At 44.6% G+C, this 72,089-nt stretch overlaps 1 protein-coding gene across 2 annotated transcripts; it reads right to left on the bottom strand.

Moving 5' to 3' along the window:
• Window positions 1–18,763: 18,763 nt before the first annotated feature.
• LOC139267126 (transcription factor E2F6-like) lies at window positions 18,764–70,963 on the bottom strand. 2 transcript variants are annotated; one of them, XM_070884963.1, is made up of 7 exons: window positions 70,662–70,963; window positions 53,392–53,596; window positions 40,462–40,620; window positions 34,805–34,919; window positions 28,527–28,701; window positions 25,560–27,466; window positions 18,764–22,273 (listed from the first exon to the last, which is right to left on the bottom strand). In XM_070884963.1, the coding sequence occupies exons 1-6, from the start codon at window positions 70,702–70,704 to the stop codon at window positions 25,560–25,562; spliced, it is 2,604 nt and encodes an 867-aa protein (XP_070741064.1). In that variant the 5' UTR covers window positions 70,705–70,963; the 3' UTR covers window positions 18,764–22,273. The 2 variants fall into 2 exon arrangements, with proteins under 2 accessions (XP_070741064.1, XP_070741066.1); XM_070884965.1 differs by lacking the exon at window positions 25,560–27,466.
• Between the last annotated feature and the right edge of the window lie 1,126 nt (window positions 70,964–72,089).

Below are 72,089 nucleotides of genomic sequence, written 5' to 3'. Positions count from 1 at the left end.
AAAAAGATAAACTGTTGTGGAAATATTATGCATGTACTTATGACAATGTTTCTAAACTCTGGACCACTCCCGCGGAACAGACTTGCATGTCTGACGAGTTGGTTTCATGGGTTATAGAATGTCTGCATTTTGCTACTCATTGTGGAGCAAGGGCAACAAGTGATACGCTTTTGGCTACTTGGTGGCACCCTAAACTCCAGGCGCTCACCCAGAACATCAGTAGTCGTTGCCTGGTTGGCCAGCAACATAATCCAGGGAAGGGAGTCCCCTGTGATTGGGGTAAAACGCCCCTACCCGAAGGTCCCTTTGAGACATTTTAGTTGGACTACATTGAGTTGCAAAAAGTTCAGTGTTACAGATATGTGTTAGTAATAGTAGATGTGTTTAGCAGATGGATTGAAGCCTACCCTAACCTGGACAATAAGACTCAGACTGTTGTTAAGGTGTTAATGAGGGAAATTGTTCCTAGATATGAGATCTCAGCTAGACTGATGACCACCTATGTTCTTTCTCTGACTCAGGCTCTGCGACTAGTTCACAACCAGGTTCAAGATGCTCACCTTGACCTCCCAGTTTTACCTGAATTGTCCCTCGTGGCACCAGGGAAGTATGGATTCGGAAGGGATTAGAGCCACAATAGGAGGGGCCTTTTTAGGTGTCACTCACTACCCCCACTGCAGCCAAGGTTGAGGGGAAAAGTGTCTGGGTTCACCTGCACCACTGCAAGCTCATCACCATTTAAACAAATCTTGCTGGTTAGTCTAATTCCTGTTTCTGTTCCAGATCTCCTCCTCCCTATAGCTGAACAATGCAGTTGAAGGAGGATCAGTTTGAACTCTTACCTGTCAGACAGCCAAATACACTGACGGAAACCTGAAGGGAAACGTGAAAACAGAACTCTTTTTATCAGCTAAATAATTGGACTATTTATAAGATGAGACTGTGTCTGTATGCTACTGTCTGCATAATAGTGTTGATATATGACAGTTTTGGTGCACGGGAAGGAAGACAAAGGCGAGAGCTCCATGTAAACACCTTTTTGTATATGTCTTACGTTTATGCGGAAAAAGGGCACTTCACTAGATGCTGGGTGTGTTCACATATCCCTATACATTCCAAAGGGGGAATTCCTTTGCGCACCGTTCCCCTGACCCTAACTGAGACTGTTATGGATTCAAAGAAACGATATTGGAACAGGTAGCTAACCGCACTGCTGAGGCTCTGGAGGGCATCACAGCTGAAATGGTAGCGATAAGGACCGTAGCATTACAAAACCGAATGGCCCTCGATTACCTGTTAGCTGAGAAAGGGGGAACGTGTGCCCTGATAGGATCTGAATGTTGCACTTACATTCCTGATAGTTCAGAAAACATAACCCACCTTGCCGATCACATAAGGAGGGAGGTGAAAAAGTTATCCACACCAGCAAAAGAACTTAGCAGGTTTGATTGGTTTCTGGGTGGATCTTGGAGATCCTATCTAATACATGGGGCAATTGTTCTCCTCATAATAATTACCTGCTGTTTGATTGTTGGTTGCCTTAACCTCTGCTGTAAAGCAATGACAAGGTTAACAGACCCTCTTGTGGTCAAGGGTTCCCAGGTTATGATCCAACAAACTAGAGAACTACTCAACAATGCAATACTCATAGAATGATCCTAAATGTTATCATAGAATGATAAAAGGGGGGATGTGGATATCTGAACGGAATATATGGAATTAAGGACAGTAAAGTAAACGGGATATATGAAGATGTATAAGCCATGGAAGAATAGCTGGGAGAATGTCAGATTGCAAATAGTGCAACATCAGCATAGCTAACAATCTGTCTCAAGGTTTCAAGTCACTAATCCTGCCAATAATATATAATTGTAACATGAAATACATCTGCAGAATTGCAAGGTCTCAGTAAATAGTCACACCATTAGATTGAAACATTTGGAGGCAATACTTGAGCTTTCAAGAAGAACATCTCATATAGATTGACTAATGAGTGTCTGAGTTAGACTGTCAATCCATTTGTATTTTGTTATCTGATTTCAAAACTGTATAACTGTTAACACTTTACGATGTAACTTCACCTATCCGTAGGGAGTGTGTACGCTCTATCCAGAGAGTATATCTTCTGTCTGATAGGTCTTACTGGCCGGTAATAAAGACTGCTTTGTTCAAAGCACAAGAGGTATTCGACTCAGTAATTTTACTGAACCAGATTGAGGTAAAAGAATCCAGGAATTAACAGCATCAAGCATGTCAGGTCTGCCCCTTTCAAACCCGCATCTAACCGTCAAATGGAGGGGCTGTCCAAACCATTAAGCAGAGTCTAAACGCGTGACTCATGGCTCCCTACAGACACGCTTGTCCCGCATTCTGCTCAGTTACCGGATGAGACCCCACTCGCTCACCGGGGTCCCTCCTGCCAAGCTGTTAATGAAGAGAGGCCTCAAAGCCATGCTCTCCCTTGTACACCCGGATCTCAATGATCATGTCGAAACCAGAAGGCAATGGCAGCAATGGTACCACGATCGCGCGGCTATAGCACTTAACATTGCTGTTCATGACCCTGTGTTTGTCCTGAATTATGGTCATGGTCCAAAGTGGGTTGCTGGCACGGTTTTGGCCAAGGAGGGGAACAGGGTGTTTGTAGTCAAACTGTTAAATGGCCAAACATGCAAGAGGCACATCGACCAAACCAAACTGCGATTCACAGACAACCCAGAACAAATTGAAGATGACATCATCATCCACCAACCAACACACATCCAACCATCAGCTGACCCTTGTGTCATTCACGAAGACGAACCTACCATCCCCGACAGCCCTGTCAGACCGACTGCTTCCCAATGCAGCAATGGTCCTACTAACTCACCCAAGCTTGGGTTCGAACTGAGAAGATCAACCAGGGAGCGGAAGGCCTCGGACCGTCTCAACTTGTAATTACAACCTGTACCAAGGACTTTAGGGGGAATGATGTTATGTATGTTAACTGGGTTTTACCTCCACCAGAGGGCGCGACTGTCGAAGTCCTAATGGTCACTGGCAGACACGTGCAAGCTAGATATATAATGTTGGCAGCCATGTTGAATCCTCACTTTGAGAAATAATAAACTGGAGTAAGATCATGCCTGAACTAACTCACCGTACTTAGCCTCGTGGAGCTATTCGATACTTAACATTAACCTCAGGAGAAGAAACTCCGATATGTTTGGAGATACTGCATAAGGAAAGAAGATGCCATCTATTGCACTGGTTTTGTATTTGAATTGCAGCTCAATATTTTTCACCTCCCATCCTAGAAAAACATAATGGCTTGTATTTTGATCACAACCTACTGTTAGGATTTCTTCTTTCCATGGGCTTTCATTGGTTGATGAAAGGCAAGCAAAATAAAGTCAAGTTATTGATAGCAAAACTATCACAAAAACATATGGGGGTGGAAGAGAAATTATGACTACATGTGTACTCATACAAAAACATGACCCTAAACTGCTACTTTTAGTTCTGTTTCTCCAACCAGCAGTGCAATGTGAACGTATGCACTGCGAACATAAAACACCATTGCTCTCGTTTCTTTTAAAGGTCTCCAGTTGTGCAGATAACCTACCCACCATATACTGAGTAAACAATAAAAAAAAATACTGCAAAATCATTAAGTTCAATTTAAACTTTGCTAGTAGAGTGTACCATGAAAACAGATTAAGGGGATGTGGCGAGTACACTGACATAACTTAGCCCTTTTACTCTGGGACACACTGATCAGAAATTTGGGGCAGTCCCCCAAGTAAGCCAGTTCTCTATGGGTGGAAATCCACAGCATGACACAGTTAAACACAATAGCAATCGCACTCAGAGAAGGCAGTAAGAATGATTGGGTGAGAATTTAAAAAAAATATCCATAATAGCACATTGAACAGAACAGAACAGGACAGGAACAGAACAGGAGCTTTATTCAGTAGTTGGCTATGCTACATCTGATGAGAGAGTGATGTCAACAAACACTTGAGGCACGTAAGACATGAAACTTCAAGGGAGAAACTTTAACAATACCGAATAAAAAAGTGATGTAATGGTTACATGTAAATCTATTGATGGTTTAAAAAAAGCAAAAATCAGTCACATCAATGTTTAGTAACTGGATAGAAACCTAGGGGACTGTAATACAATTTTCAATAAAAAGCGACCATCATTTTTTATATTTAATTTCCATTCAATTTGCAATAAAAAGCAACTATAACTTTTTATTTAATTTCCATTCCTGTATTTATTAGATTATTATATGACTTTTAACATTTAAATACGGATGTCTATAATGGGGCTAGTATTTCAAAAATTCAATTAAAACATCACGGGGCCGAAATTGCCCACCGCCGGAAACAAGTTGCAAGTACAGTTTTTGATGTGTTCTGGTCGAAATTCAGCACTTCGGAGCTTTTTTTCGAGTGGGACGGAAGTGGCCTCATCAATGGGATGGAAGAGGGGGTGGGACGGAGTGGCCGTCACTAGCGAGGTGGAAGTGGGGTGGGGCGGAGTAGCTGAGGCTGTCAGTCATCGCGCTGGTGCGTCACAGCGTCTCTCCCCTTCAGTTAAAGGGGAGGGCCGCTGCTAACTCTGCAGCCACTTTAGTGGCAAATACTGGGCCGCCAGGGAGGGTTTTGTCTGGGCCAGCGGCCTGGCAGTCGACCGACAGAAAAGAAACATGGCGGCCACGGCAGTGCGCCCTCCCCTTTAACTGAAGGGCTGTGCCGTCATGCCACAGAGAGCGTACCGACAGAAAAAGCTGTCGGGGACACTGACCTGCGGCGGGGCCGCTCCCACGGGGCAATTTTCAAAAGGGGCAATTTCCTGAGGAGGTCCCGGCCAGTTGGTAAGGGGTCGGCACGTGCATGCCGCGGTGGGAAAACAGGTGGAGTGGTCCCGGACACCGCTCCAAAACTGAGGTAGGGCAAAGTCAAAAATGGTGGCCTCTGTGCGCCATGGCTGCCACTTTCGGGTGGACAGAGGCCTTAGCGGAATGAGCAATTTCGGCCCCTACATAAATATTGCATGGAAGGGTCTAAGTGGAAGCACAACTGATTATGTTTAGTCAGTGACCAATAAATTTGAGAAATCCACCCTTTACTCCCAGAGGCTCCCAACTTCCCTTGTGAAATAACTCACAATTAGGAAGTGTCTGCCATCATCTCTCCCCAAGCTTCCGATCTATTAGCCATCAATCCTGTCCCCAACTTGTCATGTATCTTACATTATTATATATAACTGTATCCTAACATGATATACATGACTGTAATAAGATATGACCTGTAACCACCAGCATACCTTACCACCAGGGGTGCACTTGCAAGAGACAGGTATATAAGGACAGGTCTCAGGCAAGTGCAGCATTCCAGAGCTGTGAAATAAAGATGCAGGTCCAGAGTGACCTTGACTTCACTACATGCCTCATGTGAATCTGTACTGAGGGGACAGGACTTTACAGTGGCGACGGGTTACGGGATTACAGAATCCACAGAATGGCGAACAACGGATCAGATGAAAAGTACAATGCGGGAGACAATTGGGAGGACTTTATAGAAAGACTCCAGCAAAGCTTTGTAACCAAAGACTGGTTAGGCGATGACAAGGCAGACAAGAGAAGAGCCCATCTCTTGACCAGCTGTGCCTCGAAAACATATGCTTTAATGAAGGATCTGTTGGCACCCGAGAAACCAGTAAGCAAGTCGTTTGAAGAATTGAGCTCAGTGGTAAGAGACCACCTGAAGCCAGCGAGCAGCCTACACATGGCCAGACACAGGTTCTACAACTACAGGAAAAGGAGGTGGGGTAGCATTGCTGGTTAAGGAGGAGATTAATGCAATAGTTAGGAAGGACATTAGCTTGGATGATGTGAAATCTATATGGGTAGAGCTGCAGAACACGAAAGGGCAAAAAACATTAGTGGGAGTTGTGTACAGACCTTCAAACAGTAGTAGTGATGTTGGGAAGGGCATCAAACAGGAAATTAGGGGTGCATGCAATAAAGGTGCAGCAGTTATAATGGGTGACTTCAATATGCACATAGATTGGGCTAACCAAACTGGAAGCAATTCGGTGGAGGAGGATTTCCTGGAGTGCATAACGGATGGTTTTCTAGACCAATATGTCGAGGAACCAACTAGGGGGAAGGCCATCTTAGACTGGGTGTTGTGTAATGAGAGAGGATGAATTAGCAATCTCGTTGTGCGAGGCCTCTTGGGGAAGAGTGACCATAATATGGTGGAATTCTGCATTAGGATGGAGAATGAAACAGTTAATTCAGAGACCATGGTCCAGAACTTAAAGAAGGCTAACTTTGAAGGTATGAGGCGTGAATTGGCTAGGATAGAGTGGCGAATGATACTTAAGGGGTTGACTGTGGATGGGCAATGGCAGACATTTAGAGACCGCATGGATGAACTACAACAATTGTACATTCCTGTCTGGCGTAAAAATAAAAACGGGAAGGTGGCTCAACCGTGGCTATCAAGGGAAATCAGGGATAGTATTAAAGCCAAGGAAGTGGCATACAAATTGGCCAGAAATAGCAGCGAACCCGGGGACTGGGAGAAATTTAGAACTCAGCAGAGGAGGACAAAGGGTTTGATTAGAGCAGGGAAAATGGAGTATGAGAAGAAGCTTGCAGGGAATATTAAGACGGATTGCAAAAGTTTCTGCAGATATTTAAAGAGAAAAAGGTTAGTAAAGACAAACGTAGGTCCCCTGCAGTCAGAATCAGGGGAAGTCATAACGGGGAACAAAGAAATGGCGGACCAATTGAATAAGTACTTTGGTTCGGTATTCACTAAGGAGGACACAAACAACCTTCCGGATATAAAAGGGGTCAGTGGTTCTAGTAAGGAGGAGGAACTGAGGGAAATCCTTATTAGTCGGGAAATTGTGTTGGGGAAATTGATGGGATTGAAGGCCGATAAATCCCCAGGGCCTGATGGACTGCATCCCAGAGTACTTAAGGAGGTGGCCTTGGAAATAGCGGATGCATTGACAGTCATTTTCCAACATTCCATTGAATCTGGATCAGTTCCTATCGAGTGGAGGGTAGCCAATGTAACCCCAATTTTTAAAAAAGGAGGGAGAGAGAAAACAGGGAATTATAGACCGGTCAGCCTGACATCGGTAGTGGGTAAAATGATGGAATCAATTATTAAGGATGTCATAGCAGCGCATTTGGAAAGAGGTGACATGATAGGTCCAAGTCAGCATGGATTTGTGAAAGGGAAATCATGCTTGACAAATCTTCTGGAATTTTTTGAGGATGTTTCCAGTAGCGTGGACAAGGGAGAACCAGTTGATGTGGTATATTTGGACTTTCAGAAGGCTTTCGACAAGGTTCCACACAAGAGATTAATGTGCAAAGTTAAAGCACATGGGATTGGGGGTAGTGTGCTGACATGGATTGAGAACTGGTTGTCAGACAGGAAGCAAAGAGTAGGAGTAAATGGGGACCTTTCAGAATGGCAGGCAGTGACTAGTGCGGTACCGCAAGGTTCTGTGCTGGGGCCCCAGCTGTTTATACTGTACATTAATGATTTACACGAGGGGATTAAATGTAGTATCTCCAAATTTGCGGATGACACTAAGTTGGGTGGCAGTGTGAGCTGCGAGGAGGATGCTGTGAGGCTGCAGAGCGACTTGGATAGGTTAGGTGAGTGGGCAAATGCATGGCAGATGAAGTATAATGTGGATAAATGTGAGGTTATCCACTTTGGTGGTAAAAACAGAGAGACAGACTATTATCTGAATGGTGACAGATTAGGAAAAGGGGAGGTGCAACGAGACCTGGGTGTCATGGTACATCAGTCATTGAAGGTTGGCATGCAGGTACAGCAGGCGGTTAAGAAAGCAAATGGCATGTTGGCTTTCATAGCGAGGGGATTTGAGTACAGGGGCAAGGAGGTGTTGCTACAGTTGTACAGGGCCTTGGTGAGACCACACCTGGAGTATTGTGTACAATTTTGATCTCCTAACCTGAGGAAGGACATTCTTGCTATTGAGGGAGTGCAGCGAAGGTTCACCAGACTAATTCCCGGGATGGCGGGACTGACCTATCAAGAAAGACTGGATCAACTAGGCTTGTATTCACTGGAGTTCAGAAGAATGAGAGGGGACCTCATAGAAACGTTTAAAATTTTGATGGGTTTAGACAGGTTAGATGCAGGAAGAATGTTCCCAATGTTGGGGAAGTCCAGAACCAGGGGTCACAGTCTAAGGATAAGGGGTAAGCCATTTCGGACCGAGATGAGGAGAAACTCCTTCACCCAGAGAGTGGTGAACCTGTGGAATTCTCTACCACAGAAAGTCGTTGAGGCCAATTCACTAAATATATTCAAAAAGGAGTTAGATGAAGTCCTTACTACTAGGGGGATCACGGGGTATGGCGAGAAAGCAGGAATGGGGTACTGAAGTTGAATGTTCAGCCATGAACTCATTGAATGGCGGTGCAGGCTAGAAGGGCCGAATGGCCTACACCTGCACCTATTTTCTATGTTTCTATGTTTCTATGTACAGATGCTGTGTGGGCCAGAGCATACCCGACTTCGTGGTGGAACTTCGGAGGTTGGCTAGTTTATGTGAGTTCTCCGATGAACTGAGGAGAGAAATGCTGAGAGACTTTTTCAGTGAAGGAATAGGCCACGCAGGCATATTCCGAAAGCTCATAGAGACCAAGAACCTGACCTTAGAGGCAGCAGCACTGATTGCACGGACATTCTTGGTAGGGGAAGAAGAAACGAGATTGATTTACAATGCAGGTACGACAACTAACGAAATATCGGAAGAAGAAGTTCACAGCACTAAACAAGCTGCTACCTCCACACACAGACAAAACCGGGAGAACAGGCTCTCGATAGCAGGCAGAAGCCATCAAGCTGCTACCCCCACACACAGACAAAATCGGGAGAACAGGCTCTCTATAGCAGGCAGAGGCCATCAAGGGCCACAGGAATGGCCGTTCACACCTCATCAACCCACAATGCGAGCAATCAACTACAAACTGAGAGAAGCTCACGAGAGATCAGCCAGACACAGCTCATTCTTTGGGAACACTTTGAACAATGGAACAGGTCTGTGCTGGAGGTGTGGGGGTGGGCACTCGTCAAGGGGACGTCGATTTCAGCAGGCTGTTTGCAGAAATTGTGAATATACAGGGCATTTGGCCCGCATGTGCAAAAAAACGGAAGCTCGGCTGTTATATGGTCAGATGGGTCGGAAAGCGGACCAGAAGATAGTGGGGACAGTACCCGGGACACCGATGTACAGTGGGTCAACACGATCAATGGCCGCTGCTCCGACAACAGGACGCTTCCTATAATGATGAGGGTCCTACTCAACGGGATATCTGTCAACATGGAGCTGGATATGGGAGCGAGCCAATCTCTCATGGGCGCTCAACAATTTGAACAACTGTGGCCGCAAAAAAGAGACAGACCAAAACTCACAAGGGTCGATACCACACTAAGCACCTATACCAAAGAAATCGTACTAGTCCTCAGCAGCGCCATGCTCTCTGTCACACACAAAGAGACAGTGAACTGACTTCCCCTGTGGATTGTCCCCAGAGACCCCCCAGCACTGCTGGGGAGAAGCTGGCTGGCAAAACTAAACTGTAAATGGGATGATGTCCATGCCATGTCATTAGAGGAACGGACCTCCTGCTCAACAGTTATAAAGTGATTTGAGCATCTCTTTCAGCCAGGTGTGGGCACTTTCAAAGGGGCCAAAGTCAAAATCTGCATCACACAGGATGCTAGACCGGTCCATCACAAAGCCAGAGCTGTACCCTATGTGATGAGGGAAAAGATTGAAAACGAACTAGACAGGCTTCTGCGGGAAGGCGTTATATGACCTGTGGAATTTAGCGACTGGGCAAGTCCCATGGTCCCAGTCATGAAGCCTGATGGATCCGTACGAATCTGTGGGGACTACAAATCTACCATAAACAGAGTCTCCCTACAGGACCAGTACCCGCTGCCCAGAGCGGAGGACTTATTTGCCACATTGGCTGGAGGTAAACTTTTCTCAAAATTAGACCTCACATCTGCGTATATGATGCAAGAATTGACCGAGGAATCCAAGCTACTCATCACCATCAACACACATCGAGGCCTTTTCATGTACAATCGATGCCCATTCGGCATCAGGTCGGCAGCTGCCATATTCCAACGCAACATGGAGTGTCTGCTCAAGTCCATCCCGGGGACGGTTGTATTTCAAGACGACATACTTATCACGGGCAGGGACACCGACTCCCATCTCCGTAATTTGGAGGAAGTACTAAAGCGGTTGGATCGGGTAGGCCTACGAGTCAAGATATCCAAGTGCCTGTTTCTCGCACCCGAGGTTGAATTTTTGGGCAGAAGGATTGCCGCTGATGGAATCCACCCAACAGAGTCCAAAACAGAAGCAATTTGCCTGGCACCCAGGCCCCGGAATGTCTCAGAACTGCGCGCCTTTCTCGGGCTACTCAATTACTTTGGGAACTTTATGCAGAACTTAAGCACACTGCTGGAGCCTCTCCACGTGCTACTCAGGAAGGGGTGCGATTGGTTTTGGGGGGACGCCCAGGAACGCGCCTTCAATAAGGCATGCAACCTTCTATGTTCCAACAGTGTTTTGACTTTCTTTGACCCAGGTAAAAAGCTAGTTCTCACATGCGATGCGTCAGCGTGTGGATTCGGGTGCGTTTTGCAACATGTCAATAGTGCGGGCAAATTACAACCCATAGCTTATGCCTCCAGGTCACTTTCGCGGGCGGAGCGTGGGTACGGAATGGTAGAGAAGCAGGCGCTCGCGTGCGTGTACGGTGTCAAAAAGATGCACCAATACCTTTTCAGGGCCAAGTTCGCGTTAGAAACCGACCACAAGCCCCTCACGTCCCTCCTATCCAAGAGCAAGGCAATAAACGCCAACACCTCGGCGCGAATTCAATGGTGGGCACTCATGCTGGCGTCCTACGACTATACCATAAGGCACAGACCAGGCACAGACAACTGTGCTGACACGCTCAGCAGGCTACCCCTGGCGACCACGGAAGGGGCTACCCCTGGTGACCACGGAAGGGTCTGACGAACAGGACTGTGAGATAGTCATGGCAATCAATGCCTTTGAGTCCACAGGTTCGCCCATGACGGCTCGCCAAATCAGAGCCTGGATGGTCAGCGACCCCACGTTATCCTTAGTAAAAAGATGTATCCTAACCGGTGACTGGGCAGAGGCTTGCGATACCTGCCCCGAGGAATTAAAACCCTTTCACAGGCGCATGCATGAGCTATCACTACAAGCAGACTGCCTGATGTGGGGCAGCCGAGTTGTCATGCCTCTGCGAGGCAGAGAGGCATTTGTCCGGGAGCTCCACCGCGAGCACCCGGCGATCGTTCTCATGAAGGCCATAGCCAGATCCCACGTCTGGTGGCTTGGTATTGACGCGGACTTGGAGCTCTGCGTCCGAAGGTGCACCATTTGTGCCCAACTCAGCAATGCCCCCAGGGAGGCTCCACTGAGCCCCTGGCCCTGGCCTACCAAACCGTGGTCGTGAGTGCACATAGACTATGCGGGCAGGCCCATTCATAGGCAAAATGTTCCTCGTAGTTGTAGATGCATTTTCAAAGTGGATCGAATGTACCATTTTAAACTCGAGCACAACCTCCACCACTGTGGAGAGCCTCGCAACCATGTTTGCAACGCACGGAATCCCTGACATATTGGTCAGTGACAATGGTCCGTGCTTCACCAGCGCAGAATTCCAAGACTTTATAATTGACCACGGCATAAATCACGTCAAGACGGCACCGTTCAAGCCGGCCTCCAACGGCCAGGCGGAGAGAGCAGTGCAAATCATTAAACAAGGCATGCTTAAAATCCAAGGTCCCACGCTGCAGGGTCGCCTGTCGCGACTGCTGCTGGCATACAGATCTCGTGCACACTCACTGACTGGGATCCCCCCCGCGCAACTGTTGATGAAAAGGACTTTAAAAACAAGGCTCTCATTAATCCTCCCAGACATGCACGAAATCATTGAGGCAAAGCGCCATAAGCTGACTGAGTACCATGACAGAAATTCGAGGGGGTGATGGAATGAGATAGGGGACAAAGTGTTTGTACTAAACTATGGCAGGGGTCCCAAATGGCTTGCAGGGACAGTAACGGGCAAGGAAGGAAACAGGCTACTGGTAGTACAAATGGACAATGGCAAAACCTGCCGGAGGCATGTAGACCAAGTCAAAAGCAGATTTACCAACAACTGCGGAACCAGAGGCAGACTACAATGTGGAACTCGCACCACACCTGGTGGACAGACAGAGGGAACAACCTGAGGAAAGGGCAATCCCAACAGACAGCCCAGGCGAGTCAACAACAATCACACCAATCGAAACAGACAGCCCAGGTGAGATACCAGCAACCACACCCAAAGAAAAACAGACACCAAGGCAAACAATTGAACCACAACTCAGATGCTCCACGCGAGAGCGTAGACCACCTGAGAAACTGAACCTATAAAGACAATAAGACCTTGGGGGAGGGTGATGTCATGTATCTTACATTATTATATATATCCTAACATGCTATACATGACTGTAATAAGATATGACCTGTAACCACCAGCATACCTTACCACCAGGGGTGCACTTGCAAGAGTACAGGTATATAAGGACAGGTCTCAGGCACGTGCGGCATTCCAGAGCTGTGAAATAAAGGTGCAGGTCCAGAGTGACCTTGACTTCACTACATGCCTCGTGTGAATCTGTACTGAGGGGACAGGACTTTACACACGTGTTTCACAATGTTTTTCTGTTTTGTGTAGATGTTACTTTCGGAGGGAACACCTGAGGAGGAGCGCAGCTTAAAAGAGTGAGCATCCAGCCACCGCAAGGAGCAGTGCGAGCAGGTAAAAGAGGGCGACAAAGGAGAACAGGGCGACTACATTCAACATCACAGGAAGGCAGGGAAATGATTGGTTGGTAAGTTTTTCTCTGTCTTTTCTTGCTTTAAATTAAGGGCCTTAGATTAGGGGCTGGGATTAATAACTAAAAACGAAATCTAATTAATTAAATACATTAGCGATGGCAGGACAGGCGATGTGTTTCTGCTGTTGCATGTGGGAGTTGGTTGACCCCATTGAGGTCCATCGTGACCACATCTGCAGCAAGTGTCTCCAGCTTGAGGAACTTCGGCTCCGTGTTGATGAGCTGGAGTCCGAGTTGCAGACACTACGACACATCAGGGAGGGGGACAGTTACCTGGACGCCGCGATCCAGGACCTAGTCACACCAATTAGAGTAATTAATTCAAATTCGATCCGTAGTCAGGGACAGGAGGGTGTGACTATGAGTGAGGAAGGTATGGGGACTCAGGCTGGAGTGATGGAGGAGCCTCGGCCCTGGCTCTTGTCCAACAGGTTCGAGGCTCTTACTCCCTGTGTGGACAAGAGCAGGGACTGCAGGGAGGATGAGCAAACTGACCACAGCACCGTGGTACAGGGGGCCATTCAAATGGGGGGAGTAAAAAGAAATGTTGTAGTGGTAGAGGACAGTATCATTAGGGGGATCGATACAGTTCTCTGCAGCCGAGAGCATGAGTTCCGAAGGCTGTATGGCCTGCCCGGTGCCCGGGTTAAGGACATCTCCTCAGGGCTGGAGAGGAACTCGGAATAGAAGGGGGAAGATCCAGTTGTTGTGGTCCACGTGGGTACCAATGACATAGGTAGGACAAAGAGGTTCGCTGAGAGATTATGAGCAGCTGGGGGCCAAATTAAAAAGCAGAACCACAAAGATAATAATCTCTGGATTACTACCTGAGCCACGAGCAAATTTGCATAGGGTAAATAAGATTAGAGAGTTAAACACGTGGCTCAAAGGGTTTTGGTTCGTGGGACACTGGCAACAGTACTGGTGTAGGAGGGAGCTGTTCCGTTGGGACAGTATGTTGCGGAACCAAGCAGAGAGCAGGCTATCTTAGATCTGATACTGTGTAATGAGACAGGATTAATAAATGATTACCTAGTAAAGGATCCTGTAGAAATGAGTGACCATAACATGGTTGAATTTCAAATTCAGTTGGAGGGTGAGAAAGTTAGTTCTCAAACCAGCGTCGTAAGCTTAAATAAAGGAGACTACAAAGGTATGAAGGCAAAGTTGGCTAAAGTGGACTGGGAAAATAGACTAAAGTATGGGACGGTTGATGAGCAGTGGCAGAAATTTAAGGAGATATTTCATAACTCGCAACAAAAATATATCCCAATGAGAAGGAAAGACTGTAAGAGAAGAGATAACCATATGTGGCTAACTAAGGAAATAAGGGATGGTATCAAATTGAAAACAAGCGCATACAATGTGGCCAAGACTAGTGGGAGGCCAGAGGATTGGGAAACTTTTAAAGGCAGCAAAGAACAACTAAAAAAAATGATAGAGAGGGAAGATAGATTAAGAAAGTAAACTAGCATGAAATATAAAAACAGATAGTAAGAGTTTCTACAAGTACATAAAAAGGAAAAGAGTGGCTTAAGTAAATGTTGGACCCTTAGAGGATGAGAGTGGGGAATTAATAAAGGAGAACAGGAAAATGTCAGAGACGTTGAACAAATATTTTGTATCGGTCTTCATGGTAGTGGACACTAAATACATCCCAATAGTGGATAATCAAGGGGCTGTAGGGAGGAACTTAATACAATCACTATCACTAATGAAGTAGTACTCAGTAAAATAATTGGACTAAAGGCAGACAAGTCCCCTGGACCTGATGGCTTTCATCCTAGGGTGTTAAAAGAAGTGGCTGCGGAGATAGTGGTTGCATTCGTTGTAATCTACCAAAATTCCCTGGATTCTGGGGTAGTCCCAGCGGATTGGAAAACGGCAAATGTAACCGCCCCTATTTAAAAAAATGAGGCAGACAAAAAACAGGAAACTACAGACCAGTTAGCCTAACATCTCTCATTGGGAAAATGCTGGAGTCCATTATTAAGGAAGCAGTAGCGGGACATTTGGAAAAGCATAATTCACTCAAGTAGAGTCAGCATGGTTTTATGAAAGGGAAATCATGTTTGACAAATTTGCTGGAGTTCTTTAAGGATGTAACGAGCAGGGTGGATAAGGGGGAACCAGTGGATGTGGTGTATTTGGATTTCCAGAAGGCATTCGATAAGGTGCCACATAAAAGGTTACTGAACAAGACAAAAGTTCATGGGGTTGGGAGTAATATATCAGCATTGATAGAGGATTTGCTAACGAACAGAAAAAAGAGTCGGGATAAATGGGTCATTTTCCGTTTAGTAAACAGTGACTAGTGGGGTGCCACAGAGATCGGTGCTGGGTCCTCAAATATTTACAATCTATATTAAGGACCGAGTGTAATGTAGCCAAGTTTGCTGATGATACAAAGATGGGTGGGAAAGCAAATTGTGAGGACACAAAAAATCTGCAAAGGGATATAGACAGGCTAAGTGAATGGGCAAAAATTTGGCAGATGGCGTATAATGTTGGAAAATGTGAGGTTATCCAATTTGGATAATAATAGAAAAGCAAATTATAATTTAAATGGAGAAAAATTACAAAATGCTGCAGTACAGAGGGACCTGGGCGTCCTTGTGCATGAAACACAAAATGTTAGTATGCAGGTACAGCAAGTAATCAGGAAGGCAAATGGAATGATGGCCTTTATTGGAAGGGGGAGAGAGTATAAAAGCAGAAAAGTCCTGCTACAACTGTACAGGGTATTGGTGAGGCCACACCTAGAGTACTGCGTACAGTTTTGATCTCCATATTTAAAGAAAGATATACTTGCATTGGAGGCTGTTCAGAGAAGGTTCACTCGGTTGATTCCAGAGATGAGGGGGTTGAGTTATGAAAATAGATTGAGTAAGTTGGGCCTTTTCACATTGGAAAGAGATGATCTTATCAAAATATATAAGATAATGAGAGGGCTCGACAAGGTGGATGCAGAGGATGTTTCCACTCATAGGGGAAACTAAAAATAGGGAACATTAAAACTGAGATGAGAAGGAATTTCTTCTCTCAAAAGGTTGTAAATCTATGGAATTCTCTGCCCCAGACAGCTGTGGAGTCTGGGTCATTGAATATATTTAAAGCGGAAATAAACAGATTTTTGAGCGATAAGGGAGTAAAAGGTTATGGGGAGCAGGCAGGGAAGTGGAGCTGAGTCCATGATCAGATCAGCCATGATATGTTGAGGAAGCAACTAGAGGGTTGGCCATCCTAGACTGGGTGATGTGTAATGAGAAAGGACTAATTAGCAATCTTGTTGTGCGAGGCCCCTTGGGGAAGAGTGACTATAATATGATAGAAAATTATAGAATTCCTTATTAAGATGGAGAGTGACACAGTTAATTCAGAGACTAGGGTCCTGAACTTAAGGAAAGGTAACTTCGATGGTATGAGACGTGAATTGGCTAGAATAGACTGGCGAATGATACTTAAAGGGTTGACGGTGGATAGGCAATGGCAAACATTTAAAGATCACATGGAAGAACTTCAACAATTGTACATCTCTGTCTGGAGTAAAAATAAAACGGGGAAGGTGGCTCAACCGTGGCTAACAAGGGAAATTAGGGATAGTGTTAAATCCAAGGAAGAGGCATATAAATTGGCCAGAAAAAGCAGCAAACCTGAGGACTGGGAGAAATTTAGAAGTCAGCAGAGGAGGACAAAGGATTTAATTAGGAGGGGGAAAATAGAATATGAGAGGAAACTTGCCGGGAACATAAAAACTAACTGCAAAAGCTTCTATAGATATGTGAAGAGAAAAAGATTAGTGAAGACAAACGTAGGTCCCTTGCAGTCAGATTCAGGTGAATTTATAATGGGGAACAAAGAAATGGCAGACCAGTTGAACAAATACTTTGGTTCTGTCTTCACGAAGGAAGACATAAATAACCTTCCGGAAGTACTAGGGGACCGAGGGTCTAGTGAGAAGGAGGAACTGAAAGATATCCTTATTAGGCGGGACATTGTGTTAGGGAAATTGATGGTATTGAAAGCCAATAAATCCCCGGGGCCTGATAGTCTGCATCCCAGAGTACTTAAGGAAGTGCCCCTTGAAATAGTGGATGCATTGGTGATCATTTTCCAACAGTCTATCGACTCTGGATCAGTTCCTATGGACTGGAGGGTAGCTAATATAACACCATTTTTAAAAAGAGAAAATGGGTAATTATAGACCGGTTAGCCTGACATCATAGTGGGGAAAATGTTGGAATCAATTATTAAAGATGAAATAACAGCGCATTTGGAAAGCAATGACAGGATCGGTCCAAGTCAACATGGATTTATGAAAGGGAAATCATGCTTGACAAATCTTCTGGAATTTTTTGAGGATGTAACTAGTAGAGTGGACAAGGGAGAACCAGTGGATGTGGTGTATTTGGACTTTCAAAAGACTTTTGACAAGGTCCCACACAAGAGATTGGTGTGCAAAATTAAAGCACATGGTATTGGGGGTAATGTACTGATGTGGATAGAGAACTGGTTGGCAGACAGGAAGCAGAGTCGGGATAAATGGGTCCTTTTCAGAATGGAAGGCAGTGACTAGTGGGGTGCCGCAGGGCTCAGTGCTGGTTACAATATACATTAATGATTTAGATGAAGGAATTGAATGTAATATCTCTAAGTTTGCAGATGACACTAAACTGGGTGGCGTTGTGAGCTGCAAGGAGGATACTAAGAGGCTGTAGGGTGACTTGCACAGGTTAGGTGAGTGGGCAAATGCATGGCAGATGCAGTATAATGTGGATAAATGTGAGGTTATCCACATTGGGGGCAAAAACAGAAAAGCAGAATATTATCTGAATAGCGGCAGATTAGGAAAAGGGTAGGTGCAACGAGACCTGGGCATCATGGTACATCAGTCATTGAAAGTTGGCATGCAGGTACAGCAGGCGGTGAAGAAGGCAAATGGTATGTTGGCCTTCATAGCTAGGGGTTTTGAGTATAGAAGCAGGTAGGTCTTACTGCAGTTGTACAGGGCCTTGGTGAGGCCTCACCTGGAATATTGTGTTCAGTTTTGGTCTCCTAATCTGAGGAAGGACGTTCTTGCTATTGAAGGAGTGCAGCGAAGGTTCACCAGACTGATTCCCGGGATGGCTGGTCTGACATATGAGGAGAGACTGGATCGACTGGGCCTTTATTCACTGGAGTTTAAAAGGATGAGAGGGGATCTCATAGAAACATATAAAATTCTGACGGGATTCGACAGGTTAGATGCAGGATGAATGTTCCTGATGTTGGGGAAGTCCAGAACCAGGGGACACAGTCTAAGGATAAGGAGTAAGCCATTTAGGACTGAGATGAGAAGAAACTTCTTCACTCAGAGTTGTTAACCTGTGGAATTCCCTGCAGCAGTGTTGTTGATGCCAGTTCATTGGATATATTCAAGAGGGATTTAGATGTGGCCCTTATGGCTAAAGGGATCAAGGGGTATGGAGAGAAAGCAGGAAAGGGGTACTGAGGTAAAAGATCAGCCATGATCATATTGAATGATGGTGCAGGCTCTAAGGGCCGAATGGCCTGCTCCTGCACCTATTTTCTATGTTTCTATGATCTTAATGAATGGCGGAGGAAGCTTGAGGGACCAAATGGCCTACTCCCGCTCCCATTTCTTATGTTCACTGAATGTAACTATTCTAATATGTCTGCAAATGGGTCGTATTCCCAGATATGCAATACAGCTGTTACTAACTTTCAAATCCTAAATAATATGTCAACCCACAGAAAAACACCAGATACCAAGTTCATGATTTTATTACACAGCTCATAAATTTAAAAAAACACATTACATAGTATTTATATTGACATATCAGCACAAAAAAGTGGTCTTCAAAAGGTATTAAATTATAATTGCATCTCCTAACAGCAGGCTGGGTCACGACTCAATCAAGTTAAATTCAAAATTATCAAAGTTTATCTAGATAAATTAAGTTGGTAATAATTACAATTTATTTAAGGAATATGGTGTAAAATGTCTGACTAAAGTATATCTTGAGGTTTTATGTACAGTACTGTAATTTGCCCATTTTGTAATTTGAGCAGCAATTCTGCCTACTATAAACACAATACAATTTAACATCTGCAAAAGAAGCACCCCAGTTTGTAAAAAAAAAGGTAGTGTTACAATGGAAGGACTTTTGAGGCAGAACCATGCAATTTTCACCTTTTTGCAGTTTAAGCCCAGCCACAGCTCTCTTCAACTATTGGTGGCATTAGTGATTTGCAATTGAGGAATCCAAATACCTTCACAAGTGAAGAGGAGAAAGTCTTCATGCATTTAAAGTGTGGAGGGAAAAAGTCAAATTAATTTTTGTGTCGTGTGAAATTCTGGTATCTCGCTGGGTAAAAACCTGAGCCAAGCACAAGGATTCTACCACCCTCATATCAAATGAAGTAGAAAGTATCAACAACCCCTTTAATTTGAGCTAACTTGATCTAGCCTGTGTTAAGTTACATATAATGGGCTCAATTTTTCCCAGTGATTTGCGCCGCTTTTTTGGCGCATGCCGCGCTTCTTTTGACCTAAGTTAAAAAATACAAGTTTCCTCAATCAATGTGCACCAGCATAACTCAGTTAGTTACGATTTTTTAAGGTTTTATTTGTGTCATAACGGGCGTAACCTGCCACCCGCGCCAATAAAGCAAGTTTGGCCAGCTCCAATCTGGCCAGTAAAGCAAGTTTGGCCAGCTTCAATTTACTCCAATTCTTCTTAGGACGGCGTATGTGGCCTCTGTGGAAAAACCTTCTGGTGAGTTAAGAAAATTGGCGCAGGTAAGTAAATCAACGCAGTAGATACCCAGACAGCAGCAGCAGCAGAGAGGTGAGAGTGGGAGGGGGAAGCCTTTTGGGCATAGTTAGGCACGAGGACTGGGAGGGAGGAGGCCGTTTGGTCTGGGATAGGTGCGGGGACCGGGAGGCCATTCAGCCTGGAATAGGTGCGGGGATTAGAAGGCCCTTTGGCCTGGGATAGGAGATGGGACCGGCCTCGGGAGGGGGGTGGGGGAAGATAGACTTTTGTCATTACACTTTAATAATTTAATGGAGGTAAGTTGCTGCAATGTTTAATGTGCTTGTGCAGGTTGCTGCGAGCTGGCTGTATGTTTCACTTTCCAGCCTCAGCCCACATTGTGTCCCTGGCTACCGAGGCAACCCGATCTTTTTGGCGCAGATCTTGGGCTCCACCCCCAAAACTAAAGGACAGGCTAGGCAGTGCCAAAATGAAGAATTCAAATGGGAAAACTTGGATGATTTTTTTTGGCGTACTTGGGCCAAAAAATAACGGGTGTACCTCTTCAAGTACGCCAAAAAAATAGCTTTGGGGAAAATTGAACCCAATAGCTTAAGCCTACACGTTTTGAAAAAAATACACTAATTTATACAGAATAAGATCAGGAAGGAAGATGGGTGATACAGCCAGGTCAAGCTAAATCCCACCAATACTGGCTGTGGAGCTTCATGGAAAGGGTTCAGCAACAGGGATGATTACTTCTCTTAACACTTGGAAAAACTTATTTACCCCCCACCCCAGACTATTTTTGGAGGTTAGGGGGGGAAAAAAAGGTATTTCCTAGCACTTTAGCAACCTGCTTACCAGAGTTATCCCTGTTTGAGGAGTTGAATGCTTAAGGTCGAGTCTGCGGTGCTATCCGCTTGAATAGCACCTACAAAAGCTATCATGCATTGGTTTCCTCTAATCTTAACTGTACATATTAGAGAAACAACACTTTGAGCCTTACTCGAGAGGATATTCAGGCTACAAAATGAGTCTTTTGATGAAGGGAAGGTACCTGGAGTAATGTGTGTGATCATCAATGTGGAGATCTAGTCATATTTTGACATATGCCTTTTTAAATTTCAAGGTAATCTCCCTACTGCTTCCTATCCCCTCTTGATTGACCTGGGTAAATAACAAACCTGCAGTCAGATTCTATTGCTGGGAAATTGCATGGTCTCCAATTTGCATGTTGTTGCAGAAATGGAGGTGAATTCAGAAATAGTTGATGTGGAGGGGAGGGGAGGGACAACAACATTTCAGTACTCATTGTAACAGCAAACTGATGTCCCAATGTGCTGCCTTGACATTGTCATGGTCACTGAGGCCTTTTAAAATTAATTAAAGATATTCTTTGAACACACCCTCAATGTTTGAGTAAAATAAATGTAAAAATATGATTTAATGTAGCGCCCATTAACCCATCAACAGGACAATCTTTCTATTTAGAAACCATATTCCAAGATGGTGGTTTGGTAATGTTAGGTAAATGCAGGATAAATATTTTTCTAAAAAAAAGCAACCATTTAGCAGAGTTTATTTTTAGACAGGGTTTAAGCATGGAAAGGTTCCAATGATTTTCATTATCGCATTCAGCTTCTTTGAAAACCTGATTCAGTTTACAAAGGAAACTATAAAAACATTTAGAACAAAAACTCCACCGTAAAAAAGGCAAGACTATGCAATATTGGTTGAATAGATTATCTTTTGCAACAGAGCTACTATTGGTCTCAGTGCAGGGGGAAAAAAAATCACATGGTTCTATCCTCAGTCTAGTAAGAGGTAAAGTGTAATTGATTTAATTCTGTTAAATAGGCAACCTAATCCTGTAAAAAGAATGGGAAATGGATTTTACTATGCATAACAAACTGACTGTAGTTAATAAGTTACACTGAATAATGCTTTCACTACAGCGGCGAGGTGAAAAAATGTAGTTTTCTCAGTATCAATTTTAATCATCAAATCTGTTTACCCCCCCCAAGATTTTACAGCAAATGAGAAAATGCTTACTATACACATTAACAGATAACATTCTGTAAATTTGTTGATATTTTTCATGATGCATTTTTCATGTGTTAAAATATTTACAAAAGCTAATTTTAGCAAGCAAGTTATCCTGGCAATTCACATTTTTCCAAAACTATACCCCAACTGATCTACCAAAAGTACTTGCCAACTGAAACCCTTGATACTAATATTTTTCCTGACTATTGTGCATACCCACATTACTAATTCATGGTAATGTACAATAAAAGTGGGTTGCAACTGTTTGTACATAATTTGTCAAGACATTTAGACTGCATGCCTTCACAAGACACCTTTACTTTTCTTTTGGCTCCTTAAGCAGGTTTTTGGACCAGTGGTCAGCAATAGAAAATCCAAGCTGTGTCATAACTAGACACTGAAGGTCTTTAGTATGTTACACGATTGTCCCAGTGCTGCACAATTACATACATCATTCTGTAAGTTTTTGCTCTGGAATAAAATGTAAAAAATAATTAAAACACACAAAAAATACAAACACAAGATTCAATGCAGATACCTGTACAATTTTATCCTGATGTGATGTAACAAATTGGACTTTAAAAAAAAAAATTAAGGTCACCACCTTCCCCCAATTTTCGAATCTTCTTTCCCCGTCTCCCAAAACCACTGCCTCCAATACCTCATTCTTATTGGGCGAGCCTCAAGTGTCAGCTTTGCTCAGTTGGCACTACTCTCACCAATGGGTCAGAAGACTCTAGGTTCAAGCCCCACACCAAGAATTGAGCACACAATCTAGGCTGAGTGCATCACTGAGTGTAGGATAGCCTACTAGAATAATGAGATCAAATTGGCCAAGGGGCATTATTCATCCAAACTCATCTTAAAAATAAACCTCAAGATCTTTTCAAAAATATAAAATAGGCAATAAGTAAAACAGGCTGCGGAATAGTCTGCTCAGGTTTCTCACTTATTGTTCATGATATGAATGTGATCTCAAAGAGCGCCACCTGGGGAATTGGCAATGGCTCAAAATAAATAGAAATCACCTGCCCGAGTTGCTTTCAAACCCTTCTAGTGATTAGGGTTGCCAACTCTGGTTGGATGCATTCCTGGAGGTTTCATCACCTGATCTCCCATCGCCAACTGCTCGGCCTAGTCAGTCATTTATCCCCATCTCCGAAAGTTTTATAACTAATCAACAATATTTTCCTGACTATTGATACCTGTACAATTTTATCCTGATGTGATTCAATAAACTGGACTTTTTTAAAATAAAAGGGTCACCCCTCCCCCAAATTTCTAATCTTCTCTCCTCCTCTCCCAAACCCACTGGCTCCAGTAAAATGAAAAAACAAAAATTTTTTAATGCCCCGATGTTTTTTTCTCTTGGGCTGCTCAGAGAAGCGTCCAGGAGATTAATCTTGGGAGACGCCAGGATATTCTTGGAGGGTTGGCAACCCTACTGGTGATCAGTTGCAGAAAAATATTTAGAAAGGTCTGGTGGAAGAAAGCAACCTTTCTTCCCTTACCCCTAAAACTAAATCACATTCACTCCCATTTCCATTGGAGAGCCTGAATAAAAACTATTGTTTGCATTTAACCCAATAAATATTAATGGAACATATTCCAATTAAACCCTGGAAATACCTTACTTAGAACCTTACTGGGAAGTATCTAATTTTAAAAAAAGGCAATGAGCAGGGGAACTGGGGATAAGTGAAAGAACCAGTGTTTCCTAGTTCAGGCTTGGAAATGGCATGTAAAAGTGGGAAGTCATAATGTAAAGTTTAAAAAAACAATTTTGGAAGAAAATAATTCTGATGATGAGATGTTTTACTGACACTGCCCTAAAAATATGTAATACACAAGAAGCTTAAAATAAAAAGCTTGAAATAACTTGATCACAGAATTTTAAAGTGGCAACCAATTACTTGTTCTAAGAACGTCTAATTAATGTATCAAACAGGAGATCATGTTGCAAGCTCCAACAGGAAATACAATAGGACAAGCATCAACAGGAATAAAGTAATTAACTACAGATACAACCTCCAAAATACAGAAAATCTCGGGACCGAGGCCATTCCGGTTTTCGGGTTTTTTCGGATTTTGGAACAGAAATCCGATGTCCCGAATCCGGAAACTCCTGGGCCGAGTTTCAGGTTTTCCCAGATTTTGGAGATGAAATCTGACATCACAAAATGTTGGCTCACAGCGCACTAAATGAACTCAAATTTCCCCAACCCCCTTTTCTGGCGCCCTCACCAGAGGTGCGTCGCTTTTGTCCGCCTCCAAGCGCACCGAAAATCTTCCTCCCGATTCTGGCTGCTCCCCAGCCTCTCTTCGGTGGTGGTATAGCGTGGCCAGTGGATTGGGGGTGGAGCCAGGTCCCGGCGCTGAAAACAGTGCCGGGACCTCTGCACATGCGCGCTAGAGTCTGCGCGCATGTACAGTAGCTCCTGGCAGGCCAAATCTGTGAGTGCGCGCGCTGCAGGCAGGAGGGGCCCGAAGCACGCCCTCCCTAGCCCTGGACGAACGAACTCCCTCATCGGCGGCTCGCTACGTTCCCCAAGGAACTTCTATATTTTATTTGTTATTTACGGATTGATTGGGTGCAGGGTTCCTTCTATTTTTTTATTTGTTATTTATTGATTGATTGATTGCTTATTACTTTGGTCTTGGTGCTTTAGGTGTAAGGTTCCTTCTATTTTTCATTTGTTAATTAATTGCTTATTACTTTTTGTGCTTTATTTAGCGCTTGGTGCAAATGTACTGCTTTGTTTAGTGCTTGGTGTTTTAAATGTATTTATGCTTCTTTGATATTGTTGTGAAGGTGTTTAGTGCTTTGCAAGGTCTCCTCCCCCCCACCCACCCCATCTCTGGCTGCCTGCGCTGATTTCTTAAGTCACCGCAAGATTTTTCTGAACGTAGAGAGTGCCCACTTACGCTGGCCTAAGTTAGTTTGGAGTAACTTTTAGCTGGCTAAACTTGATTAACTGGCCAAAACAAGCATAAGTGGCTGGTAACGCCCTCTTTTGAAAAAAAAACGAAACTTAAAAAAAAACCTAACTAACTCATTTACACTGGCACAAATTAAATAGCCAGAATTGCAACTAAAAAGATACTCCAGAAAAATCAAGTTGCTCCAAAAAAAAAAAAAGGAGCAACTCCTGGGGAAATTTGGACTCATAGTTAGGAAGAAAAAACGGCCTGGGAAAAACCGGCATTGCAGCCCTTGAAGACCTGCAAGAAAGGCAAGTTAAAAGTTTTAATTTTTTAAATTCTTTTGCAGCGATTCGATATAGTTAAGTGTCTTGCGAATGTTTTGCGATTTTTTTTTATTTTTTGCAATTTTTTTTTGGTGCGTGTGTGTGGGGTGGGGGGGATTATTTACAGAATACTGATCAGAATTCCGGTTTTCGGAAATTCTCGTTTTTGGAACTCCGGATTTCAGAGGTTGTACCTGTACCAGCATAACTGAAAACTAGGTCATTAATAACTATGAAAGGCACATAGGACTCAGTATGTTTATTGACATCCAGTACAAAATTCTGAAAGGTGAGCAAATTTATACAGGCCAATTTACTGGAGATTTATTCCAGTAATTCTTAATTCTGCAAGTTTGGTCTACAGTAGGGGTTCTCAACCTTTTTGCTTCTGAAGTCTCCCTCCTATGTTATAATAATTCCACGGACACCCTGTAATACAACACAAGTATATTTTCTGTATAAAAATTAGTTATACAATTAAACATATATATTTATTATTTTTGTTTTACTTAATGTGAAACTTGTTGCTGGTGCTGAGCAACAATTCTATCAAGACGTGGAGGTATCTTCGATAAGCACACGCGCATGTCATGGTCAATGTTCATCCTTGCTCGGTACTTCGTTTTCATTGATGTCATTGCTGAAAATCCAGCTTCGCATAAGTAGGTTGTACTAAATAGGACCAACTCTTTCAGTGCTGCAGAAGAAGCAGTGCTGTATTCATCGGAGCAGTCACACCAAAACGTCTCCAGCGGCATTTCAATGAAATTGGTTTTGAGGGAGCGGTCTGATGAAATGTCAATGAGCTCGTCTACTAGTTTTGATGGGACAGAGGGTGGCAGTTTAGCTTCCATATTCTCACTAAAAGGGTTTGCAGCCCACAGGTGTGTAGCAGATTGTTCTGTTGTGAGTTCCGGAAAGTAAGTATTAAATTTGTTGAGTAGACCAGAAAGATGTGCTACCAGTTGTGGTTTGATTACGTCAAAGTCAATGTTTCTTTCTTCAATGAAAGAATGCAAGAGCTCAAACATATCTGTAGTTCCCCCACAGACAAGAACTTTCCAGACTTGCAGTTTCCGTTTGAATGCGCCAATTCTTTCACACTGGGCAAAATAATGAGTTCTCCCACCTTGCATAGTTTTATTCAGCTTATCCATTTCACTGAATATGTCTGCAAGGTAAGCCAGTTTAGCTAGCCACAGGTCATCTTTTAGCACCTCGGCAAGTTCAGGATTCTCATCAGCTAAGAAAGTACATACCTCTTCCTTGAGATGAAATATATGGGTAAGCATTCTGCCTCGAGATAGCCATCTTACTTCTGTATGCATGAGCAAGGAATTGTGCTCTGCACCCACTTCCTCACAAAGTGCAGCAAAACACCTGGAGTTTGTTGCTCTGGATTTAATAAAATTAACGAGTGCTACCACTGTGTTGAGAACACCATGAAGGTCTGGTTCAATATCTTTTGCAGCAAGTGCCTCTCGGTGTAAAAAGCAATGTGTCCAAATAGCGCGAGGTGCAGCAGCTTTTATTTTTTGCACAACACAAGAATGCTTTCCGGTCACTGTTGCAGCCCCATCAGTACAGACCCCAATGCAATTTGTCCAGCTGATTTCTGCTGAAGTCATGAAATCATCTAACAATTTGAAAATATTGTCTGACTTTGTTGTTGTCTTGAATTCTTTGCAAAACAAAAAGTCTTCTTTTATTTCCTTATTCCACACATACCGAACATAGGCGAGTAAATGGGACATTTTAGAAATGTCTGTGCATTCATCAAGTTGTATAGCAAAGTCATTGTCACGCAGCTGATCAATGCACTGCAAAACGATATCTTCTGACATTAATGCAATCCGTTGTTTGACAGTGTCACTTGACATCGGTATTTTTTCCAGTTCCTTGGCCTTCTGCTCTCCAAACATTTCCCTTATGATTTCAATGGCACATGGCATTATCAACTCCTCAGCAATCGTATGCGATTTTTTTGCTTTAGCAATTTTCTGCGCCACTAAGTAGGATGAAACTACAAGCTTTTTATCAGTGGTAGTTGTGGATATCATTGCTGCTTTAGTAGCGAGCAGTTCCTTAGCCTTTTGCTCAAAAAACAAATATTGCTCATCCTTATATATTTCATGCTTGGTAATTAAATGTCTCTGTAATGTGTAAGGTTTCAAAGATCCATTTGACAGTACTTGTTCACAAATTACACACTGCGGTTGATGTATACCTCCACTTTCAGTACAAATAAAACCAAAATTCAAATAGCTGTCTTTGTATTTCCTTAATTTAGCAGGGTTAATGGCAGCTTTATGTTTTTTGCTCACAGCTCCACCTCCTCGGTGTTCTTCAGCCCTTACGGTTGAACTTGATGAAGGAAGTTCTGTAGCATCACTCTGTGGGTTTTGTTCTTTTGAAGCTGATGGGGAATTAAAAATTTATCCATATCTGGTATTTATTGTGTGCGTTTACAACTATTTTTCCTGTTCTTTGTAATTTATCTTGCTCCCGCTAAAATAGCTCGATTACACCTTAGGTAAAGTGAGAACGTATTACATAACCTGGGAACGATTTCATTTCTGTGCTTTCCGCATGTAATAAACACACACAAAAATTAACTTTTTTTCTACACATGCTCTGGTTACTTTTAGCAGTACCCTTGAAAGAGGGCCGCGAACCCCCGGTTGAGAACCTCTGGTCTACGGTACACACTGAACCAACACAACAGCTCCTTTGATAGCAAAGTCATTAAAGGCACTGCTCGATGTAAAGTGACTGTTTTTAAAGACACAAGTGGAAACTGATTTGTCCTATTAACTAACCAATTCATTGTCCCATTTGTCTAACTGAAATCACAACTGGTAGAATGAAGCTGAAGGGTTACAATGAGTCTTTAACTGATCTTTTCTATTTACAGCTACTGGTTGATCTCCTGTGTATTTCCATCATTCTCTGATTTTGTAATACAGCTAATTGATGTACTGGTAAGATTACCAAATCAAATAGAACAGTCAACGGAGACTCGGGTGACTAAGGTTTATGGTCCCTTCAGCCCATAGAAGCAATAGAAATATTATTCTCAATATTCCATAAAATCAACAAAAGTGTTACCATAATCCATGGTGGTCAGGGTTAAAATCTATATCCCAATACAGCCAATCTTTTGCACCATGAAGAAAAAGTCATAGGCATGACTTGATACCTGTACGGTGTTGATTTAAATGGCAATACTAGATAGAAACACAATGGTAGATTTTAGCTAATTCACACTCCTGACATGTGAATTAGTAAAATCTGCCCTTATATTCCCATCTAAATCGACTGTTTTGAACTTCGCCAAATTTCATAAAATTTACCCTGTAATTTCTAAATAAATTTTCTACCACCACCAAAAACCTAGATATCAAATTTTAATATGCAACGCCGTTAATAAAAATGTTGTTCATCCTATCTAATAAATCACACATAAGCAGCTTCACCTTTATCAGGTGGTAATGCTACTGTGTCATCCGTAGCTGAAGAAATCTCTTTATTCTCGCTCTTTGTGCCGTCTGTACCCTTTTTAAGAGGACAATGTTCTTCCTGGTTTTGCACTTCGCATACATAGACATCAATTGGTCCTTCAGTACTTTTTATATGAACCTGGATAGTTTCCTATACAAACAAAAAAGTTTTTTTAGAATCCTTAAAAGGGAATAAAATGCAAATGCTATAAAGAAACACAGGGATTGTGGGGTAGTTTCCACTTTGGGAGCAATTGGGAATCTGGGCTCAAATTGTGCTGGTTTTCCGAAGTGAACTTATGGTTCAAGTTTGTACTCAAAAGCATTTGCATAATCACAAATGTAAAATCTTCCATGAACCAACATAATAGAACATAATTGTTTTTTTCTTCCTTGCATTAAAAAATATTCATTGAGATATTTAAGAATGGTAACCTGGTGCAGTTGTATTAATACAGCTGAAAATGGGTTTATCACAAACAATATGGACTTTTAATAAGAGTGTCTAATCCGCCAGCTGTGAGTAACCTAATTTTAAAATCACTGAAAATGACTCAAAAACTATACTGAACCATTTATTAGTTTTACTGGTGTACACTAGTCACTTTCTTAGTAAAATAAATATTTTTTTATATTTAAAAACGTATAAACCCTGCCTACTAGTGTCTTTTCACCTAAACAAAATAAGCTTCCTTTGAAGAGCCTTCTTGAACAGTCGTAAACAGGCTCAATTGGCGGAAACTTGCCATGCTCATTATTTTGATCGGGGGAAGTGGCCAGTTTTGTGGGCAGGGCCAGCTTCTGGCGCAATATTTTTAAAAAAATGTTAAAGATCGTGGAAACTCGTCTTATGCTCGACGTAACTTGCCCTTAAATTATCTTTTACGCTGATTTCAGGAACAGAAAATCTAGACCAGTATTTCAACCTGGTCCACTTAATCTTCAGTTGTCCTTCCAAAAAAAAGTTAAATTGTCATTTAAACGAAAAAATGTCAAAGACAGCAACGAGTTTATGAAATATTCCCACAAAGTCTTATAATTACAAATAAAACCAAAGTTGCATCAGGCATTTCTAGTTATGCTTGCATTATCATCTACCTGCTGTTCATTAATCCCTTGGCACTAAAAGATGTAGTCCACAAAGTACTCCTCTGGTCAAACTTAATGGTTGGTATGAAATACTCTAGTGTTCCCATTGATGGGCAAATGGATAAAAATTACACCGAGCCAAACAGACCAAAAAGTTCCCCATTTCAATTACAGGTATGAACTTTGCGGTCTAGAGGATGACTGATGACATACCCGAAATATCAACTTCTGAAAAAGGCAGCACAGACAAGATGCCCCAGTGGTATACAACAATCTCTTTTTGGTTCTAGAGCTTGTGTTCTAAACCAGCTCAACTGGATAGGATGAAAAGTCTTTCTTCTTGATATTAGTAATACTGAGAGAAATGAAATCTGCAAATCTAGTACAGGTGCAGCGTCAAGAATCCGGAACCCTCGGGACCGAGGCTGTCCAGATTCCGAGCTTTTCCGGACTTTCGATCGTCTTTCTGACATCATGAATCCGGAAATACCTGAGCCCAGGTTCGGGTATTTCCAGATTTTGGAACGTCAGAAGGGGGGGGGCGGGGGGAGGGGGTGTCCCCGCCGAGAAGGAGCTGTTTGGGCAGGCCCTGCCTAAAAGGTGTTCAGGCAGGGCCCCATCGAGGAGAAGGTGTTCAGGCCGGCCGGCCCCGTCGCGGAGGTGGTGTTCGCGGGTGGGCTGCCGAGGAGGCCCCGAGCTAAGGGCAGCGGTGGCAAGGTAAGGACAGCTGGGGCAAGGCGAGCAGCGGCGAAGTGAGACCCGAGGTCAGGCAGTGGCCGGGCCCCCCCCCAGGCAATGGCGCCCCCACCCCCCCGAGATCGTCGGGTCTGGATCTCGGAACATTTTACAGATTTCGGACGACCCTGCCACCGATTGGTCCAGAGTCTGGAACATTCTGGATCTTCGACGCTGCACCTGTGATTGCAACCAGTTTCAATAGTGAACCGTAAGTTTGCAAAGTACATTCCTAGAGTCTAATGTTGGCAGCTGAATGGTTGGAATGAAACTGGTAGACATCTTGTGTTCAACTGAATCGCCCCTTCATGGAATTATTAGTTCTACAGTACCAATTCGCCTCAAGTCAATGGAAACTCTTGCCAGGAACCCTCCAACTCTAAAAATTCCTCCCTGCTCATCCTGCGTAAGGTATAAGAACACTTTTTCCTTCCCTCACCTACACAAAATTTTGTTATGATTTCCAGTAAGCCACAGTGACGATGTTAATATTGAGATTCAAACTTGGGTTCTCCAATTGAAACCACGAAGATGCAGATACTGGTCTCTAGAATCATTGCATTCCTATTTCTTTTGTAGGGGGCAATTTTTGTGTTCATTGGAACCATGAATTTCTGTACTGGAAAATGCAACATATTCCAATTTTGGACACCCAGTGTCAGCACTGAGCATGGCCAAGGACCCATCAACATACCTGAACTCAATTTCATAAGAGTACCCAATATTATTCTTTAGAACCTCTGCGTGAAATGGTCAACGCACTGAGAGTCTGTGGGGGCCCACAGGACAAAACTAGCCAGAGATGGAAACGTAACTGTTTTGTGACGGATTTGAATGCAAAAGAAAAAAAATCACCATTTGATTTTTACAGATGGATAAACACACATTTTTGCTATTTCCTGGGCCACATATCTCCATGCATTTAAAAGGGGAGGGCAAGCAGTCTGTTCCCAAACCACTGCCAATGTTTCTCTTTGCTAGCTGCCAGGATATGCAGGATAGCAATCAACAACAATTAGTATTTATATAGCGCCTTTAATGCAGTAAAACGTCCCAAGGCGCTTCACAGGAGAGTTATACGACAAAATAAATAAATCTGACACAGAAGAAGAAAATACGGCAGCTTGGACAAGGAGGTAGGTTTTCAGGAGCGTCTTGAAGGAGGAAAGAGAGGTAGAGAGGCGGAGAGGTTTAGGGAGGGAGTTCCAGAGCTTATGGCCCGGGCAGCTAAAGGCACGGACACCAATTACTGAGCAGTTATAATCAGGGATGCTTAAGAGGGCAGAATTTGAGGAGCGCAGACATCTCGGGGGGGGTTGTGAGGCTGAAGGAGATTACAGAGATAGGGAGGGGTAAGGTCATGGAAGTATTTGTAAACAAGGATGAGAATTTTGAAATTGAGGGGTTGCTTAACCGGGAGCCAATGTAGGTCAGCGAGCACAGGGGTAATGGGTGAGTGGGACTTGGTGCAAGTTAGGACATGGGCTGCTTCAAGTTTACGTAGGGTAGGGTGGGAGGCCAGCCAAGAGTGAGTTGGAATAGTCAAGTCTAGAGGTAACAAAGGCATGGATGAAGGTTTCAGCAGCAGATGAGCTGGGGCAGGGGCGGAGACGGGTAATATTACAGAGGTGGAAATAGGTGGTTTTAGTTACGCCGCGGATATATGGCCAGAAGCTCATTTCAGGGTCAAATATGACACCTAGGTTGCGAACAGTCTGGTCCAGCCTCAGAGAGATGCTGGGGAGAGGGAATGCAGTTTGTGGCGGGGACCAAAGACAATGGCTTTGGTCTTCCCAACATTCAACTGGAGAAAATTTCTGCTCATCCAGTACTGGGTGTCAAACAAGCAGTCTGACAAATTAGAGACTCTTCAGCGTACATGTGGAAACTGACACCGTGTTTTCGGATGATGTCGCCAAGGGGCAGCATATAGATAAGAAATAGGAGGGGGCTAGACAGCTAGATAGATTCTTGGGGGACACCAGAGGTAATGATCCGGGAGTAGGAAGAGAAGCCATTACAGATGATTTTCTGGCTATGATTAGATAGATAAGAATGGAACCTGGCGACGATGGTGGCGAGGCGTTGGAGGAGGATGGAGTGGTCAACCATGTCAAAGGCCGTGAAGGACGCGGAGAGATAAGTTTACCTTTGTCACTTGTGACTTTGATGAGAGCAGTTTCGGTTCTGTGGCGGGGCAGAAATCAGATTGAAGGGATTCAAACATGGAGTTCAGGGACAAATGGGCACGGATTTGGGAGGCAACAACACGTTCAAGGACTTTGGAGAAGAAATGGAGATTGGAGATAGGGCAGTAGCTAGCAAGCACAATGGGGTCAAGGGTTGTTTTTTTGAGAGGGGTGACCACGGCAGGTTTGAAGGAGAGGAGGACCATACCGGAGAAGAGAGAACCGTTAACAATGTCAGCTAACATGGGAGCCAGAAAAGGAAGTTGGGTGGTCAGCAGTTTAGTGGGAATAGGGTTAAGAACATAAGAAATAGGAGCAGTAGGCTATTTGGCCCCTCGAGCCTGCTCCGCCATTCAATAAGATCATAGCTGATGTTCCATAGAGAATTCCATAGATTTACAACGCTCAGAGAAGAAATTCCACCTCATCTCAGATTTAAATGGTTGGCCCCTTACTCTAAGACTATGTCCCCTAGTTTTAGTTTCCCCTCACCTCTCTACATCCACCTTGTCGAACTCCCTCATTATCTTATATGTTTCAATAAGATCACCTTTCATTCTTCTGAACTCCAATGTGTATAGGCTCAGCCTACTCAACCTTTCCTCATCTCCGGAATCAACCGAGTGAACCTTCTCTGAACAGCCTCCAATGCAAGTATATCCTTCCTTAAATACGGAGACCAAAACTGTCGCAGTACTCAATACCCTGTACAGTTGTAGCAGGACTTCTCTGCTTTTATACTCTATCCCCCTTGCAATAAAGGCCAACATTCCATTTGCCTTCCCGATTACTTGTTGTACCTGCATACTAACTTTTTGTGTTTCATGTGTTTAAGGTGTTCTGGTTAAGGGAGCAGGAAGTGGGTCTCGTGAACAAGAAGAGCGTAGAGAGGTCAAGAGTGGAGATCGGAGAGAAACTGGAGAAAGATGAGAGTTCAGGGCTAGGTCAGGGGGAAACCTCACATGAAGTTTGGCCCGGTGGGCTAGGGGAAGGAAGGCAAAGGCAGCTGATCAGATGGTCTCAATCTTTGAGACAAGGAAGTCCATGAGCTCCTCACACTTGTTTTTGAAGGTGAGTGTGGTGGAGACAGGGGAGAGGGGTTTAAGAAGACAGGTAGCAGTAGAGAATAGTAGCCGGGGGTTATCTTTGTAATCCAGAATGATCCTGGAACAGTGAGCAGTTTTGGCAGACAAGAGTAAGACCCGATAACACTTTATGTGGTCCTGCCAGATCTGGCGGTGAGTAGCTAAACCAGTTAGCCACCACATCCGTTCCAAGTCTGCACCCCTGAGAGTTGAGGGAGTGAAAATGAGGACCGTACCAGGGGGAATGGCCAGTGTGAGAGAGTAACGGTTTTAATAGGGACTAGGGCATCAAAGGTGGTGGTGAGGGTGTGGTTGAACAGATCGGTGGCTGCAGAAATGTCATGGTGAATGGAGGGCCGAAGGCTGGACAGTTTGGAGTTGATAAGTGCAGTTGTAAGAGTTTGGAGAGAGTTTTTTCCCAGGGGCAGATGCAGGAGGAAGTAGAATTGAGTGGGAAAGGAGGATGTGGGTTGAGAGCGATACAAGGAAATGGTCAGAATTGGCCTTATCTGCAACTGACACGGTAGGAATAGCGAGGCCACGAGAGGTGGCAAGATCAAAGGGGTGGCTGTGAATATGGGTTGGGGAGTTCACATGGAGGGAGAGATTAAGGGAGGATAGGAGGGTAGTGAGCTCAAAGGAGAGGGAACATGGAGATTGAAATCATCGAGGATTAGAAGTTGCTCAGTGCAAAGGTTGAGAGAGGAAAGCAGTGAAGATATATCAGTGCTAAAATTTTTATCGTGCTTTGATGAGCGATAGAGAACGAGAATTTTAAATGAGAGGTGAGAGGGGTGGAATAAGGTGAGATATCAAAGGAGGAGAAGGTGCGGAGGAGTAGGGAGACAGACCAAGGTATGATTTGGTGATGAGAGCCACACTGCCATCACGCGGTCTGGGCGGTGCAAATGGTGGAAGGTATAGCCAGGTGGGGAGGCTTCGTTTAAAGGTAAGGTGTCATCATCCCTCAGTCAAGTTTCCGGCAAGGCCATGATATCGATGCAATCATTCACAATAAGCTCATGGATGGCAAAGACCTTGTTCACAAGGATTGCTTCATTTTAAGATGCTAATTCAACATCAGCTTACAAATGTATTCAGTCAGATGCAGGCCAACAGATATGCTAGAAACTGAAAAGGAGAACATGCATCTTACCTCTTTAGGAATAGGTATTTCCAGTTTGGTTTCTTGGGGAGCTTTGATTGCAATTACAATCTGTTCTTCGAAGGCTTGAAGGCTGTGTAGGTCCTGATAAGTTACATATGCTAGTGTATTACTTTGTTAAGTTAAACTAATTGCAATATGTGGAAAATACAGGGATTTTAATGATACACCGATGCAAATGTTTAATTGAAATACTACACGAAAGCACATTTGCAAATTTTCTGCAACTTAAGGTGAATTCAAGCTTAATCATACTAGTTTGATGTAGGTTTATTCCAGAACATAGTAAAACAATATCACAACAGATTTTAATGTAAATATGCCATTAGTTTCTTCCATCATTGATCAATTACTAAAAATTATTTCAGGAGTGCAAGATAAAATGCAGAAGACTTAAATACACTCTTAAAAACATGACTATTTAGTGGGACTGTGCTCACCAAGAGAGTTGTTCCTTATCTATAAATTTCCCTATGGCCTCACTCCACCCCACAGCTCAGACCCTCCATTCATTCAAGTCTGGACCAGCATCATAGAAATTTACAGCACAGAAGGAGGCCATTTGGCCCTTTGAGTCTGTGCCGGCAGACAAAGAGCTATCGAGCCTGATCCCACTTTCCAGTGCTTGGTCCGTAGCCTTGTAAGTTGCGGCACCAAGTGCATATCCAAGTACTTTTTAAATGCTATGAGGGTTTCTGCCTCTACCATCCTTTTAGGCAGTGAGTTCCAGACCTCCACCACCCTCTGAGAAAAAATGTCTCCTCAAATCCCCTTTAAACCTCCTACCGATTACTTTAAATCTATGCTCCCTGGTTATTGACACCTCTGCTCAGGGAAATGGGTCCTTCCTATCCACTCGATCTAGGCCCCTATAATATTATACACCTCAATTAGGTCTTCCCTCAGCCTCCTCTGTTCCAAAGAAAGCAACCACAGCCTATCCAATCTTTCCTCGTAGCTAAAATTCTCCAGTCCAGGCAGCATTCTCGTAAATCTCCTCATATTCTATGCCTCGGCTAATAAAGGCAAGTATCCCGTAGGCCTTCTCAGCCACCTTATCTACCTGCCCTGCTATCTTCAGGCACTCCAAGGTCCCTCTGTCCTTCTACACTTCTCAGTGGCCCATCATTTGTTGTGTATTCCCTTGCTTTGTTAGCCCTCCCCAAATGCACTATCTCACACTTCCCCGGATTGAATTCCATTTGCCACTGTTCTGCCACCTGACCAATCCATTGATATCTTCCTTCTTCATTATCAACCACACGGTCAATTTTTGTATCATCTGCAAACTTCTTAATCATACCCCCTTCATTCAAGTCTGAATCATTGATATATACCACAAAAAGCAAGGGGCCTAGTAGTGAGCCCTGCGGAATCCCACTGGAAACAGCCTTCCAGTCACAGAAACATCCATCGACTATTACCTTTTGCTTCCTGCCTCTGAGCCAATTTTAGATCCAACTTGCCACTTTGCGTTGGATCCCATTGGCTTTTACTTTCGTGGTCAGTCTACCATGTGGGACCTTATCAAAAGCCCTGCTAAAGTCCATATACACCATATCAAATGAACTATCCTCATCGACCCTCCTTGTTGCCTCCTCAAAAAATTCAATTAAGTTAGTCAGATACGAAAATCCGTGTCTTTCTAAATTAAGATTTATCCTGTCCCTCAGAATTTTTTCAAGTAATTTTCTCATCACCGAGGATAGGCTGACTGGCTTGTAATTACTCGGTCTATCACGTTCTCCCTTTATAAACAACAGTACAACATTAGCCGTCCTCCAGCACCACACTTGTAGCCAGAGAGGATTGGAAAATGATGGTCAGAGCCTCTGCTATTTCCTCTCTAGTTTCTCTTATCAGCCTGGGATACATTTCATCCGGGCCTGGAGATTCAGCCACTTTCAAAGATGCTAAACCCCTGAATACTTCCTCTCTCACTATTTATTTCATAATATTTCACATTCCTCCTCTGATTGCAACGTCTCTCTCTCGCTTTTTGAAAACAGACGCAACGTATTCATTAAGAACCATATCCGCATCTTCCGCCTCGATACAGATTACCTTTATGGTCTCTAATAGGCCCTACTCTTTATTCTCTTGCTCTTAATTTATTTATAAAACATCTTTGGGTTTTCCTTGAGTTTACTTGCCAATATTTTTTCATGCCTTCTGTTTGCTTTCCTAATTTCCTTTTTAATTTCACCCCTGCACTTTCTATACTCCTCCAAGATTTCTGCAGTATTGAGCCGTCGGTATCTGTCATAAGCTTTCCTTTTTTGCTTGATCCTACCCTGTGTGCTCCTTGACATCCAGGGGACTCTAGATTTGTTAGTCCCACCCTTTTTCTTTAAGGGAACTTACTTGCTCTGAATCCTCACTATCTTCTCCTTGACTGACTTATCTTCAAGTAGCTGTTTCCAGTCCTCTTTGGCTAAATCACATCTTAGGTTAGTAAAATTGGCTTTTCCCTAATTTTTATTCGTGGTTTGTCTTTGTTCTTTTCCATAACTACCCTAAATCTAACTGAATTGTGATTACTACCACCAAAATGCTCTCCAACTGATACCCCTTCCACCTGTCCTGCTTCATTCCTTAAAACTAAGTCCAGAACCACCCCTCTCTTGTTGGGCTTGCTACATACTGGCTAAATAAGCTCTCCTGAATGCATTTGAAGAATTCTGCTCCCTCTAAACCTTTCACACTAATTCTATCGCAGTTAACATTAGGGTAATTGAAATCCCCTACAACTGTCCTATTGTTTTTGCACTTCCCAGAAATGTGCCTACATATTAGCTCTTCTATCTCTCTCTGACTGTTTGGGGGCCTTTAGTACCCGCCCAGCAGTGTGATTGCCCCTTGTTGTTCGTCAGTTGATCATCCCTCCTCACAGCTGTAATTGTTTCTTTAAATCAATATTGCGACCACCCCTCCTTTTTTATCCCCCTCTCTCTCTCATTTGAAAACCGTGTAACCAGGAATGTTGAGCTGCCATTCCTGCCCTTCTTTCAGCTATGTCTCAGTAATAGCTATATCATCATACTCCCAAGTGTCTATCTGTGCCCTCAGCTCATCTGCCTTATTCCTTGCATTGAAGTATAAACCATTTAGCACTGCCGAACTCCCTTGTCAATTTCCTAGCCTTTGTTTCCTCTGCCTTCCAAAGCCCGCTTACTAATTTTCTGCCTTCCATTTCCAGCTTTGCTTCTCTCCCTTCTGAATCTAATCTCAGGTTCCCATCCTCCTGCCAAGCTAGTTTAAACCCTCCCCAATAGCACGAGCACTAGCAAACCGCCCACCGCCCCCGCCCCCCGCCCCCCCCCCCCCCACCCCATCCGTGAGGATATTGGTCCCGGCTCTGTTGAGGTGCAGCCTGTCTGGCTTGTATAGGTCCCACCTCCCCCAGAAACTATCCCAATGCCTTAGGAATCTAAAGCCCTCCCTCCTGCACCATCTCTCCAGCCACACATTCATCTGCTCTATCCTCTTATTTCTGTACTCACTAGCATGTGGCACCGGGAGTAATCTGGATATTACTACCTTTGAGGTGCTGCGTTTTAATCTCTTTCCTAGGTACCTAAAATCTGCCTGCAGGACCTCATCCCTCTTTCTACCTATGTCATTGGTACCAATATGGACCACGACCTCTGGCTGTTCACCCTCCCCCATAGAATGTCCTGCAGCCATTCAGCGACATCCTTGACCTTGGCACCAGGGAGGCAACACATCTATGGCAGCAGAAACACCGCTCTGTTCCCCTATGAAATCCCCTACCATTTTTGCTCTTCTACTCTTCTTCCTCCCCGTCTGTGTGGCTGAGCCACCAATGATGCCGTGGACTTGGCTCTGGCTGCACTCCCCAGAGGAACCATCGCCCTCACCAGTATCCAGAACTGAAAACTGGTTAGCACTCAGGGGACTCCTACCCTACCTGCCTGGTCCATCTCGTCTGTCAGGCGGTCACCCATTCCCTCTCTACCTGCACACTCATAAGCTGCGGGGTGACCACCTCCTGAAAAGTGCTATCCACAAAGCTCTCGGCCTCGCGGATGCACTGCAGTGATGCCAGCCACTGCTCAAGCTCCGAAACCCAGAGCTCAAGCTGCTCCAACTGGCGACACTTCCTGCACACATAGTCGTTCAGGCCACGAGAAGCATCCAGGACTTCCCACATGGCACAGGATGTGCACTCCACGGGACTGAGCTGCCCTGCCCTGCCTCTATGGAGTGCAAAAGTATCGCTGGGCGCTAAATATTTGAATCTGCTGGGAACTTCCGCTTTAGCGCTCCAAGAGGGAAGTGGAGAGCTAAATCAAGCACGTAAAGGGAGTGAGAGGGGCAGTAGTGGCAGAGCGCTGCACAATGGTCCGTGCAGTGCTGCCAGTTGTACAGGCTCCTTCTCTCCCTTCAATTGCAATACTGTGTTGATTGAATCCTAAGGCTGTGTCGGCACCTGCGATACGCGCATAACAGCCCCAAGCCCACTGAGAGCAATCGCGGGGTACAAAAAAAGCAAAATTCAACACACTGGGAACATAATTAAATTTTGTCCTACCTGACTACCACTGCCTTTAAGTAGCGCTCCCCAAGTGGCCAGCTGAGGGTGACAGCGCCTCCTGCAGCTGCCGTTGTTGACGTCCCGTGATGCTGCAGTGGGTGTATGTGAATTTTACATCCGGGGCGATAAGGGGGTGCTGCGTAAAGGATGACTTCACACTCTCCGGGGTGCAAGAAATTGAGGCGGTAAGTATTTGCACCAGCGCAAACACGCCAGAGAAGTCCGCGGGCATCGGTGATTTCGCCGCGCCCAGACGGTAACCCCTTCGTGCCCCGTTAGTGACCCCGGAGGTGCCAACGGGAGGCGCAAACCAGCCCAATTTCTCCCCCATAGACTTTAAAATAGAAGCTCACATCTTACACTATGAAACCAGCCACAGCCTTTAAACTGACCTAGCTTCTCTGCTGATTGATTCAGTGTTAAACACAGAACTTTCCTCCTGGCTGGAAAGCTGAAACTAACTCTTGAGCCCATGAAGCCCAGTATAATCCAGTCATTAGAGACCCTGGCTATGTACTGTCTATCAAAGAAGCCAATCAATTACCTTGTTCCCCTTTCAAAGGTCTTCGACACAGCTGTTCATCCAACCCACTAACCCAGGCTCAGCCCAATTCTTTGACCAGTGTCAAGGTGACTTGGGAATATCTCCAAAGACATGTCCAAATAAATGACGACCATACCCTTGTCAATAAATTACCAGATGGCTAACCTTGACAATGCCAAAAAGTCTGTGATTAAAATGGCAAGAGCCATTGCATTCAATCAAGACTTAGAGACCAAACTGCGTTTTCCCCAACACTTCACACCTTGTGAAGACTACTGCACCAGCCTGTCTGATCTCTGAGCTTGTGCCTTTTCCTTCGCGAAATACTCAGTGTCTCTGTGGGATTCATGCTGTTTCTAGCTATAAAGAATTCCAATCATAAATTTAATGCAGACAAAAAGTTCATTTGTCACATTCATCTTCTTTAAACGTCTTAAATTGCACGAGTACAAACTTACTTTTGTAAAAAGGCAGTATCTGAACTTCAAATCTTTTAAAATAAAAGCAGACATGCAGTAGTAACTTTTTTAAGAATCAAAAGGATATCTTGCATTTTCTTTTTCTTCTGTTAATTTGTATAACTGATGAGCACAGTCTTTGATTAATTCATCTAGTGAATCCTCTACTGTTGTCAGATCTGCCAGTTCATTTTGCAGTTTCCGAGACTGAGCTTCATATCCTAGTCTTTCACGTGGATTTTTGCCTCTAAAATCAGAAATTGGAAAATAATAATTCCACTCTGATTTTTTGAATAGATAGAATTTTTTTTTATTGCTTAAGATAAAATAATTGGTTAACTTTATTCAAAAAGCCGCATGTAAAAATTATGCTAATACAAACAAATCCATTGTTGAAAGTTTACAAACTAGCTCTACACTTAAAAATAACATTTTTTTGCTCCCCCGATGACTGAATGGATAAAGACACCCCCAGGTGTAATACTGAGCCATATGGACTGAGCTCTCAGGATTTCCTTTCCTGTCTGTTCTCATCTGAACTCAACTAAAGCAGCAGCAGTAGTTGTGACATTAACCATGAGTCTCAGCGTCTCTGGGAGAGGAAGGAGGACAAAAAAAAGACATGGTTTTCATCCTGATTGCTTTCCGGTAATCCCTGCTGGAAAATGTGAATGTATGAGCATCAGGTAAGAACAGAGTTGGGGCAGCTTGTGATAATCTCCATAGTCAAATTGTCTTTTGAAATCACCATCTAAGCTCAAGCATGGAAAATGGCCACTTGAGTATGGTCCCAGACTACTTCCAGCAAGATGGAGAAGGAGGACAGAGTTACATGGGCTGTTGGAGGCTGTTCAGAGAAGGTTCACTAGGTTGATTCCGGAGATGAGGGGATGAAGATAGGTTGAGTAGGTTGGGCTGAGACACATGGGAGTTCAGAAGAATGAGAGGTGATCTTATTGAAACATGAGATAATGAGGGGGCTTGACAAGGTGGATGCAGAGAGGATATTTCCACTCATAGGGCAAACTAAAACTAGGGGACATACTGAGATGAGGAGGAATTTCTTCTCTCAGAGGGTTGTAAATCTATGGAATTCTCTGCCCCAGAGAGCTGTGGAGGCTGGTAATTGAATATATTTAAGGCGGAGATAGACAGATTTTTGAGCGATAAGGAAATAAAGGGTTTTGGGGAGCGGACAGGGAAGTGGAGCAGAGTCCATGATCAGATCAGCCATGATCTTATTGAATGGTGGAGCAGACTCGAGGGACTAAGTGGCCTACTCCTGTTCCTATTTCTTAAGTTACCTCCAAACAAACTAAAGCAAGTCCAAAGGCAAGCAAAGTAATACTAGAGCCTTGCACGTTGGAGATTCAATTGAGACACACATTGATAATGAGATGAGTAAAGGGAAGTTCTTCAGTAGATCAAGGGAAGTTCTTCAGTGGATCAGTTATATGTTTTCCAAGGGCCAGAGTAAACTATAGTAGAGTAGAAGATTTGAAGAAATTGCTTTACATGCTGGTACAATGGTATAATGAACAATTGCAAAGCAATGATTCATCAGTACTCCATGTTGAACACCACTTGAAGGATGCACTGAGGGTAGCAAGGGCACAGAATATACTCTGAGTAAGGGACTTCAATGTCAATCACCAAGAGTGACTCAATAATACCACCACTGAGTTGACCGAATCCTGAAGGAAATAGCTACCAGACTAGATTTGCAGCAGGAAGCGAGAGAACCAGTAAGAGGGACTAGCCTACTTGACCTTGTCCTCACCAATCAACCTGTCGCCGATGCATCTGTCCATGACAGTATTGGTAGGAGTGACCATTGCAGTCGTTGTGGAGACTAAGTCCTGTCTTCATACTGAGGACACCCTCCATCATGTCAAGTGACACTACCACTGTGCTCAATAGGATAGATTAACAGATCTAATAGCTTAAATCTGGACATGCATGAGGCACTTTGGACCATAAGCAGCAACAGAATTGCACTCCACCACAATCTGTAACCTCATAACCCTGCCTATCCCTCACTCCTCCATCATCATCAAGCCTGATGACTAACCCTGGTTCAATGAGTGTAGAAGAGCATACTAATTTCAGCACCAGGCATACCAGAAAATGAGGTACAAACCTGGCGAAGCTACAACACAGGACTATATGCATGCTAAACAGCAGAAGCAGCATGCTATAGACAGAGCTCAGTGATCCCACAACCATCGGATCAGGTCACAGCTCTGCTGGCATGCCACATCTAGGTGTGTAACGCCCCCATTTAAAAAAGGAGGCAGACAAAAAGTGGGAAACTATAGACCAGTTAGCCTAACATCTGTGGTTGGGAAAATGTTGGAGTCCATTATTAAAGAAGTAGTAGCAGGACATTTGGAAAAGCAAAATTTGGCCAGACAGGGTCAGCATGGATTTATGAAGGGGAAGTCATGTTTGACAAATTTGCTGGAAATCTTTGAGGATGTAACAAACAGGGTGGATAAAGGGGAACCAGTGGATGTGGTGTATTTGGACTTCCAGAAGGCGTTTGACAAGGTGCCACATAAAAGATTACTGCACAAGATAAAAGTTCACGGGGTTGGGGGTAATATATTAGCATGGATAGAAGATTGGCTAACGAACAGAAAACAGAGTCGGGATAAATGGTTAATTCTCGGGTTGGCAACCAGTAACTAGTAGGGTGCCGCAGGGATCAGTGCTGGGACCCCAACTATTTACAATCTATATTAACGACTTGGAAGAAGGGACCGAGTGTATTGCAGCCAAGTATGCTGACGATACAAGCAATGTATGAGGAGGACACAAAAAATCTGCAAAAGGACATAGACAGGCTAAATGAGTGGGAAAAAATTTGGCAGATGGAGTATAATGTTGGAAAGTGTGAGGTCATGCACTTTGGCAGAAACAAAGTCAAAGAGCGAGTTATTATTTAAATGGAGAAATATTGCAAAGTGCTGCAGTACAGTGGGACCTGGGGGTACTTGTGCATGAAACACAAAAGGTTAGTATGCAGGTACAGCAAGTGATCAGGAAGGCCAATGGAATCTTGGCCTTTATTGCAAAGGGGATGGAGTATAAAAGCAGGGAAGTCTGCTAGTTATACAGGGTATTGGTGAGGCCACACCTAGAATACTGCATGCCGTTTTGGTTTCCATATTTACGAAAGGATATACTTGCTTTGGAGGCAGTTCAGAGAAGGTTCACTAGGTTGATTCCGGAGATGAGGGGGTTGACCTATGAGGAAAGGTTGAGTAGGTCGGGCCTCTACTTACTGGAATTCAGAAGATTAAGAGGTGATCTTATCAAAACGTATAAGATTATGAGGGGGCTTGACAAGGTGGATGCAGAGAGAATGTTTCCACTGATGAGGGAGACTAGAACTAGGGGGCATAATCTTAGAATAAAGGGCCGCCCATTTAAAACTGAGATGAGGAGAAATTTATTTTCAGGGGGTTGTAAATCTGTGGAATTCACTGCCTCAGAGAGCTGTGGAAGCTGGGACATGGAATAAATTTAAGACAGAGATAGACAGTTTCTTAACCGATAAGGGAATAAGGGGTTATGGGGAGCGGGCAGGGAAGTGGACCTGAGTCCATGATCGGATCAGCCAAGATCGTGTTAAATGGCGGAGCAGGCTCGAGGGGCCATATGGCCTACTCCTGCTCCTATTTCTGATGTTCTTATGAATGGTGGTGGACAATTAAGCAACTTACAGAGGAGAAAGATCCATGAATAGCCCCATCCTCAATAACTGAGCCCAGCATGAAAGTGCAGAAGACAAGGTTGAAGCATTCCTAACCATCTTCAGCCAGAAGTGCCGAGTGGATGATCCTTCTAGAATAAAAACAAAAAATGCTGTAAATACTCAGGTCAGGCAGCAGCTGTGGAGAGAAAGTGAGTTAACGTTTCAGGTCGATGAGTTTTCGTCAGAACTGCATCAGAACCTTTCGGCAGTTCAGACGAAAGGTCATCTACCTGAAACATTAATCTGTTTCTCTCTCCACAGTTGTTGCCTGACCTGCTGAGCACTTCCAGTATTTTTTTGTTTTATTTCAGATTTTCAGAATCCACAGTATTTTGCTATTGTATCTGCAGGTCGGGCTATAAAAGAGCTGGAGCATACCACTTCAAGCTCCAATGCGAGTTGCTCTAAGTGTCCGACGTTTTTGAGATGGGCAATATCATCAAAACCCTGATCGCCATTTTGGAACGTGGGCAGGAACATCGGCAGGACCCAGGTACAGAGGAGTGGGAAGGTCGGGGCGGATGACCGGCGAGTGTTTGTGGCGAGATGCAGTGAATGTTTATGGCGGAGGAACGGCGATAGATTGCAGCGGAGGCGCGACAGATGAGGGTACAGGGTCCAGAAGAGCCGACGGCCCAGGGGCAGCACGAGCCAGCCCACACTGTGATTTGTGTGCGTGCTAGGTCCGTGCAGCAGAGCAGGTCTTCAGTCATCTTGGTTAATCCTTGTCACTGGACCAAGACCTAACTGTCAAGCCCGTGTGGCGGCTGGTGTGCAACAGTCACCACAGGTTAAAAAAATGAATGCACAGGCATCTTCCACCCCCTCAATTGGAGTTCAGGACTGGAACATTGGGTCCTTCATAGAAACACCCGTGAACTCGTGGAAGCAAGTCATCCTCATTTGAGGGACCGCCTATGATGATGAAATATGGGCGAGAGAGTTGGAATTCCAGAGGTGAGGCGAGAGTGACTGCCCTTCACATCGAGGCAGCATTTGACTAAGTGTGGTGCCCCAGTAAAACTGAAGTCAATGGGGAGCAGGGGAAAACACTCCAGTGTCTTACCAATATTTATCCCTCAACCAACACCACTAAAATAGTTTAATTGGTCATTTATCTCATGTGTTTGTGAGACCTTGCTGTGTGCAAATTGGGTGCCTTGTTTCCCGACATCACAAAAGTGACTACGCTTCAAAAATTATTGGTTGTGAAGAGCTTTGGCATGTCCTGAGGTCCTGCAATGCACTATGCAAATTCTCTCTTTCTTTGCTTTTCAACAACTTTCAAAAAAACCCTCAGAGTTTAAGTAAGAAACAAGTTAACAGTAATGAAGGAAATAATACAAATGGACATTAAAGGGGACCAAACACCAAGAGAAGGAGACTGCCAGAACACAGGATCCAGCAGACAATATACAGACACAATCAAAGTCAGAAAGTCAACAAAGAATATGGGAATGGAGAAAGAAGATTCACACTTTGCTATGCAGACAAATGCACATTTACCTGGTGGTAGGGCAACAGTGAACATGGCTGGGTGGAACATCCCTGCCACTAAGAAATTCTCCTCAGGTAGAAGAGTGGGGCAATTTAGGATGGGAACGTTAAAAAAAAACTGTACTTGAGATGTATTTCCAAGATGACTGCATCCATGGAGACCTTGTTCTGACATTTCCGTATAAATAGTTGACTAAAAAAAAACATGTGAGGCAGATTTAGGGAGCTAAGAAAGAGATTAAAGAGCAGGACCTCAAAAGGTAGTAATCTCCAGATTACTCCCGGTGCCACACTCGAGTGAGTATAGATATCATGTTTGACAAATTTGCTAGAGTTCTTTGAGGATGTAACGAGCAGGGTGGATATGGGGGAACCAGTGGATACGGTGTGTTTGGATTTCCAGAAAGCATTCGACAAGGTGCCGCATAAAAGGTTACTGCACAAGATTAGAGCACACGGGGTTGGAGGTAATATATTAGCATTGGCTAACTAACAGGAAACAGAGAGTCGGGATAAATGGGTCATTTTCCAGTTGGCAAATTGTAACTAGTGGGGTGCCACAGGGATCAGTGCTGGGGCCTCAACTCTTTACTATCTATATTAATGATTTGAATGAAGGGACCGAGTGTATTGTAGCCAAGTTTGCTGATGATATAAAAAGATAGGTGGGAAAGCAAGTTGTGAAGAGGACACAAATAATCTGCAAAGGGATATAGATAGGATAAGTGAGTGGGCAAAAATTTGGCAGATGGAAGTATAATGTGGAAAACGGTGAGGTTATCCACTTTGGTAGGAAGAATAAGAAAGCAAAATTATTTAAATGGAGAGAGACTACAAAATGCTATGGTACAGAGGGATCTGGGGGTACATGAAACACAAACAGTTAGTACGTATGCAGGTACAGCAAGTAATTAGGAAGGCAAATGGAATGTTGGCCTTTATTGCAAGGGGGATGGAGTATAAAAGTATTGAAATCTTGCTACAACTGTACAGGGTATTGGTGAGGCCACACCTAGAGTACTGCGTACAGTTTTGGTCTCCTTATTTAAGGAGGGATATACTTGCATTGGAGGCAGTTCAGAGAAACTTCACTAGGTTGATTCCTGAGATGAAGGGGTTGTCCTATGAAGAAAGGTTGAGCAGGCTGGGCCTACACTTATTGGAGTTTAGAAGAACAAGGTGTAATATTATTGAAACATAAGATTCTGAGGGGGCTTGACAGGATAGATGCAGAGAGGGTGCTTCCCCTCGTGGGGGAATCTAGAACCTTGGGGCATAGTTTCAGAATAAGGGGCCGCCCATTTAAAATGGAAATGAGGAATTTATTTTCTCAGAGGTTCATGAATCTTTGGAGTTCTCTAACCCAGAGAGCTGTGGAGGCTGGGTTATTGATTATATTTAAGGAGGAGATCAGCAGATTTTTGAACGACACGGGTGTCAAGGGTTTTGTGGAGTGGGCGGGGAAGTGGTGTTGAGGCCAAGACCAGATCAGCCATGATCTTATTGAATGGCAGAGCGGCTCAAGGGGCCAAATGGCCTACTCCTGCTCGATTTCTTATGTTCTTAAATAGGAGGATAGAGCAGATGAATGCTTGGCTGGAGAGATGATGCAGGAGGGAGGGCTTCAGATTCCTGGGGCATTGGGACTGGTTCAGGGGAAGGTGGGACCTGTACAGACCGGATTGGTTGCACCTCAACAGGGCCAGAACCAATATCCTCGTGGAGAGGTTTGCTGTTGGGAAGGCTTTAAACTAATTTGGCAGGGGGGTGGGCATTAAGATGTAACATTAGAAAGTGGAAATAAATTGCTCAAAGGATTGGGAGAAGCAGAGAGAACTAAAGAAAGAAATAGTAAATGGGATAAAACTGAGGGAGAATACTGGATAGTCTAAGATGGGTTTACAGTGTATGTATGTGAATGCACAATGCATAGTAAACAAGGTAAATGAACTGCAGGCACAAATAACCACATGCAAATATGATGTTGTGGCAATAACTGAGACTTGGCTCAAATAAAGACAGGATTGGGTATTAAATATTTCTGGTTATAAGGTGTTCAGGAAAGATAGGAGGTGGTGTGGCAGTATTGGTTCAGGGGGATGTTACAGTGCTGAGAGGGAGGATGTCCTGGAGGGGGTCAAGATTCAGGTGCACCAGAAAGATAATGTGGTGGGCTTTAGATTCAAAGCCAGGCTGACTGGCTGAAAATGGGTCGGTTGGGTCCTCCGCCACGGTCAATCAACGGTAGTTGTGGTGATGTCACAGCATGTGAGCGTCACCGCGCTCTCTCCCCTTCGTTAAAAGGGAGAGATTCGATTATTTTTTTTAAGTTTGGCCACTGGGCCACCAGGGAGGGTTTCGGCTGGGCCAGTGGCCTGGCAGTCAAGAGGGGGTGCCAGCCTGTCCGTTGACGACCCTGCCGAACCTGGGGGTAGTATTTTGCCGGCCGATCGGCAAACTGGCATTCAAAAATGTTTGCATTGTGACCGCGGCAGTGGGCCCTTCCCTGTAAGGGCGGCCGCGTTGCCGGGCCGCACTCAGTGCGGAGATGGTGCACCGGCAGAAAAACCTGCTGGGGGCACCGCACGGCGGGGTATCGAGGGAATCAGCTGAATATAGCTGGTAAGTATGTTTTTATTCCTTTAAATTGGCGGCGCAACTACTTGGGCGGAATGGGGTCCAGACCGAAAAATCCGCAACCTGAATTTAGGTTGGGTCAGCCTGTTGACCCGAAAGTAGCGGCCATTCGATTTTTAGGAATGGCCGCCACAAACGGGCATTAACAGGTCTCAAAGACACTGAATTTCAGCCCCTATATGGCTAGAGTTAAGAAATAATATAGAGGTGCCATTACACTACTAGGTGTATTCTATAGACCACCAAACAGTGGGAAAGATGTGGAGGAGCAAATGTGCAGAGAAATTACAGAGAGGTGTAAGAACTATAAAGTATTAATAATGGGAGACTTTCACTATCCTAATATAGACTGGGATTGTAATAGTGTTAAGGGCAGAGAAGGGGAAGAATTTCTGAAGTATGTTCAGGGGACCTTTCTTGTTCAATATGTTTCCGGTCTGATGAGAGAGGAGGCACTGTTGGATTTGGTTCTGGGGAATGAGGTAGGTCAAGTGTCAGTAGGTGAACATTTAGGCAGCGGTGATCATAGTATCATAAGGTTTAGATTAGTTATGGAAAAGGACAGGGTGCAATCTAGAGTAAAAATGTTTAAATGGGGGAAGGCCAATTTCAGTAGGATGACAATGGATCTAGCCCAGGTAAACTGGAATCAAAGACTGGCAGGCAAAACTGTAATGGAACAATGGGCTGCCTTTAAAGAGGAACTATTTCAGGTACAGTTGAGGTACATTCCCACTAGAGGGAAAGGCAGGGCAACTAAAGTCAGGGCTCCCTGGATAAAGAGAGAGAGAGAGAATATGATGAAGCACAAAAACAGCACGTATGACAAATGTCAGGTTGCAAATACATCTGAGAATCAGGTTATCTCTAGAAAGGTCAGAGGAGAAGTGAAAAAGAAAATAAGAGGGATAAAGAGAGGGTATGAGAATAGAATGGCAGCCAACATAAAAGATAATCCAAAAGTCTTCTATAGGCATATAAATAGTAAACGGGTAATAAAAGGAAGGGGGCAGCGATTTGGGACCAAATAGGAGCTCTATAGCATGGAGGCAGAGGGTATGGCTGAGGTACTAAACGAGAACCTTGCATGTGTCTGCACCAAGGAAGAGGATGCTGTCATAGATATAGTGAAGGAAGAGGTAATGGAGACACTTGATAGGATAAAATTGATAACGAAGCGGTATTAGAAAAGCTGGCTGTACTTAAAGTAGATAAATCAACTGGAGCGTCTGGGATGCATCCTGCGAAGTTGAGGGAATTGAGTGCAGAAATCGCGGAGGTACTGTCCATAATATTCCAATCCTCCAGATACGGGGGTGATGCTAGAGGATTGGAGAATTGCAAATGCTACACCATTGTTCAAAAAAGGGTGTAAAGATAAACCCAGCAACTACAGTCAGTTTAACCTCGGTAGTGGGTGAGTTTTTAAAAACAGTGATCAGGGACAAAATTAACACAGTCACTTGGATAGGTGTGGATTAATTAAGGAATGCCAGCATGGATTTGTTAAAGGCAAATTGTGTTCAACCAACTTGATTGAGTTTTTTGATGAGCTAACAGAGAGGGTTGATGAGGGTAATGCGGTGGACGTAGTGTACATGGATTTCCAAAAGGCGTTAGACAAGGTCACCACATAATAGACTTGCCAGCAAAGTTAAGCCCATGAAATTAAAGGGACAGTGGCAGCATTGATACGAAATTGGCTAAGTGACAGGAAACAGAGTGGTGGTGAATGGTTGTTTTTCGGACTGGAGGAAGGTATACAGAGGTGTTCACCAGGGATCGGTTCTAGGACCACTTGATCAGGTGCAGCGTCCTGATTCCGGAACCCTCGGGACCGAGGCCATTCCGGATTTTGCGTTTTGCCGGATTTTGGAACATCTTTCTGACGTCACGAATCCGGAAACACCCGAGCCCAAGTTCGGGTATTTCCGGATTTCGGAACATCAGAAAGGGGGGCGGGGGGTGCTCATCCATTAGCTGTTCGGGTCGCCAGGTGGGGCCCCATGGCGTGGAGTTGTTTGCACAGGGCCCAGTTGCCAAGGAGGTGTTCGGGTGGGCCCTGCCGAAGAGGAGGTGTTCGGGCGGGTCCCACCGAAGAAATGTTTGGGCGGGCTGGCGAGGTGAGGTCCGAGGTCAGGCGGCGGCGGCGCAGCGAGGTCCGAGGTTGAGCGACGGCGAGGGGCAGTGCGGCAAGGTCGGGCAGCGGCGAGGTCAGAGGTCGGACAGTGGCGAGGAGTGGTGTGGCGAGGCCAGAGGTCGGGCAGCGGCGGCGAAGTGAGGCCCGAGGTCGGGCAGCGGCGAGGGGTGGTGTGGCGAGGCCAGAGGTCGGGCAGCGGCGAGGTCCGAGGTCGGGCAGCGGCGGTGAGGTCGTGTGGCGAGGTCAGAGGTCGGGCAGTGGCGGTGAGGTGGTGTGGCGAGGCCAGAGGTCGGGCAGCGGCGGTGAGGTGGTGTGGCGAGGCCAGAGGTCGGGCAGCGGCGGTGAGGTGGTGTGGCGAGGCCAGAGGTTGGGTAGCGGCGAGGTCCGAGGTCGGACAGTGGCGAGGGGTGGTGTGGCGAGGCCAGAGGTCAGGCAGCGGCGGCGAAGTGAGGCCCGAGGTCGGGCAGCGGCGAGGGGTGGTGTGGCGAGGCCAGAGGTCGGGCAGCGGCGACACCGAGGTCAGCAGGGTCGAGATTCCGGAACATTCTGGAATTTGGATGCTGCACCTGTATATTAAATGACATAGATGTGGGTGTATAGGGCACATTTTCAACATTTGCAGATGACACAAAACTTGGAAGTATAGTGAACAGTGAGGAGGACAGCGATAGTCTTTGACAGGCTGGTGAAACGATAAGAGAAGGGTTATGGGGAGCAGGCAGGGAAGTGGAACTGAGCCCAAGATCAGATCAACCATGATCTTATTAAATGGAGGAGTAGGCTGGAGGGGCCAAATGGCCTACTCCTGCTTCTATTTCTTATGTTCTTATGTAAATGGGCGGACATGTGGCAGATAAAATGTGACGCAGAAAGTGTGAAGTGATACATTTTGGTAGAAAGAATGGGGAAAGGACATAGAACCTAAACGGTACAACCCTAAAGGGGGTGCATGGGAGTATGTGTGCACAAATTGTTGAAGGTGGCAGGGCAGATTGAGAAAGCAGTTAAAAAGGCTTTCAGGATCCTGGGCTTCATAAATAGAGGTATAGAGTACAAAAGTGTGGAAATGATGATGAACCTATATAAAACGCTGGTTCGGCCCCAATTGGAGTACTGTATCCAATTCTGGGCACCACACTTTAGGAAGGATGTGAAGGCCTTAGAGAAGGTGCAGAAAAGATTTACGAGCATGATTCAAGGAAATGAGGGACTTCAGTTACATTGATAGACTGGAGAAGTTCTCCTTGAAGCAGAGAAGATCGAGAGGAGATTTGATAGAGGTGTTTAAAATCATAAGGGGTCTGGACAGAGTAGAGAGAATCTGTTCCCATTGGCAGAAGGGTCGAGAACCAGAGGTCACAGATTTAAGGTGATTGGCAAAAGAACCAAAGGCAACGCAAGAAAAGCGTTTTTACGCAGCGAGTGGTTGGGTTCTGGAATGCACTGTCTGAAAGGGTGATGGAGGCAGACTCAAGCTTATCTTTTAAAAGGGAGTTGGTTAAGTATCTGAAGGAAAAGAATTTGCAGGGCTGTGGGGAAGGGGCAAGGGAGTAGGACTAGATGAGAGTCGGCACAGGCTCGACGGGCAGAATGGCCTTCTTCCGTGCCGTAACCATGCTATGATTCTATCATTAATATAAATGGAAATTGCATTACATATTAAAAAAAGGTTTGACAATAATTCAAGCAGTCTAGCAGTCTGTGGAAGGAAAAATGCTACTCATTAAATCAAGTTAACCAAGTCTTCCATATATAGATTACTATTCAATACAACACACTTATGCCATCATACTCAAATTGGCCACGTAAGGAAAAAGCAGTAACTCAGTGCTGTGTTAGTAGGAAGCAACAATATACTGACACTTCATTGGATGACCACTTTGAGCAATATCACTCAGGCATACCCAATGGCAGTAATCACCTGTAATTAAATTTACACGGTGGATCTTAATTTTTGCTTAAATGAAGCATCTCTGCCAGGTTGGAATCTTGGATAAATCAATTCAGAGAGAACATTAAGTTTGCTAAATTTTTTGTACAGTAGTCGATTATTTTAGTTCTTGAAGGCATGCAATTCAAAGTTATAGGCAATTAGCAAAAGACATCAATCTCTTGTAAGTAAGTCTGGTTACAATTGTACAGGGTTTTGGGGAGACCACGCCTGGAACTATGCACAGTTTCGGTCTCCTTATCCAAGGAAGGATATACTTGCTTTAGAGGCGGTTCAAGGAAGGTTCACTAGATTGATTACTGGGATGAGTGTGTTGTCCTAGGATGAGAGATTGAGTAGAATATGCCTATATTCTCTGAAGTTTAGAGAATGAGAGGTGATCTCATTGAAACAGATAAGATTCTATGGGGGAATTGATAGATTAGGTGCCTAGAGTTTGTTTCACGTGGCTGGAAAATCTAGAACTAGGGGGCATAGGCTCAGGATAAGGGGTCGCCATTTAAGACTAAGGTGGAGGAATTTCTTCACTCAGAGGGTTGTAAATCTTTGGAATTCTCTATCCCAGGGACTGTGGCTGCTCAGTCGTTGAGTATATTCAAGGCTGAGATAGATAGATTTTTGGACTCCAGAGGAATCAAGGGATACGTGGATAGTGCAGGAAAGTGCAGTTGAGGTTGAACATCAGCCATAATCTTATTCAATGGTGGAGCAGGCTCGAGGGGCTGTATGGCCTACTCCTGCTCCTAATTCTTATGTTCTGGACTCAGACAAATAAAATGTTTACAAAAAGGTTTTATTGAATAATAATGTGTTTCTACTTGTAAGCTGCATTCATGTCAAAAGTAAAAGGAATGTGAACTTCCAGTCAAGGTTATTTCAGGAAAGAAACTCAGGGACTCCTGAAAACCATCACATATCATGTGCTTTAGTGCTTACAGTTTCCGTGGACATAAACTGAAGTCGAGGTACATCCAATAAATATCGTTGAATTTTATAAAATAAACTAAGCAATGTATTATAAAAAGTAACTTACATCCATTCAATTAAGTTTTTGGATTTTTTTCTCACAAGACGAATCCCATCCAGTACATTGGTGATATCATAAACCCTTCTCTTTCGTACTCCAAGCACCCTTGCTACATCGTTCATGTCAAGAACACCATCAGGAGCCTGCTTCACAAGTTCCATAAATTGTTGCGTTAGACGTACTAAGGATACATCGAAACGTGGTTTTCTCGCTGTTATTAAAAAAAGGAAAATGCGATTAATCTTCACTTTTCAAAACTAAAGTACTAGAAATATATTTAAATAAAATTCAATTAAAATAGAAACATAGAAAATAGGTGATGGAGTAGGCCATTCGGCCCTTCGAGCCTGCACCGCCATTCAATGAGTTCATGGCTGAACATGCAACTTCAGTACCCCATTCCTGCTTTCTCGCCATACCCCTTGATCCCCCTAGTAGTAAGGACTTCATCTAACTCCTTTTTGAATATATTTAGTGAATTGGCCTCAACAACTTTGTGGTAGAGAATTCCACAGGTTCACCACACTCTGGGTGAAGAAGTTTTTCCTCATCTCGGTCCTAAATGGCATACCCCTTATCCTTAGACTGTGATCCCTGGTTCTGGACTTCCCCAACATTGGGAACATCTAACCTGTCTAAACCCATCAGAATTTTAAACATTTCTATGAGGTCCCCTCTCATTCTTCTGAACTCCAGTGAATACAAGCCCAGTTGATCCAGTCTTTCTTGATAGGTCAGTCCCGCCATCCCGGGAATCAGTCTGGTGAACCTTCGCTGCACTCCCTCAATAGCAAGAATGTCCTTCCTCAGGTTAGGAGACCAAAACTATACACAATACTCCAGGTGTGGCCTCACCAAGGCCCTGTACAACTGTAGCAACACCTCCCTGCCCCTGTAGTCAAATCCCCTCGCTATGAAGGCCAACATGCCATTTGCTTTCTTAACCGTCTGCTGTACCTGCATGCCAACCTTCAATGACTGATGTACCATGACACGCAAGTCTCGTTGCACCTCCCCTTTTCCTAATCTGTCACCATTCAGATAATAGTCTGTCTCTCTGTTTTTACCACCAAAGTGGATAACCTCACATTTATCCACATTATACTTCATCTGCCATGCATTTGCCCACTCACCTAACCTATCCAAGTCGCTCTGCAGCTTCATAGCATCCTCCTCGCAGCTCACACTGCCACCCAACTTAGTGTCATCCGCAAATTTGGAGATACTACATTTAATCCCCTCGTCTAAATCATTAATGTACGGTGTAAACAGCTGGGGCCCCAGCACAGAACCTTGCGGTACCCCACTAATCACTGCCTGCCATTCTGAAAAGTCTCCATTTACTCCTACTCTTTGCTTCCTGTCTGACAACCAGTTCTCAATCCATGTCAGCACATTACCCCCAATCCCATGTGCTTTAACTTTGCACATTAATCTCTTGTGTGGGACCTTGTCGAAAGCCTTCTGAAAGTCCAAATATACTACATCAACTGGTTCTCCCTTGTCCACTCTACTGGGAACATCCTCAAAAAATTCCAGAAGATTTGTCAAGCATGATTTCCCTTTCACAAATCCATGCTGACTTGGACCTATCATGTCACCTCTTTCCAAATGCGCTGCTATGACATCCTTAATAATTGATTCCATCATTTTACCCTAAATTGGAATTAGACATTAGTTTATTCATGAGAATACAAAAGAAGAGAAATATATTGTTGCCAATGGTAAGAGATACCCACTCCAAAAAATGCTATTTAGAAATCGCTAATCAATATTGTGAAATTAAGGTGTTTGATTTATACTTCGTTATTTTAATGATGTCACATAGGGCAGACAGTATAACAACTTGCATTAATATAGCACCTTTAACATAACCCAAGGCGCATCTCAGGAGCATGATACCGAGCCACATAAGGAAGTAATAGGACAGGTGGTCCAAGAGGTAGGCTTTAAGGAACGTCTTGGAGAGGTAGCAAGGCGGAGAGGTTATGGGAGGCAATTCCAGAACTTAGGGCCTAAGCAGCTGAAGGCATGGCCGCCCTTGGTGGAACAATTAAAATTGGGGATGTGCAAGAAGCCAGAATTGGAGGAGCGCAGATATAAGAACATAAGAAATAGGAACAGGAAGTAGGCCATATGACCCTTCGAGCCTCATGGCTGATCTGATCATGGACTCAGCTCCACTTCCCCACCCACTCCCCATAACTCCTTATTGTTTAAGAAACTGTCTATTTCTGTCTTAAATATATTCAATTTCCCAGCTTCCAGAACTCTCCGAGGCAGCAAATTCCACAGATTTACAACCTTCCAAGAGAAGAAATTTCTTATCTCTGTGTTACGTTTAGAATAACTCCACAAGACTGTATATCTTAAGCTCAAACTGATGTGACCTTGGTCTCTTTATTGTAACTCCAGAGTGAGAAGGCAGAGTGATAGACTGCCTTTTATACCCGCTTGCCCAGGGTGTGCAGGTGACCCTTGGGTCTCCCACAGGTGCGCCACCTGGTGGCAAGTCTTAAACATTGGTAATGTCTACATACATAACATCATTCCCCCCCAAAAGTCTTATGTACAAGTTGAGGCAAAATCCGGGGCTCTGCGTTCCCGGGTTGATCGCCTGAGTTGAAGTCCTGGCATGGGTGAGTCGGTCGGATCATTGCTGCACTGTGGAGTGGCTGGTCTGATCAGACCATGGTGGGTTCATCCTCATGGTTGACCGTGAGGTCGATTGCTGGTTAGGTGTGTGTGGGTGGATCAATAATGGTAATGTCCTCTTCAAACTGTTCGTCGTTGTCAGTGAACCGCAATTTGGGCTGATCCAAGTGCTTTCTGCACGTTTGTCCGTTCAAAAGTTTGACAGCAAACACTCTATTCCCCTCCTTGGCTAACACAGTGCCAGCAACCCATTTGGGACCATGACCATAATTAAGAACAAACACAGGGTCATTAACTTCAATGTTGTGTGATACAGCCGCGCGATCATGGTACATGTTATACCGGTGACGTCGGGCTTCTACATGATCATTGAGATCCGGGTGGACTAAGGACAGCCTGGTTTTGAATGCTCTCTTCATTAGCAATTCTGCAGGGGGAACCCTGGTAAGCGAGTAGGGTCGCGTGTGGTAGCTGAGCAAAATCCGACATAACCGAGTCTGCAGAGAACCGTCCGTCACGCGTTTCAAGCTCTGCTTGATGGTTTGGACTGTCCGTTCCGCTTGACCATTGGATGCAGGCTTAAATGGCACAGACCTGACATGCTTGATGCCATTGCGGGTCATGAACTCGTTGAATTCCGAGCTGGTGAAGCATGGTCCATTACCACTAAAAGGACGTCGGGCAAACCATGGGTGGCCAACATGACCCGGAGGCTTTCAATGGTGGCAGTGGATGTACATGACAACATTATTATCATTCAATCCATTTAGAGTAAACGTCCACTGCTACTGGGAACACCTTTCCGAGAAAGGGGCCAGCAAAATCTACGTGGACCCTTGACCACGGTTTGGAGGGCCATGACTACAGACTCAGTGGGGCCTCCCTTGGTGCATTGCTCAACTGTGAGCGAGTGTTGCATTGGTGTATGCATGACTCCAATTTCGAGTCAATGCTGAGCCACCAAACGTGCGACCTAGCGATAGCCTTCATCATGACTATGCCTGGGTGGGTACTGTGAAGGTCGCATATAAACGTTTCCCTGCCTTTTTTTGGCAAAATTACACGATTTCCCCCATAGGAGGCAGTCCGAATGGATGGACACTTCGTCCTTGCGTCCATGAAACGGCTTAATTTCGTCTTGCATTTCCCCTGGGACCGCTGACCAGCTCCCATTGAGGACACAGCTTTTTACTAGTGACAGCACCGGGTCCTGGCTAGTCCAGGTCCTGATCTGGCGAGCCGTGATGGGTGACCCCTTGCTCTCAAAAGCATCCATTCCAAGGAGCAAGTCTGCGGGTTGCGCCATTTCCACCCCGGTGATGGACAATGGTAGTCGACTAAGGGCATCCGCACAGTTCTGTGCCTGGTCTGTGGCGGATTACATAATCATACGCAGATAACGTTAGTGCCCATCTTTGGATGCGGGACGAAGCATTGGTGTTAATAATACCTTTGCTTTCTGAGAACACGAAATGAGCGGCTTGTGGTCGATTTCGAGCTCGAACCGAAGCCCAAATAGGTATTGGTGCATTTTCTAACCCCGTATACGCATGCTAATGCTTCTTTTTCAACCATACTGTAGGTTCTTTCAGCCTTAGATAAGCTTCTGGACGCATATACAACCAGTTGCAGTTTACCTGACCCATTGGCTTACTGTAATAGACAACCAACCCCGTACGAAGATGCATCACAAACTAGTACTAAAGGTCATACACGGGTCATACAATTACAAGTAACTTGTTAGAACATAACAGGTTTCTGGCCTTGTTAAAGGCTATCTCTTGAACTTTACCCCAAACCCAGTCATCACCCTTGCATAGCAATAAATGTAATGGTTCCAGCAAAGTGCTCAACCCCGGTAGAAAGTTACCAAAATAGTTGAGGAGTCCCAGGAACGAACGCAGCTCCGTCACATTCTGTGGTCTTGGTGCATTCTTGATGGCCTTCGTCTTGGAGTCCGTGGGTTGATGCCGTCCGCTGCAATCTTTCTCCCCAGAAATTCGACCTCTGGCGCCAAGAAAACACACGGAGCATTTCATCCTGAGTCTCACTCTGTGCAGTTGCTTGAGAACCTCTTCCAGGTTGTGCGTTCGGTGGTGTTGCGGCCAGTGATCGTCTTGGAACATGTGCTCGGATTTCAGCAGACTCGCTAGGTTCCTCTGGAAGATGGCCGCCGCCGAAAGAATCCCAAAGGGGTATCTGTGGTATATGAACAGTCCTCTGTGCGTGTTGATGCACGTCAATTTTTTCGAAGGTTCAGCCAGCTCCTGTATCATGTAAGCAGAGATTATAGATCCAGCTTGGTGAATGACATCCCCCCCTGCTAGCGTTGCAAACAGGTCATCCGCTTTGGGTAGTGGGTACTGGTCCTGTATCGTTATCTTGTAGTCCCTGCAGATTTTGACCGTCCTATCGCTCTTCAACACCGGAACAATTGGACTGGCCCACTCGTTGAACTCAACTGGCGATATGATCTCCTCTCGTTGAAGACTGTCCAGCTCGATCTCAACTTTCTCTCGCATCATGTATGGAACCGCTCAGGCCTTGTGATGAATGGGTCGTGCATCAGGGTCTAGATGGATCTGCACTTTGGCGCCTGTGAAGTTGCCGATGCCTGGCTCGAATAATGACGGGAATTTGTTTAGCACTTGGGCACACGAGGAGTCATCCTCCGAAGACAGTGCTTTGATGTTGTCCCAGTTCCATCGGATCTTTCCTAGCCTGCTTTTGCCGAACAGCATTGGGCCATCGCCTGGTACAATCCATAGTGATAAATCATGCACAGCTCCATCATATAATACCTTCACTGCCGCACTGCCAATGACTGGTATGAGCTCTTTGGTGTAAGTGCACAGCATGGTGTGGATCGGGCTTAGTTTTGGCCTTTCTACCTTGTTGCCCCACAGTTTCTCAAAAGCCTTCTGGCTCATAATTGACTGACTCGCCCCTGTGTCCAATTCCATGGAAACAGGAATGCCGTTTAATTTGACTTTTAACATTATTGGAGGGCTTTTGGTGGTGAAGGTGTGTACCCCATACACTTCCTCTTCAGTCTCAGGTTGAATTGCCTCTCTTACTTGCTCAGCATGATCGGTCATCTTCTGCCGACTCTGCCATGTGGTGAGTCGCAGCATATCTGCACATTCGCTGGAGGTGCCCCATTGTTCCACAGCTCTTGCACAGGTAGTGCTTGAATCGACATTGATGGGCTCAATGATTAGCACCATGTTAGCGCTACGGGGGTAATGGATTTGCATTCACGGCCCATGGCGGACTCTGAGTCATCCTAGGTCTGGCCTCAGCGGGCATGTAGGCCCTGCCATGTACAGTTTTGCCTGCTGAAGGCGTTATTTTATGCACAGTACTTGCCGGCGAGTTCCGATGCTGCAATGATATCTGTTTATTGTTATCGTTCGTGGACACAAAAGCCTGGGCTATTTTGATAACATAAGAATTAGGAACAGGAGTAGGCCATCTAGCCCCTCGAGCCTGCTCCGCCATTCAACAAGATCATGGCTGATCTGGCCGTGGACTCAGTTCCACTTACCCGCCCGCTCCCCATAACCCTTAATTCCCTTATTGGTTAAAAATCTATCTATCTGTGACTTGAATACATTCAATGAGCTAGCCTCAACTGCTTCCTTGGGCAGAGAATTCCACAGATTCACAACCCTCTGGGAGAAGAAATTCCTTCTCAACTTGGTTTTAAATTGGCTCCCCCGTATTTTGAGGCTGTGCCCCCTAGTTCTAATCTCCCCGACCAGTGGAAACAACACCTCTGCCTCTATCTTGTCTATCCCTTTCATTATTTTAAATGTTTCTATAAGATCACCCCTCATCCTACTGAACGCCAACGAGTAAAGACCCAGTCTACTCAATCTATCATCATAAGGTAACCCCCTCATCTCCGGAATCAGCCTAGTGAATCGTCTCTGTACCCCCTCCAAAGCTAGTATATCCTTCCTTAAGTAAGGTGACCAAAACTGCACGCAGTACTCCAGGGGCGACCTCACCAATACCCTGTACAGTTGCAGCAGGACTTCCTTACTTTTGTACTCCATCCCTCTCGCAATGAAGGCCAACATTCCATTCGCCTTCCTGATTACCTGCTGCACCTGCAAACTAACTTTTTGGGGTTTCATGCACAAGGACCCCCAGGTCCCTCTGCACCGCAGCATGTTGTAATTTCTCCCCATTCAAATAATATTCCCTTTTACTGTTCTTTTTTCCAAGGTGGATGACCTCACATATTGCGACATTGTATTCCATCTGCCAAACCTTAGCCCATTCGCTTAACCTATCTAAATCTCTTTGTAGCCTCTTGTGTCCTCTACACAACCCGCTTTCCCACTAATCTTTGTGTCATCTGCAAATTTTGTTACACTACACCCTGTCCCCTCTTCCAGGTCATCTATGTATATTGTAAACAGTTGTGGTCCCAGCACCAATCCCTGTGGCACTCCACTAACCACCGCTTTCCAACCTGAAAAGGACCCATTTATCCCGACTCTCTGCTTTCTGTTAGCCAGCCAATTCTCTATCCATGCTAATACATTTCCTCTGACTCCGTGTACCTTTATCTTCTGCAGTAACCTTTTGTGTGGCACCTTATCGAATGCCTTTTGGAAATCTAAATACACCACATCCATCGGTACACCTCTATCCACCATGCTCGTTATATCCTCAAAGAATTCCAGTAAATTAGTTAAACATGATTTCCCCTTCATGAATCCATGCTGCGTCTGCTTGATTGCACTATTCCTATCTAGATGTCCTGCTATTTCTTCCTTAATGATAGTTTCAAGCATTTTCCCCACTGCAGATGTTAAACTAACCGGCCTATAGTTACCTGCCTTTTGTCTGCCCCCTTTTTTAAACAGAGGCGTTACATTAGCTGCTTTCCAATCCGCTGGTACCTCCCCAGAGTCCAGAGAATTTTGGTAGATTATAACAAATGCATCTGCTATAACTTCCACCATCTCTTTTAATACCCTGGAATGCATTTCATCAGGACCAGGGGACTTGTCTACCTTGAGTCCCATTAGCCTGTCCAGCACTACCCCCCTAGTGATAGTGATGGTCTCAAGGTCCTCCCTTCCCACATTTCTGTGACCAGCAATTTTTGGCATGGTTTTTGTGTCTTCCACTGTGAAGACCGAAGCAAAATAATTGTTTAAGGTCTCAGCCATTTCCACATTTCCCATTATTAAATCCCCCTTCTCATCTTCTAAGGGACCAACATTTACTTTAGTCGCTCTTTTCCGTTTTATATATCTCTAAAAACTTTTACTATCCGTTTTTATGTTTTGCGCAAGTTAACCTTCGTAATCTATCTTTCCTTTCTTTATTGCTTTCTTAGTCATTCTTTGCTGTCGTTTAAAATTTTCCCAATCTTCTAGTTTCCCACTAACCTTGGCCACCTTATACGCATTGGTTTTTAATTTGATACTCTCCTTTATTTCCTTGGTTATCCACGGCTGGTTATCCCTTCTCTTACCGCCCTTCTTTTTCACTGGAATATATTTTTGTTGAACACTATGAAAAAGCTCCTTAAAAGTCCTCCACTGTTCCTCAATTGTGCCACGTTTAGTCTGTGTTCCCAGTCTACTTTAGCCAACTCTGCCCTCATCCCACTATAGTCCCCTTTGTTTAAGCATAGTACTCTCATTTGAGACACTACTTCCTCACCCTCAATCTGTATTACAAATTCAACCATACTGTGATCACTCATTCCGAGAGGATCTTTTACTAGAAGATCGTTTATTATTCCTGTCTCATTACACAGGACCAGATCTAAGGTTGCTTGCTCCCTTGTAGGTTCTGTAACATACTGTTCTAAGAAACAATCCCGTATGCATTCTATGAATTCCTTCTCCAGGCTACCCCGTGCGATTTGATTTGACCAATCGATATGTAGGTTAAAATCCCCCATGATTACTGCTATTCCTTTTTCACATGCCTCCATTATTCCCATGATTCTTGCCCGCCCCACCGTGAAGTTATTATTTGGGGGTCTATAAACTACGCCCACCAGTGACTTTTTCCCCTTACTATCTCTAATCTCCACCCACAATGATTCAACATTTTGTTCATTAGAGCCAATATCGTCTCTCACAACTGCCCCATCATCCTTTATTAACAGAGCTACCCCACCTCCTTTCCCTTCTTGTCCATCTTTCCGAATCGTCAGATACCCCTGTATGTTTAATTCACAATCTTGGCCACCCTGCAACCACGTTTCTGTAATGGCCACCAAATCATACCCATTTGTAATGATTTGTGCCGTCAACTCATTTACTTTATTTCGAATGCTGCATGCGTTTAGGTTTTAATACTAGTTTTTAAACCATGATTTTTAGTTTTGACCCCTCCTGCAGCCCCTTTATATTCAGTGGCCCTTTTTGTTTTTTGCCTTGGGTTTCTCTGCCCTCCACTTTTACTCATCTCCTTTCTGTCTTTTGCTTTTGTCTCCTTTTTGTTTCCCTCTGTCTCCCTGCATTGGTTCCCATCCCCCTGCCATATTAGTTTAACTCCTCCCCAACAACACTAGCAAACACTCTCCCTAGGACATTGGTTCCGGTCCTGCCTAGGTGCAGACCGTCCGGTTTGCACTGGTCCCACCTCCCCCAGAATCGGTTCCAATGCCCCAGGAACTTGAATCCCTCCCTGCTGCACCACTGCTGAAGCCACGTTTTCATCTGAGTTATCCTGCGATTCCTACTCTGACTAGCACGTGGCACTGGTAATAATCCTGAGATTACTACTTTTGAGGTTCTACGTTTTAATTTAGCTCCTCGCTCCTTAAATTCGTCTCGTAGGACCTCATCCCTTTTTTTACCTATATCATTGGTACTAATGTGCACCACGACAACTGGCTGTTCACCCTCCCTTTTCAGAATGTCCTGCACCCGCTCCGAGACATCCTTGACCCTTGCACCAGGGAGGCAACATACCATCCTGGAGTCTCGGTTGCGGCCGCAGAAACACCTATCTATTCCCCTTACAACCGAATCCCCTATCACTATCGCTCTCCCATTCTTTTTCCTGCCCACCTGTGCAGCAGAGCCAGCCACGGTGCCATGAACTTGGCTGCTGCTGCCCTTCCCTGATGAGTCATCCCCCTCAACAGTACTCAAAATGGTGTATCTGTTTTGCAGGGGGATGACCGCAGGGGACCCCTGCATTGCTCTTCCTGCTGGTCTTCCATTCCCTAGCTGGCTGTGGACCCTTCACCTGCGGTAAGACCAACTCGCTACACGTGCTACTCACGTCATTCTCAGCATCGTGGATGCTCCAGAGTGAATCCACCCTCAGCTCCAATTCCGCAACGCGGACCGTCAGGAGCTGGAGGCGGATACACTTCCCGCACACGTAGTCGTCAGGGACACCGGAAGTGTCCGAGTTCCCACATGGTACAGGAGGAGCATATCACGTGACCGAGCTCTCCTGCCATGACTTAACCCTTAGATACACTTAAATTGGCAACAACAATGCTAAAGTTTACTCACTGTTATAGAAGAGAAAAAAGAAAAACTACTCACCAATCACCAGCCAATCACTTACCCCCTTGGCTGTTACGTCACCTTTCTGTTTCTTTCTACTTCTTTGTTGCCTTCTCCCTGTAGCTGCACCGGCTGGCCTCTCCACGCACCTCCTCACGCTGCTCCCGACTGCCGCCGCGTTGGGCCTTTATAGGCCTCTCGCCGACCCCGGAACTCACGCCTCTCCACGCACCTCCTCACGCTGCTGGCCTTGCTCAGATCTCGGGATTCGGCTGACAGCAGTTTGCGAAGAATGACCTTGTGGCCGATTCAAAGCACGAAAAAGTCCCGCAATACTTCCCCCAAAAAATCCAGCAAATACGCACGGTCCCGCAAGGTGTCTTAGGTCGGCAACATAGCTCGCCACATCCTGGCCCTCGGAGCGGTGGTGCATATAAAAGCGATATCTGGCCATCAAGATGCTCTCCTTCGGCTTCAGGTGTTCCCGAACCAATGTGTACAACTCTTCATATGTCTTATCCGTTGGTGCTAGCAGATTTTTGATGAGGCCATATATCGTGGACCCGCAAACGGTGAGGAGAATCGCCCTGCGCTTGACCGTAGTTTCTTCCTTTTTCAGCTCGTTGGCCATGAAGTACTGGTCAAGACGCTCAACGAAGGCTTCCCAATCATCACCCTCAACAAATCTCTCAAGAATACCAACGACAGCCACAACTGCATGAAAGTTCATGATCTGTTACTCGTCGCCAATTGTTACGTTTAGAATAACTTCACAAGATTGTATATCTTTCGCTCAAACTGTTGTGACTTGGTCTCTTTATTGTAACTCCAGAGTGAGGAGACAGCGTGGTAGACTGCCTTTTATACCTGCTGCCCAGGATGTGCAGGGTGACCCTTGGGTCTCCCACAGGTGCGCCCCCTGGTGGCAAGTCTTAAACATAGTGTTATGTATGTAAACATTACCAATGTTTTAAATGGGCGGCCCCTTATTCTAAGATCGTGCCCGCTAGACTCCCCCATCAGTGGAAACATCATCTCTGCATCCACCTTGTCAAGCTCCCTGATAATCTTATACGTTTCGATAAGATCACCTCTCATTCTTCTGAATTCCAATGAGTAGAGGCCCAATCTACTTAACCTTTCCTCATAAGTCAACCCCCTCATCCCCGGAATCAACCTAGTGAACCTTCTCTGAACTGCCTCCAAAGCAAGAATATCCTTTCGTAAGTATGGAAACCCAAACTGTACGCAGTATTCCAGGTGTGGCCTCACCAATACCCTGTATAACTGTAGCAAGACTTCCCTGCTTTTATACTCCATCCCCTTTGCAATAAAGGCCAAGATACCATTGACCTTCCTGATCACTTGCTGTACCTGCATACTATCCTTTTGCGTTTCATGCTGTACTGCGGCAGTTTGCAATCTTTCTCCATTTAAATAATAACTTGCTCTTTGATGTTTTTCTGCCAAAGTGCATGACCTCACACTTTCCAACATTATACTCCATCTGCCAAATGTTTCCCACTCACTTAGCCTGTCTATGTCCTTTTGCAGATTTTTGTGTTCTCCTCACACATTGCTTTTCCTCCCATCTTTGTATCATCAGCAAACTTGGTTACGTTAGACAGTCCCTTCTTCCAAATCATTAGTATAGATTGTAAATAATTGGGGTCCTAGCACTGATCCCTGCGGCACCCCACTAGTTACTGGTTGCCAACCAGAGAATGAAACATTTATCCCAACTCTATTTTTTCTGTTAGTTAGCCAATCCTCTATCCATGCTAATATATTACCCCCAACCCTGTGAACTTTTATCTTGTGCAGTAACCTTTTATGTGGCACCTTGTCAAATGCCTTCTGGAAGTCCAAATACACCACATCCACTGGTTCTCCTTTATCCACCCTGTTCGTTACATCCTCAAAGAACTCCAGCAAATTTGTCAAACATGACTTCCCCTTCATAAATCCATGCTGACTCTGCCTGACCGAATTTTGCTTTTCCAAATGTCCTGCTACTGCTTCTTTAATAACGGACTCCAACTTTTTCCCAAATACCACAGATGTTAGGCTAACTGGTCTATAGTTTCCTGCTTTTTGTCTGCCTCCTTTTTTTAAATAGGGGGGTTACATTTGCAGTTTTCCAATTTGCTGGGACCTCCCCAGAATCCAGGGAATTTTGGTAAATTACAACCAATGCATCCACTATCCCTGCCGCTACTTCTCTTAAGACTCTAGGGTGCAAGCCATCAGGTCCAGAGGATTTAACTGCCTTTTTAATGAATCGACGAGCCAAGACAAAAGAATGGGGACGGGGGGGCGGAAAGTAATCATCAAGAGATACAGTGGAGTATAATTAACACCGCACAAATGTTGACTACCATGTCAGTACTCTTGGGGAAATAGAATAAAAAAAACATTTTCCAAGGTGAAAGACTGAACTATATCATATCTGCATATTCACTTCACACAATTTTCTGTCTGCTCATCATAGACTGGGTAGTGCCCACTCTTGATGCTCATCCTCCTGAAGTAAAAAGGCAGTTACCATGGGCCCAAGTTTCCACACGATAAAAAAACGGGCGCTCCTCCGTGCTGGGCGCCCGTTTTTCGCTCCACAAAGTGCGCCTAAAAAAAACCTCCGTATTCTCCACCTCCCTGCAGGTCCTCTGGCCCTCGGCGCGACGCAGCAGGAGCTGTAGGGGGGCGGAGCCAGGTCCCTGCGCTGAAAACAGTGCCGAGACCTCTGCACATGCGCGCTACAGTGGGCACACAAATGCAGTAGCTCCAGGCGCCCGAAACTGTGTGGGAGGGGCCCGAAGCACGCAGCCCCTAGCCCTGGCCGAATGGCCTCACTGGGGCTGCGTGAATAAGGCTCCTCCCACGGCCAGCTCCTGCTTTTCCCCCCCCCGGACCGGACCGGTCTGCCGCTCCTGCTCCCACCCCCCCACCCCGGACTGGACCCGACTCGACCCGCCTGTCACTGCCGCTCCTGCTTCCCCCCCCGGACCAGACCGGACCCGCCTGTCGCTGCCGCTCCTGCTTCCCACCCCCCCCGACCGGACCCGACTCGACCCGTCTGCGTCTGCCGCTCCCACCCGACTCTACTCCCGCCCCCGGACTGGATCCGACCTGACCTCCCCCTCCTTCTCTCCCTCCCTCTCCCTCCCCCTCCCCCTCTCTCCCTCCCTCCCTCCCCGCCGACCCGAACCGAACCTCTCTTCCCGACCCGACCCAACGCCACCTACCTCTGGTGCTGGGGACAGGCCCTGCCCGAAATCTCGGGCCCGGCCCGTTCAGCCTTCGGTCCCGACGGCAAACCGCTTCCTAAAGGCCTGCCTGAAGAACTTTCACACAGGTAGGAACATGGTTTATTTAATCTTTTCTTTGCTTATAAATGTTTATTCAGGTTGGATTTATTTGTATAATATTTGTATAAGTATAACTAAGGATTTATTGTAGAATTTAATGACTTCCCTTCCTCCCCTCGTTCCCTACGCCTAATTTGTAACCTGCGCCTGATTTTTTAATGTGTTGAACAAGTTTTTTCAGTTCTACAAAAATCTTCACTTGCTCCATTCTAAGTTAGTTTGGAGTACGTTTTCACTGTGGAAACTTTGAAATCAGGCGTCAATGGCCGGACACGTCCCCCTTTGAAGAAAAAATTCTGTTCCAAAGTGGAACTGTTCTAACTGACTAGAACTGCAGAAAAAAAAATGTGGAGAATTGCGATTTCTAAGCTAGTCCGTTCTCCACCAGTTGCTCCTAAAAATCAGGTGCAAATCATGTGGAAACTTGGGCCCCAATATGTTTTTTAATTTTTACCTTGTGCACTTCATTTACCTCTACATCATCAGACAGCACAGAAAATCTGAACAGGATTGTTTGTCAGGCAACGAAGGAAGAAATTGACACGTTATAGAAATCTCCAAAATACTTCACTGGCTGTGAAGCACTTTAAAGATGTCCTGAGGTCATGAAAGGTGCTATATAAATACAAGTTCTTTGTCAGTGAGCAGATACTCGAATTGGGTGCTCCCAGCCATGCTTGCAGTTACACATTTATACCACCAGATGGGGCTTTAAAAACACCAGTTCCCAGGTTCTGGACATTTTCAAGTGCCCTTTAAAATAGTCTAGCAATCCACGCTGCTGTAGTCATGGCCTGTTTTTCCTTTACACTCAGCCAGGTAAATAGCTATAATGATCATCTCTTGAAGAGATTTTGAACTACTGGACATTTTAAAGCAAAAACTCAACTATTATGGACCAGAAGTAGTTCAACGAACAGCTGCCGCCACATTCTTTAAACTTCAAACAGGCTTTGTGTAACCAGTTACTTAGGGATGCCACCCTTTGCTTAATACAATATAGGAGAGCACCAGACATTTAATGCTGTGCACATGTATGAAACAAGACCACTCCTGCAAATGTTAAAATGGGAAACAGGTATGCTACATTTTGAGTATTTGAACCTTTTTTTAAAATGGTTGACATATTTTTACCTTCTTTGTTTCAGACTATTCTTGTAGCTAAACCCTTGCACCCTAGACCCTGGAGAATGTTTACACTTTCCTTGATAATTTGTAGGTTTCATAGCATGTCCAGGAGAACAAACATAAAACCGTTCTTTAGATTGCTTTAGCTACTAATTCTGTCCCATGCTGCCACGGTATCATCTTGGTTGTTATAAAATAGTGAATAATCTAATTCATCGTGAATAACATCACAGGAGATCTACTAGTGTACATATGGAGTGTGCTAAAATCTTGTATATTGCACTGTCATATCTTTTTGTGATAATAGTTATGCAAACAAAACATTACATATACCAAGCACAAAAAAATAAAACAATGCACACAAAATAGAGCCAATTCAGAAAGAGTCCTAGACTGTAATCCAATGTCAAGCATTCAGATGACAATGGAGTAATGTGAAGCATTTTACTAAATTACTTTTGAAATTGACTCCCAAGATATCAATTACAGTGTAAAAAGAATCAATTATATTCAACTAATTAACATCTTTCATAATGCAAAACATACAAACTACAAATCAGTGTTTACTTAAAAGGAGAACATGAGAAGTACTTGAGGGATACGCTCAAATGTGTGAATTAACTTCTTCACTCTTTTCCCCCTTTTAGATCTACTTTCAAGCCATTCCAACAACTTCTGTCACAGCTGCCTTGAGGATATCTTCACTCTTTTCAAAATGAGATAGCTTTTGGAGCAATGCATGGAAAGGAACCTCATTCCAAATGATCCAATTTTAAAACCGGACAATGGGTAATGATCAATGCAAAAATGGAAAATGCTGTAAACACACAACAGATCGATCAGGATTCACAGATGCTCTTGGGGTTGGCCCAGGTGGCCATCCACATGTCCAGGTTGGAAGCGGCCTGTTGGGGTGGGTGGTCACTCGGGTTGTCTGCCTCTCTTCCGCGGTTTTGCCAGTGCCCGGGTGACCCTGGAGGAGGAGCATGCAGTACCCTTGAGAGCTTTCATGTGGGCACCGCAGGGACTGTAGAGCATATTGGATGCGGGTGGCAATATTATTTAATTTGATAAGTTTCTTTTATTTTTCACTGGCTGTGCCCCCGGAAAAAAAAAGATGCACTTTTGTTATGTTTTTGTTGGTTTGATGACCTACTGTCTCTTTATAGGCTTTATAAGAAAAAGCAACCACAGAAAGAAAAAGAGATTTGATGCTCTGACTGAGAACAATTGAGATAATAAGTGACTCCCGAAAACTACTTTGCAAGGGTTGGTAGTAACATGAGCTTTAGGTCATCTTTCTCATCCAATACCAAAGTTATATTGCAAGGCAGTGCCGTGCTTTTTTATGATGGGGCATGAAGTGAGAATGATGCAAACTTAAAAATATTTTGCAGTCAGTGGCAAATCAAAGACAGTCCTCGCTGGTCCCGAAGTAAGCTTCGGAGAACAATCGTGTGATCACGGTGTCGAGAAGTTTGGGTTTTTCGACGTGTAATTCAAATCAGCGGAGTATAGTGGGGATCCTCCAGTGAGAGCTGCTGTGACGCTAACTAGCTGTCTAAGCAGTCAATCAAATTGCAGAATTCTTACAGACAACGAACAAGGAAGTGGCTAAGTCCTTAAAAGTCTAACTTTGTAAAAATGTTAAAGAGAGCAAAACAAAGGTTGGGGCTCTCGCACGGGGAAAAGGCAAACCTAAAATAAAGGAGGAACAAACATTTTTTTAAATTATTATTAAAACAATTTAATTTTAACCTGTGGAGGAGCAGTGAATGACAGACCGCAACTTCAGAATTTCCACGTTAGGCTGAAGTTGCGGTCAGTTTCAACGGTGAAATAACGGCGAACCAGGACCGCAAATTCTGGTCCATTGTTTAAAATATGAGCAACGGCAGTAAAGCGCATGTGAATTAAACAGTCGAGACAGCTCATTTGTTATATGTGCATTCAGGGTTATAATCAATATGCACCGAAACAACTGAAATAAATTCCAGAAGTACATCAGTCGCCTTCCAGCATGAATTTCCTGGTGATATTAAATTTAGAATATATTACATTTTGGAAATCTGACCCAACTCCCAAAACATGGTAGAACTGTGACAAAAAACTGAACTATAATTGCAACACAATTACTGAAGGTAAACGCATTGTAGAGAACACAACGTGTTCCAATGACCAGGCCAATGACATTGCATAACTCAAGAGATCCGAACAAAAAAAGTGAATACACAAGCCTATATATCCATGCATGGAACACACCCCTACAACCCAACCGTCCCTTCCCCATACGCAGACTTCGGTTTACCTCCCTTTATTATGCAATTCAACGGCAACCGACTGTTGCCAGGATTTGACTTCACATGGTGGAGTAAACAGTGTGAACGTAAACACGCCCAGCGTGTTGGAGACATGTGCACGTCGATTTTGTTTTAAAAGCATAATAATACATGTAATTTTAAAGACTGTCCGCCTTATGTCAAATTAACACTGAATGAGGCCCGAGGGAAGCAGTGCCACCTGGGTGCTGAAGATGGACAGAGTGTTACACATGTAAACACACCAGAGCGGGAGGGAGGGGAACTCGGCCTGGCTAGTGCCAGGGCTCGGTAACAAGACTCACTGTAACTGGGATTTGCGATCATCCGCCTGATATGTTCATCCATGGTTATTCTTGTGGTTATAGCAGCACTTCTCCCCTCACTCAGGCCGGCGACAACTCCCAACCCCCGGCACCGCCGGCCGATCTACAACCGGTGGAACCGAACGAGCCCGATCCGATCCCCAGCCTGGCTCGGGTCGGCTCAACGCTGATCGCCTTTCCCCCGCCCCCCCAGCCTGAGGCCGGGCTCCGCCGCCCGCTGGTCACCAAGGAGGAGCCGCCGCCTGTTTTTTTATTCTCTCGCTCGCTCTCCGATCCAAACGGCAATATGGCGCCGCGCATGCCCAGAAGGAGCCACTCGGAGGCTGGGCGTATGCGCGCTGAGCCGCCGTGTCGTTCCTTGTCGCAAAGGCGCCTCAGCCGGGTTCCGGGCGCCATGTTGTTTGTCTTCTGATCTGTCGGGCTTGTTAACTTCGCAGGAGTTAAAAAATCAATCTCCTGGACACGTTGGAGAAGAATCAGAGCGATTTTTAAATGTTTTTTTTTCTCAATTTTCTTTAAACACTTTTGTTTCTCAGTTATAAAAAATATCGGCGATGGGGTGGAAGGCTGTTTGAGTGGACAGGGGGACGTTGGAAGACAGGACACCATGTAATGAAACCTCCAAAACCCTAGACTTGGACCAGTAACTTGAGAATGGGAAATATTGACATGGAAGTGCTCATTTTTTTGGGTCCTTTCGATTTTAAAAGATGACCTTTTTATGGGCATCTTTTCGAGAAGGTCCATTCTCTACATTTTTTAATTGTTGCTGTAGTGCCGATTCAAACTATAGGAGAAAATACATTGTAAATCCATTTAATATGAACAGATAAATTTTTTTACAGAAGGACAGGCTGACATATTGTTGGATTTTGCTGCAAAGCCAATGAACACTGGAAGTGACTTGTTAGATCCTGCTTTCAAACTGCCCCTTTCTGCAGTTAAACAATCGTTCTCTAAATAGTTATCGCCTCATCAATTTTTAAAAATCTTTCAAAATTGAAACTTAAATTTTCCTTTCAAATGTATGTTCTAACAGTAAATGAGAATAAATAACACTAAATGTTACAAAGAAAATGCAATGGATAAATATCAGAAAGCTCAATAATAAGTTTACAATTTTGGGTGAAATTACACATTTAAATGCTTCTATTTGCATTTAAAATAGCCGCTTGCTAGATTTTGAAACAGGCTGGGGGGTGAGGTAAGGGGCTGGGAATACAAGACTTCCCGAGCCATTTAGGAATAGCATTGGTCACAATCTTTTAGTCCTCATTGGATACAGGAGTAGTGCCGGAGGACTGGAGGGTTGCTAATGTTATACAGGTTGAACGTCCAAAATCTGGAGTTCCAAAATTCGGAATGTTCCGAAATCCAGACATGGCGCTGATCTGTGGAGAGGTCGTC

Source organism: Pristiophorus japonicus, chromosome 7, assembly GCF_044704955.1.
Source record: "Pristiophorus japonicus isolate sPriJap1 chromosome 7, sPriJap1.hap1, whole genome shotgun sequence".
NCBI classification, from domain to species: Eukaryota; Metazoa; Chordata; class Chondrichthyes; family Pristiophoridae; genus Pristiophorus; species Pristiophorus japonicus.
Note: the sequence above shows the minus strand (reverse complement) of the source record. Positions and strands in the feature narration are given on the sequence as shown.

Bases quoted from the DNA above. Each gene is read 5' to 3' on its own strand.
- LOC139267126 (XM_070884963.1), bottom strand. From the start codon at position 70,704: ATGGATGAACATATCAGGCGGATGATCGCAAATCCCAGTTACA. The intron at 53,597-70,661 runs GTGAGTCTTGTT...TTTTAATAACAG, and splicing joins GATCGCAAATCCCAGTTACA to CGAGAAAACCACGTTTCGAT. The intron at 27,467-28,526 runs GTGAAGCTGCTT...ATTCCCCATCAG, and splicing joins AGCATTACCACCTGATAAAG to CTTCAAAAGAACAAAACCCA.